The sequence below is a fragment of the Primulina tabacum genome, chromosome 6 (genome assembly GCF_025594145.1).
Source record: "Primulina tabacum isolate GXHZ01 chromosome 6, ASM2559414v2, whole genome shotgun sequence".
Classification (NCBI taxonomy): domain Eukaryota; kingdom Viridiplantae; phylum Streptophyta; class Magnoliopsida; order Lamiales; family Gesneriaceae; genus Primulina; species Primulina tabacum.
The window spans coordinates 11,477,641-11,549,729 of record NC_134555.1 but is presented as its reverse complement, the minus strand read 5'-3'; the positions used below and the strand labels follow the sequence as shown (position 1 = coordinate 11,549,729).

At 36.9% G+C, this 72,089-nt stretch overlaps 2 protein-coding genes and 2 long non-coding RNA genes across 12 annotated transcripts; 1 reads left to right on the top strand and 3 right to left on the bottom strand.

Annotated features, from left to right (window-relative positions):
- Positions 1–20,989: 20,989 nt before the first annotated feature.
- On the bottom strand, positions 20,990–24,365 carry LOC142549153 (uncharacterized). 7 transcript variants are annotated; one of them, XM_075657962.1, is made up of 6 exons: positions 24,152–24,364; positions 23,653–23,679; positions 23,126–23,236; positions 21,945–22,069; positions 21,706–21,827; positions 20,990–21,455 (listed from the first exon to the last, which is right to left on the bottom strand). In XM_075657962.1, the coding sequence occupies exons 3-6, from the start codon at positions 23,226–23,228 to the stop codon at positions 21,125–21,127; spliced, it is 681 nt and encodes a 226-aa protein (XP_075514077.1). In that variant the 5' UTR covers positions 23,229–23,236; positions 23,653–23,679; positions 24,152–24,364; the 3' UTR covers positions 20,990–21,124. The 7 variants fall into 7 exon arrangements, with proteins under 7 accessions (XP_075514077.1, XP_075514076.1, XP_075514079.1 ...); XM_075657961.1 differs by having other exon boundaries at positions 23,126–23,230; XM_075657964.1 differs by having other exon boundaries at positions 23,653–23,676.
- A 10,608-nt stretch (positions 24,366–34,973) lies between these two features.
- LOC142548073 (uncharacterized) lies at positions 34,974–36,838 on the bottom strand. 2 transcript variants are annotated; one of them, XR_012820867.1, is made up of 5 exons: positions 36,575–36,838; positions 36,119–36,244; positions 35,860–35,984; positions 35,354–35,439; positions 34,974–35,171 (listed from the first exon to the last, which is right to left on the bottom strand). It is a non-coding gene; the product is annotated as an uncharacterized LOC142548073 (long non-coding RNA). The 2 variants fall into 2 exon arrangements; XR_012820866.1 differs by having other exon boundaries at positions 34,974–35,439.
- Positions 36,839–45,191: 8,353 nt separating this feature from the next.
- Positions 45,192–46,634, top strand: LOC142550045 (uncharacterized). Its single transcript, XM_075659287.1, has 2 exons — positions 45,192–46,107; positions 46,390–46,634. The coding sequence occupies exons 1-2, from the start codon at positions 45,192–45,194 to the stop codon at positions 46,632–46,634; spliced, it is 1,161 nt and encodes a 386-aa protein (XP_075515402.1).
- A 783-nt stretch (positions 46,635–47,417) lies between these two features.
- Positions 47,418–50,895, bottom strand: LOC142548072 (uncharacterized). 2 transcript variants are annotated; one of them, XR_012820865.1, is made up of 4 exons: positions 50,832–50,895; positions 48,418–49,166; positions 48,127–48,334; positions 47,423–48,024 (listed from the first exon to the last, which is right to left on the bottom strand). It is a non-coding gene; the product is annotated as an uncharacterized LOC142548072 (long non-coding RNA). The 2 variants fall into 2 exon arrangements; XR_012820864.1 differs by lacking the exon at positions 50,832–50,895 and having other exon boundaries at positions 47,418–48,024; positions 48,418–49,237.
- Between the last annotated feature and the right edge of the window lie 21,194 nt (positions 50,896–72,089).

Here is a 72,089-nt window from a genome sequence, read left to right as displayed (position 1 = left end):
TAACTCCTCTGCAGTGGCATTTGGCTTAGCCGACTTAGGAGGAGTCTTAGTGAGCACATATGCTATCTTTTCATAATTTAAAACAATTTTTAAATTCCTCAGCCAATCATGATAATTCAGTCATGTCAGCTTGTTTTGATTGAGTATGACAGATTGTGGGTTTCGAGATGACATTGTAAATATACTTAAAATAAAACAGAATAAACGTTACTGACGATTTTAAAATATTTTTAAGACTTAAAATATGGACTTTTGTTTTTACGAATTGCCTCCCACCATTTTGACATTTTCACCACCCTCTGATGAAAACGGGAAATTCAATTTTCTTAGTGAGTACGCAAGACTCAATTGGGAAATCTTAGCTTCTAAGTCATGGTCCCACAATTTGTCAAACTTAGATAACTCCTCTGCAGTGGCATTTGGCTTAGCCGACTTAGGAGAAGTCTTAGTGAGCACATATGCTATCTTTTGGTAATTTAAAACAATTTTTAAATTCCTCAACCAATCATGATAATTCAGTCCTGTCAGCTTGTTTTGATTGAGTATGACAGATAGTGGGTTTCGAGATGACATTGTAAATATACTGAAAATAAAACAGAATAAACTTTACTGACGATTTTAAATTATTTTTAAGACGTAAAATATTGACATTTGTTTTAACGAATTGCCTCCCACGATTTTGACATTTTCATCACCCTCTGATGAAAACGGTAAATCCAATTTCCTTAGTGAGTACGCAAGACCCAATTGAGAAATCTTAGCTTGTAAATCATGGTCCCACAATTTGTCAAACTTAGCTAACCCCTCTGCAGTGGCATTTGGCTTAGCCGACTTAGGAGGAGTCTTAGTGAGCACATATGCTATCTTTTCTTAATTTAAAACAATTTTTAAATTCCTCAGCCAATCATGATAATTCAGTCATGTCAGCTTGTTTTGATTGAGTATAACAGATAGTGGATTTCGAGATGACATTGTAAATATACTGAAAATAAAACAGAATAAACTTTACTGACGATTTTAAAATAATTTTAAGACGTAAAATATTGACTTTTGTTTTTACGAATTGCCTCCTATTATTTTGACATTTTCACCACCTTCTGATGAAAACAGGAAATCCAATTTCCTTAGTGAGTACGCAAGACCCAATTGAGAAATCTTAGCTTGTAAATTATGGTCCCACAATTTGTCAAACTTAGCTAACTCCTCTGTAGTGGCATTTGGCTTAGCCGACTTAGGAGGAGTCTTAGTGAGCACATATGCTATCTTTTCATAATTTAAAACAATTTTTAAATTCCTCATCCAATCATGATAATTCAGTCATGTCAGCTTGTTTTGATTGAGTATGACAGATTGTGGGTTTCGAGATGACATTGTAAATATATTAAAAATAAAACAGAATAAACATTACTGACGATTTTAAAATATTTTTAAGACGTAAAATATGGACTTTTGTTTTTACGAATTGCCTCCCACCATTTTTACAATTTTCACCACCCTATTAGGAAAATAGGATATCCAATTTTCTTAGTGAGTACGCAAGACCAAATTGGGAAATCTTAGCTTGTAAGTCATGGTCCCACAATTTGTCAAACATAGCTAACTCCTCTATAGTGGCATTTGGCTTAGCCGACTTAGGAAGAGTCTTAGTGAGCACATATTCTATCTTTTCGTAATTTAAAACAATTTTTAAATTCCTCAGCCAATCATGATAATTCAGTCCTGTCAGCTTGTTTTGATTGAGTATAACAGATAGTGGGTTTCGAGATGACATTGTAAATATACTTAAAATAAAAAAGAATAAACGTTACTGACTATTTTAAAATATTTTTAGAACGTATTATATAGACTTTTGTTTTTACGAATTGCCTCCCACGATTTTGACATTTTCTCTACCCTCTTATGAAAACGGGAAATCCAATTTTCTTAGTGAGTACGCAAGACTCAATTGGGAAATCTTAGCTTCTAAGTCATGGTTCCACTATTTGTCAAACTTAGCTAACTCCTCTACAGTGGCATTTGGCTTAGCCGACTTAGGAGAAGTCTTAGTGAGCACATATGCTATCTTTTGGTAATTTAAAACAATTTTTAAATTCCTCAACCAATCATGATAATTCAGTCCTGTCAGCTTGTTTTGATTGAGTATAACAGATAGTGGGTTTCGAGATGACATTGTAAATATACTGAAAATAAAACAGAATAAACATTACTGACGATTATAAATATTTTTAAACGTATTATATGGACTTTTGTTTTTACGAATTGCCTCCTACGATTTTGACATTTTCACCACCCTCTGATGAAAACGAGAAATCCAATTTCCTTAGTGAGTACGCAAGACCCAATTGAGAAATCTTAGCTTGTAAATCATGGTCCCGCAAATTGTCAAACTTAGCTAACTCCTCTGCAGTGGCATTTGGCTTAGCCGACTTAGGAGGAGTCTAAGTGAGCACATATGCTATCTTTTCGTAATTTAAAACAATTTTTAAATTCCTCCGCCAATCATGATAATTCAGTCCTGTCAGTTTGTTTTGATTGAGTATAACATATAGTGGGTTTCGAGATGACATTGTAAATATACTGAAAATAAAACAGAATAAACATTACTGACGATTTTAAAATATTTTTAAGACGTAAATTATGGACTTTTGTTTTTACGAATTGCCTCCCACGATTTTGACATTTTCACCACCATTGATGAAAACCGAAAATCCACTTTCCCTAGTGAGTACGCAAGACCTAATTCGGAAATCTTAGCTTGTAAGTCATGGTCCCACAATTTGTCAAACTTAGCTAACTCCTCTGCAGTGGCATTTGGCTTAGCCAACTTAGGAGGAGTCTTAGTGAGCACATATGCTATTTTTTCGTAATTTAAAACAATTTTTAAATTCCTCAGCCAATCATGATAATTCAATCATGTCAGCTTGTTTTGATTAGTATAACAGATAGTGGGATTCGAGATGACATTGTAAATATACTTAAAATAAAACAGAATAAACTTTACTGACGATTTTAAATTATTTTTAAGACTTAAAATATGGACTTTTGTTTTTACGAATTGCCTCCCACCATTTTTGCATTTTTATCACCCTCTGATGAAAACGGGAAATCCAATTTCCTTAGTGAGTACGCAAGACCCAATTGAGAAAACTTAGCTTGTAAATTATGGTCCCACAATTTGTCAAACTTAGCTAACTCCTCTGCAGTGGCATTTGGCTTAGCCGACTTAGGAGGAGTCTTAGTGAGCACATATGCTATCTTTTCGTAATTTAAAACAATTTTTAATTCCTCAGCCAATCATGATAATTCAGTCATGTCTGCTTGTTTTGATTGAGTATGATAGATTGTGGGTTTCGAGATGACATTGTAAATATATTGAAAATAAAACAGAATAAACATTACTGACGATTTTAAAATATTTTTAAGACGTAAAATATGGACTTTTGTTTTTACCAATTGCCTTCCACGATTTTGACATTTTCACCACCCTCTGTTGAAAACGGGAAATCCAATTTCCTTAGTGAGTACACAAGACCTAATTGGGAAATCTTAGCTTTTAAGTCGTGGTCCCAGAATTTGTTCAAACTTAGCTAACTCCTCTGCAGTGGCATTTGGATTAGCCGACTTAGGAGGAGTCTTAGTGAGCACATATGCTATCTTTTAATAATTTAAAACAATTTTTAAATTCCTCAACCAATCATGATAATTCAGTCCTGTCAGCTTGTTTTGATTGAGTATAACAGATAGTGGGTTTCGAGATGACATTGTAAATATACTGAAAATAAAATAGAATAAACTTTACTGACGATTTTAAAATATTTTTAAGAAGTAAAATATGGACTTTTGTTTTTACGAATTGCCTCCCACGATTTTGATATTTTCAGCACCCTCTGATTAAAATGGAAAATCCAATTTCTTTAGTGAGTATACAAGACCAAATTGGGAAATAATGATGCCGAATAATATCAGCCAATCGTAATTCTCAAAAGATAGGGCCCAATTGAAACTCTTTGCAACCCTTGCGCTGTTTTGCCTCACATTTTAGAAGGAGTGCAATAATATGATCCCCTTTCTCTTCACGTGTCGAGCCCGACCTCTCCATGTCGAATCTTAGTGGATGGTCGTCATGGGATCATTTAATAATATGAGCCGAAGTCATGGGAGTTCCACGTACTTCAAATCAAATATGTTAGTGGAAGTCACAGTTTTCCGGCATCAAGGCCTCCTCAATAATATGTGCCAGACACTGATCGTAAGTAGCGTTCATCATGCAACCACCGTTGATGGAAGGCAAGGAATTATTAAACTTTCTTTCAATTATCCTTTTAATGGACTTGATTTAAATTTTGGATCTCATCCAAAATGAGAGATTTTAATTTTAAACTTTTTTCTCATCATTAATTTTAAAACTCGTGTCATGATTGTTTGCATGATTGTCGGATCCATGCAACTCTTGTTATTATATTAATGATAACGCACATACTGATTATTTATAATATATCACATACATCATAAATAATAAAGGATGATCGATAACCGAGAGCTAATTTGTAAAGGCCCGAAAATTCTTACTTTGAAAATTTGCGGAAAATTAAAAATTTTTATTTTAAAATAAATGGAGTGCCTCATCCATAAAATCAACTGATGAATCAAGTTCAATGTTAAAATATATATATATATATATATATATATATATATATATATATATAGCAGCGGAATAAAATAAAGTTTGCCAAAAATAACAATTCAAGGAATGTCCAACAACTGGTAAAAATGTTTGAGCATAAAATGACATGTGCTGAAACTGAGGTCCTCGGGTGCCACTACTGCCGACCCAAGCTGGCTCACTGGTCCCCGCCCTCGGCCCTGGCCTCATCAGTACCTACAACAATCAAGTCTAGTGAGCCTAAAGACTCAGCATGCAAATATCGTAGGTAACGAGTAAATACTAAAGTAAAGTTTGCATGGGATAAAATATCATGTCATGAGGCATACTGAAAATGACTTGTACTGAGCAATTATAATACGTGCATAACTGAACTGAAAGTCATAGTAAATAGAATGTCTGCTCCTTGGAGCCCTGTACTGAAATAACTGATAAAAATTTTCTGTTGAGATTATGGTCTACGCCTGTGGCCCCTGCACTGAACTGAACTGATCGGTAACTGGCTACCGGGGAGTATCAAACTGAACTGAGCTGACCGGTCACTGGCGACCGAGTGGTACCAAACTGAACTGATCGGTCACTGGCGACCGTATAAAATAATGCTCCCATAATAGTGAATTGACCACAAGCAATATCGCATAAATCTCAAATTTAAGTATTTTCTATTTTCATGCACGTAATATAATTAAATGGCATAATGAAAATATCCTGTATATTTTACCAACTGAATTGGATCTCTCCCAGGCTCGCTGCAACCTAAATATGCCATGAAAAATATGCAATAGCTTATACTTGACCAAACTATGCAATTAAGTTTGAAAATGCGACAATTACGTCTAACGACTTCGTATTTAATCATGACTCCGAACCAACCCGAACCGACACTGAACCGACGTATAGTCATGATTAAAATACACTTAAAATTATGAACTAATGCTCCTAAAATGATGAGGGTCGAAATCTAGGTGAAATGGAGGCCAAAACAAGAAACGCTCTTTCGAGAGTCAATTTGGCACATCGCACCGTATATTCTCGTACGACCTCAAAAATGATCCGAATCACAAACGGTCAAAAACACGACCATCCTAACTCAATGAGGCACTGTTCAGTCCAAGGCCATAGGCTAAAAGCCGACCGAGAACTCGAACGAGCCTCCGAACCGACACAGCAACTTGCTGTAAATTTCCAGCAGCTGTACCATCGCGTATCTTGTGTTGTTTTCGAGACTACCGGCCATTGGGGCGTGAACCACCGACCAGAGACTCTTACCAACATCCCGAAGAATTGATTTGAACCATGTCTAAGGGCCCTAGGCCAGCCACAATCCTCACCATTCCAGCAACCAACCAAAAGCTCTTACCGAGGGCCCTCATGCGTGCGTGTGTGGTGTTGTGCTTCGCTTGCTGTCTCGACTCGTTCCAGTGGCCATTGATTGACCATGGCACGATCTAGACATCTAGGGGCATGGTATGAACCGTGGCTAAGGGCCATAGACCAACCAAGATCCATACCATTCCACAAAACTCGAACACACACATGCTGTCAAAAACCGAAGTGCCGAGAGGGGAGGGGCTGTTCTTGTTGTTTTATTAAAAACCGATTCACCATGGACCAAGCCACCAAAAGGGTGACTTAGTCACGTCTTAGACATGCTAGGGAAGTGATCTAACCATGGCTATAGGCCCTTATGGTAGCCAAGATCAGATCCTTTCCCTTGACCTCAAAACAGAATTTTCGAAAAACACAAATGGCTATGAATGAGAAGCTGCTGTCAATTTCGGTTTCTTTCATGCATGGGGCTGGTTTGAATGGACCATCATGGTCTTGACACACCCTAGTATGTGTCTAGATGTAGCCTAGTGAGCCTGGAGTCGAGCCATCCACCTGAAACGTCAAAACAAGAGAACCCGTGAAGCTTGTCATGGAAACCGAAAATCTGCATGTTATATTTTTCTGAAAAATTCTTGGTGTGTTTCGGTTTTTGCATGGAAATGATGATCATGTAATGTAAAAATAATGATAATAGGACTTGATTGAGGTTTGAAAGAATCTAGACATGCCTTGGTTTTCGTTTGAATGAAAAACGAAAGAATACGACGACTCGGCGCGGAGGAGGTGGAGCGTTCTTGCTACCTCGTTCTTCACTCGATTTTTTTCCTTAATGAGCTATCGATTTTTCTCACTAAACCCACGAAAATGCTCTGAAATCTCTCAAGATTTCGGTGGTGGGGGGAGGGGAAATGGTTAGGAGTGTGATGGAGATCCAAAAATAAAGGGATACCAAGGTATGACCAAGTCTCCTCTATTTGAATTTTGAATAATTGTTGCTATCAAATGATTTGTTGGAGGGATTGGATGGGGTGTCCGATTCCTCATGTTAATCTAGACTAGGATAATGCTTAATAATTAATTAATTAAAGTTGATTAATAATTAAAAGGGTTAGCATACTAAAATAACAAAGAATGGGTCAAAGGGTGAGTTGGCATATCAATGCTTAATCAACTAAGGGTGGCCGAAATTACACAATAAAAATGAAGGGGAAATGTTGTTTAGTTGATAAATTTTAATACCTTAAGAGCCTTACCTATCCCTTAAATAATTTAGTGAACTAACCCCTTAATTATGGAACTTAAATGAATTTATTTTCTACTCACCTCAAGTAACTTAAATAATTCTTTAAACTTCTTTATTAACTTAAATTAACTTACTTGCTAGCTAAAATAAATCCTGGAAATATTTTCTAAATCTTAAATTTATCTCTAAACTCCAACTCCAGTCCGGCCCCACTGAAATAACTGAAAGAATAAAATTAAACTGCTGGCTAAAATAATTAACTACAAAGGAAAGCATTTAAATAATCATGCAATGAAGTCAATTAAATTCAAAATACTAGAATTATGCATGGCTCGTACGTAGTCTAATTTACGGGTTCTACAATCCTTCCCCCTTTAAAAGAAATTTCGTCCTCGAAATTAAAACTCACCGAATAACTCGGGGTAACGATCTCTCATCTCCGACTCAGACTCCCAAGTAGCTTCCTCCTCTGAATGGTTGAGCCATCTGACTTTGACTCGCTTAACCAGCTTGTTCCTGAAGCTCCTTCTCCTGTCTGTCTAGGATCTGCACCGGTCTCTCCTCATAAGACAAGTTCGGAGTAAGCTGCAACGGCTCGAAATTCAGCACATGCGAAGGATTTGCCATATACTTTCTCAGCATGGAGACGTGGAACACATTGTGTACTCCGGCCAGATTCGACGGAAGAGCAACACGATAAGCTAGCGTCCCAACTCTGTCAAGGATCTCAAAGGGTCCAATGAATCTCGGACTGAGCTTCCCTTTCTTCCCAAATCTCATGACACCCTTCATAGGTGCCACTTTCACAAAGACATGATCGCCCACTGCAAACTCTAACTCTCTCCTCCGCTGATCGGCATAACTCTTCTGTCGACTCTGAGCAGTCCTCATCCTATCACGGATCTTGACTACTACATCTGCCGCATGCTGAACAATCTCTGGACCCAACTCTGCTCTCTCTCCTACTTCATCCCAATGAACAGGAGATCTGCACTTGCGGCCATACAGTGCTTCATACGGAGCCATACCAATAGAAGACTGGAAGCTGTTGTTATAGGTGAACTCAACCAATGGTAAGTTCGACTCCCAACTCCTGGAGAAATCAATGACGCAAGCACGGAGAAGATCCTCTAAGATCTGAATAACTCGCTCTGACTGCCCATCTGTCTGCGGATGGAAAGCTGTGCTAAACAGCAACTTCGTACCCATAGTCGAATGCAAACTCTTCCAAAACGAGGAAGTAAATCTGGGATCTCTGTCAGATACGATAGAAACTGGGACACCATGAAGTCGGACTATCTCTCGGATATACAACTCTGCATACTGAACCATGGTGAAAGTCGTCTTAATAGGCAAGAAGTGCGCTGACTTGGTAAGACGATCTACAATCACCCAGATAGCATTCGATCCTCTGGCTGACCTCGGAAATCTGGTCACAAAGTCCATGGTAACATTCTCCCACTTCCACTCGGGAATGGGAAGAGGCTTGAGCAAACCTGCTGGTCTCTGATGCTCCGCCTTCACTAACTGGCAAGTCAGACACTCGGACACAAATCGTCTGATGTCCTTCTTCATACCAGGCCACCAATACAATAGCTGTAGATCTTTGTACATCTTCGTACTCCCAGGGTGAATGGAGTATGGGGACATATGGGCCTATGACAAGATGTCTGCTCGGATAGAATCACTGCTAGGAACCAATATCCTGTCTCGGTATCTCACAATACCGTCGCTGACTGTATACAAGACACTGCCCTTGGCTTCATCTATCTTCTTCCACTGTGCCAATTGCTCATCTGCTGACTGATCACTGCGAATACGGTCCATAAGGGAAGACTGAATGGTCAAGGTAGATAGACGAGGAACTCTACCTCGAGGATAAGTCTCGAGATCAAACCTCTGTATCTCAAACTGAAGAGGTTTCTGAATCGTCAAATGAGCCATCACTGCGACTTTTCTGCTCAATGCATCCGCAACTACATTAGCTTTACCCGGGTGGTAGCTAATGTCACAATCGTAGTCTTTCACAAGCTCCAACCAACGCCTCTGACGCATGTTCAGCTCCTTCTGCGTAAAGAAATACTTGAGGCTCTTGTGGTCGGTAAAGATCTGGCATTTCTCTCCATACAGATAGTGCCTCCAAATCTTCAAGGCAAAAACTACGGCCGCCAATTCTAGATCATGGGTAGGGTAGTTCTTCTCGTGGATTTTCAACTGTCGAGAAGCATACGCTATCACTCTCCCATGCTGCATCAGAACTGCACCTAAACCGAGCTTCGAAGCATCGGTATAAAGGACAAACTCGCCGGGCCCTGATGGCGTGGCCAAAACTGGTGCTGAGATAAGAGCTTGCTTCAAAGTATCGAAGCTCTTCTGACACTCCTCGATCCAAACAAATTTCACATTTTTCTTGGTCAGTGCTGTGACTGGAACGGCAATGGAAGAGAATCCCTTAATGAACTTCCGATAATATCCTGCTAAGCCAAGAAAACTGCGGATCTCTGATGCATTCTGAGGCACAACCCAATCTCTGACTGCTGCAACTTTTGCTGGGTCTACCTCAATACCACTGCTAGAAACGATGTGGCCTAAGAACGCCACCTTCTCTAACCAGAATTCGCATTTACTGAACTTTGCGAATAATTTGTGCTTTTGCAATGTCTGCAACACTGTGGCCAGATGTCTGCCGTGATCCTCCTGATTCTTGGAGTAGATGAGAATGTCGTCTATGAATACTATCACAAACTGGTCAAGATACGGCTGAAATACGCGATTCATGAGATCCATGAAGATCGCTGGCGCATTCGTCAGTCCGAACGGCATCACAAGGAACTCGTAGTGGCCATAACGAGTCCTAAAAGTAGTCTTGGAAACATCAGCATCTCTCACCCTCAACTGGTGATAACCAGAGCGCAGATCAATCTTGGAGAAAATCGAAGCTCCCTGCAACTGGTCAAACAGATCCTCAATCCTCGGAAGTGGGTATTTATTCTTCACTGTAACCCTGTTCAACTCCCGATAGTCAATACAAAGTCTCATAGAGCCATCCTTCTTCTTAACAAACAAGACTGGCGCGCCTCAAGTTGATAAGCTAGGGCGAATGAACTCCTTGTCCAGAAGTTCCTGTATCTGCTTCTTAAGCTCTGCCTATCTCTGTCGGTGCTAGTCGGTACGGCGCTTTGGATATCGGAGCCGTACCTGGCATAAGCTCAATGGAAAACTCCACCTCTCTCTTGGGTGGCATACCAGAGACGTCTTCGGGAAAACGTCTAAGAAATCTCTGACAATCGGAACATCTGAGGCTGACTGGCTGGGTTCCTCGGGGACAGATAAAAAGGTCGCTAGAAATGCCCGACACCCTCTATGCATGAGCTTCCTGGCCTGAACATAAGGAATAATGCGCGGTAAAGGAAAGTACCTGTTCGGCTCAAATAAGAACTGCTCCATTCCAGGCGATCGGACAAGAACGGATCTCCGCTGGAAGTCTATCAACACTCTGTTCCTCAATAGCCAGTCCATCCCTAGGATAATGTCAAATTCCGGCATCGGTAGCACAATCAGATCCGCATAAACAAGATTACCGTGCAGCTCATGGTCTATATCTCATATAACATTGGTAGCTGCCATCTCCTCGCCTGACGGCAACACTATTGAAAAGGCTGTATCTAGCCCAATGGTCTGGATCTTGAGAAAGTTTGCAAAGACCTCCGAAATAAACGAGTAAGTGGCCCCTGAATCTATCAAGGCCTTGGTAGCGGAACCAGATATAAAAATTCTCCTTGAAAGAGCGGAACTCTAAGTTGAATCCAATAGCTACAAGAACTAAACTTATAGACATGCAATGGTCAAAGTTCTTCTAACTTAAATCTCCAAAATACTACTGAGTAGAGCATGCAATCCTATCACAGTTCTAAGTTCAATCTTAATCCTTATTCCCAAAACACGGAAATTCAAATAATAACTTAAAGTTTAAAGGTACCTGTCAACAACATAGTCTCCGGGTTGGTTTCCGCGGCATGGAGAGCAAAAACTCTGCCTTGGGTAGGCAGATTCCTCTGAGGGCACTGCACCAACATGTGGTCTGGACTGCCACACTTAAAAAACTTTCCTGAGCCAGACATACATGCTCCAGGATGGCGGCGTGAGCACTTGGGACAAACTGGGTGCTCGTAAGTCCTCGGGGCTGGGCGTCCCCGCTGCTGCTGTTGCTGCTACTGGCCTCTGTTTCTAGGCGGTCCGTGAAAAGGTCTCTTGTTCTGCTGCTGATGATGATGAGAAGGAGGGCGGTGTGGTACCTGGACTGGGCGCTTGCCCTGGCGATCCCTCTCGATATCCCGCAGATCCTGCTCTGCGGCTAGGGCTTTGGAGACAGCAATCTCATAAGTAGCAGGGTCAGACACCCTAACATCCCGGCGCAAGATCGGCCGTAGACCCACCAGGAAATGCATCAACTTAGCTCTGGCATCATTCGCTATCAGGGGCACAAAATGACAGCCCCTCTCGAACTTACGGATGAACTCCGTAACCGTCATATCTCCCTGTCTCAGGCTCATGAACTCAGTGGTCAACCTGGTGGGCACTTCCTCAGCAAAATATTTGGAGTAGAAAACCTCCGTGAAGCGTGTCCAAGACAGTGTAGCCAAGGTCAGGGCTACTGACGCTCCTTCCCACCATAAGCGGGCATCTCCACTGAACAGATAGGTGGCACAACGGACTCTGTCTGCATCTCCCAGCTCCATGAACTCGAAGATAACCTCGAGGGATTTGATCCATCCCTAGGCAATCATGGGGTCAACGTCCCAGAAAACTCCTTCGGGCGCATCTTCATAAACCTCTCATAAACAGCCTCTGGCCCTGTCGGCCTAGTCACCACCGCATTGTTCCCCGCAAACTGTGCGAAGAACTGTGTCATCCCAGCTAGCATCTGGGCACTCATGTCAGGTGGGGGCGGTGGTGGAGGTGGAGGAGGAGGAGGAGGTGTCTGCCTCTCTTGTCTCTGATCGTCATCGTCCTCGCGACGGTGCTCGCCACTACCTCTCGGGCGTCCTACTTGACGTCTAGGGGGCATACTATTCCAACATAACTCATACGTAACTAACATGCATAATTCCATAATTTATTTTAAATGAACACTGAAATGCTAAAAAAAAAATCTGGTCGAAATTATTTCATGGAAGCATGTTGTCAAAATATTTCATGCTTTAAATAAAATGCTGAACTGTAAAACTTACAGACCGAAGGCGTGGCTTCGTGAGCTTCTCGTGGTCAGTAGTAGTGTAACCCTATACAGAACCTGGCTCTGATACCAACTGTAAAGGCCCGAAAATTCTTACTTTGAAAATTTGCGGAAAATTAAAAATTTTTATTTTAAAATAAATGGAGTGCCTCATCCATAAAATCAACTGATGAATCAAGTTCAATGTTAAATATATATATATATATATAGCAGCGGAATAAAATAAAGTTTGTCAAAAATAACAATTCAAGGAATGTCCAACAACTGGTAAAAATGTTTGAGCATAAAATGACATGTGCTGAAACTGAGGTCCTCGGGTGCCACTACTGCCGACCCAAGCTGGCTCACTGGTCCCCGCCCTCGGCCCTGGCCTCATCAGTACCTACAACAATCAAGTCTAGTGAGCCTAAAGACTCAGCATGCAAATATCGTAGGTAACGAGTAAATACTAAAGTAAAGTTTGCATGGGATAAAATATCATGTCATGAGGCATACTGAAAATGACTTGTACTGAGCAATTATAATACGTGCATAACTGAACTGAAAGTCATAGTAAATAGAATGTCTGCTTCTTGGAGCCCTGTACTGAAATAACTGATAAAAATTTTCTGTTGAGATTATGGTCTACGCCTGTGGCCCCTGCACTGAACTGAACTGATCGGTAACTGGCTACCAGGGAGTATCAAACTGAACTGAGCTGACCGGTCACTGGCGACCGGGTGGTACCAAACTGAACTGATCCGTCACTGGCGACCGTATAAAATAATGCTCCCATAATAGTGAATTGACCACAAGCAATATCGCATAAATCTCAAATTAAGTATTTTCTATTTTCATGCACGTAATATAATTAAATGGCATAATGAAAATATCTTGTATATTTTACCAACTGAATTGGATCTCTCCCAGGCTCGCTGCAACCTAAATATGCCATGAAAAATATGCAATAGCTTATACTTGACCAAACTATGCAATTAAGTTTGAAAATGCGACAATTACGTCTAACGACTTCGTATTTAATCATGACTCCGAACCAACCCGAACCGACACTGAACCGACGTATAGTCATGATTAAAATACGCTTAAAATTATGAACTAATGCTCCTAAAATGATGAGGGTCGAAATCTAGGTGAAATGGAGGCCAAAACAAGAAATGCTCTTTCGAGAGTCAATTTGGCACATCGCACCGTAAATTCTCGTACGACCTCAAAATTGATCCGAATCACAAACGGTCAAAAACACGACCTTACTAACTTGATGAGGCACTTTCCAGTCCAAGGCCAGAGGCTAAAAGCCGACCGAGAACTCAAACGAGCCTCCGAACCGACACAGCAACTTGCTGTAAATTTCCAGCAGCTGTACCATCGCGTATCTTGTGTTGTTTTCGAGACTACCGGCCATTGGGGCGTGAACAACCAACCAGAGACTCTTACCAACATCCCAAGAATTGATTTGAACCATGTCTAAGGGCCCTAGGCCAGCCACAATCCTCACCATTCCAGCAACCAACCAAAAGCTCTTACCGAGGGCCCTCATGCGTGCGTGTGTGGTGTTGTGCTTCGCTTGCTGTCTCGACTCGTTCCAGTGGCCATTGATTGACCATGGCATGATCTAGACATCTAGGGGCATGGTATGAATCATGGCTAAGGGCCATAGACCAACCAAGATCCATACCATTCCACAAAACCCGAACACACACATGCTGTCAAAAACCGAAGGGCCGAGAGGGGAGGGGCTGTTCTTGTTGTTTTATTAAAAATTGATTCACCATGGACCAAGCCACCAAAAGGGCGACTTAGTCACGTCTTAGACATGCTAGGGAAGTGATCTAACCATAGGCCCTTAGGGCAGCCAAGATCAGATCCTTTCCCTTGACCTCAAAACAGAATTTTCGAAAAGCACAAATGGCTATGAATGAGAAGCTGCTGTCAATTTCGGTTTCTTTCATGCATGGGGCTGGTTTGAATGGACCATCATGGTCTTGACACACCCTAGTATGTGTCTAGATGTAGCCTAGTGAGCTTGGAGTCGAGCCATCCACCTGAAACGTCAAAACAAGAGAACCCGTGAAGCTTGTCATGGAAACCGAAAATCTGCATGTTATATTTTTCTGAAAAATTCTTTGTGTGTTTCAGTTTTTGCATGGAAATGATGATCATGTAATGTAAAAATAATGATAATAGGACTTGATTGAGGTTTGAAAGAATCTAGACATGCCTTGGTTTTCGTTTGAATGAAAAACAAAAGAATACGACGACTCGGCGCGGAGGAGGTGGAGCGTTCTTGCTACCTCGTTCTTCACTCGATTTTTTTCCTTAATGAGCTATCGATTTTTCCTCACTAAACCCACGAAAATGCTCTGAACTCTCTCAAGATTTTGGTGGTGGGGGGAGGGGAAATGGTTAGGAGTGTGATGGAGATCCAAAAATAAAGGGATACCAAGGTATGACCAAGTCTCCTCTATTTGAATTTTGAATAATTGTTGCTATCAAATGATTTGTTGGAGGGATTGGATGGGGTGGCCGATTCCTCATGTTAATCTAGACTAGGATAGTGCTTAATAATTAATTAATTAAAGTTGATTAATAATTAAAAGGGTTAGCATACTAAAATAACAAAGAATGGGTCAAAGGGTGAGTTGGCATATCAATGCTTAATCAACTAAGGGTGGCCGAAATTACACAATAAAAATGAAGGGGAAATGTTGTTTAGTTGATAAATTTTAATACCTTAAGAACCTTACCTATCCCTTAAATAATTTAGTGAACTAACCCCTTAATTATGGAACTTAAATGAATTTATTTTCTACTCACCTCAAGTAACTTAAATAATTCTTTAAACTTCTTTATTAACTTAAATTAACTTACTTGCTAGCTAAAATAAATCCTGAAAATATTTTCTAAATCTTAAATTTATCTCTAAACTCCAACTCCAGTCCGGCCCCACTGAAATAACTGAAAGAATAAAATTAAACTGCTGGCTAAAATAATTAACTACAAAGGAAAGCATTTAAATAATCATGCAATGAAGTCAATTAAATTCAAAATACTAGAATTATGCATGGCTCGTACGTAGTCTTATTTACGGGGTCTACATAATTGATCCGTACGAGCCATATACGGATCCATGTCCATAGCCTAGGTAAATGCAGAGATGCAAATGCAATATTACATAAGCTTCCAATATTTTACACGTCTTCGATTTTCAAAACTCCTTTCCGAGGATCGGGCCCACCGTGTTCAAATCTTGATCTCCTACTAATTCTAATATTTACATTAAATATACATGGAACATTGGGATACAAATTTAGGAGGTGGGAACGGACCATAAATCAGGTCCAATTTTAATTATCAAATAATCAAAAATTACAACACGTTAAATATCCTAACATACACCTAGCTCATTGGTCATAGATCTCGATAATTCTTTTACCATATAATATCATATATTATATTAATCCGATAATATCACATATTATCAACAAATCGTGTATCTCATCAAATTATCATTAACCTCCATAATTATCAAATTAAAAAAACACTTTTATTTAACTTCAAATTATTAAATTTCTTGTAAAACACTTTTTACCATAAATAATTAAAATCCTATTTCAATTATTTATTTTGTAATAAATTAGTTTTATCAAAAATTATTGCAGGGATAAAATCCTATGTACTTTCATAAAATATCAAATTTAACCCCAAATTTCTGAAAATTTGGAAAATCGCCCCGAGGAAGGGTCCTAGTTGGACTGGTCTCGGGCAGCCAGTTTCGCCGCTGCCCGCCCGCAGATCGGGCAGCGGCCGACGGGCAAGGCTGTCCACGGGCATCCGCGTGCCCGCACTGGGCTGGGCAGCCTTGCCCCAAATTTTTTTATTATTATTTAAAATTATTCTGGCAGCCCAGATGTGCAGCGGCTGCCTACGCGCATTGCCCTTTTTAAAAAAAAAAAACAATTTTCATGGGATGCGATTTCCTGCAAAATTCTTACGCAGTTAAAAATAATATATTCAACACAATTTAAAAGATTAAAACACACGATGAGAATTCCCGGCTCTGATATCAGTGTTGGGATATCGTATTCTCGCACCCATGACGCAGCGGAAGTTTAAAAGTTTTTGTTTCGACAATCAAAACGTTGCTTGAGCTTCAAGTATTTAACAAACCATTCATAGGGTGTTAGGGTTTATACCTGCACGTATTCTACACTGGACTCCAAAGTATTCCGGTTTTTAAGCCGAGATAGTCCTTCTTATAATTCCCTACGAACGGTACACCGGATTTGATCGTCTACTCAGGTCTACGATCAGAAGCTTGGTTCCTCGCATTGATTGCACTAGAAATCGAAAGCGATTTGTGCGTTGAGACTGTGTCTCCAAATTTCCAAAATCCGGAGATGGTGCAGTGACGGCGGCGCGACGGTGGAAGTGTCAAGGCCCGTATTTCGTATTCATAATTTTGCGGAATTATTAAAATTTTTCTAAATGAATAATTAAATGAATAAATAACTTGTCCAATTTATAAAATAAACATGTAAATAATTTTAACTTTAAAATAACAGCGGAAGCAAATATTGTTTTCAACCAACAATTTAAAAATAATCCAACGTAAACTATCAACTTAAAAATAATCCAACGTATTAAAACTGAGTTTGAATAATAAAAGGTGCATAAATTAAATCATGAAATCATGAGGTCCTCGGGTTTACTATTGCTGTCCCAAGATCGCTCACTGATCTCCGCCCGCGGTCTCGACCTCATCAACACCTACAACAATCAAGTCTAGTGAGTCTAAAGACTCAACATGTATATATCGTGAATAACAAGTAAATATATCATAAAATCGCATGCAACGTAAAAATAATGTATCGTAAAGCGTACGGTGAAAATAGCATCATGAATAATTATAACTACGTGCATATCTAAAAATCATACGTAAAAGCTTTGCTCAATAGAGCTCTGTCATGTCTTATCATAATTTTCTGGTAGAGATAATGTTTCTAAGCAAGTGGCCCATAACATAACGTAAGCGCCTGATCAGACTAAACCATAGTATACTGGGCGGTAGAGATCAATCACAGCCCTTGGACTGGATATCTGTACCCATACATAATCATAAACCGGTCGTAAGTCACCAGGCGGAGAGGTCCTCGGTTGCGCCTACCGACTTCCAAACCCATAAGCATAAGGTGGCCACAAGACATATAGCATATATCTAAAAAATAAACATTTTATATTTTTATGCACGTAATATAATTATAACCTTATTTTTACCGGATGAGTTGGATCGCTCCCAGGCTTGCTGCGACTTACTACTAATATGTGACACATGCAATAAATCTTAACTTGACAAAAAAAACTTAACAATAGAACTAAAAACGAGACGATTAGAGCCAATAACTTGATTTTTAACATGGCTTCGTACCAACCCGAACCAACATTAAACCGACGTTTAACCATGATTAAAATACCCCAAACATACTGAAAAATATGCATAATAACTGTAAAACATGAAAATAGGTGAAAGGAATCCAAAAACATAAAACACTCTTTCGAGAGTCATTTTGGCACCTTTCACCGTAAATTCTCGTACGACCTCTGAACTCGACCAAATCACGAACGGCCAAAAACGTGACTTTCCTAACTCATTAAGGTATTTTCCAGTCCAATGACATGGGCTAAAAGCCAACTAAGAACTCAAACCAACCTCAAAACCGAAGATGAAAGTTGCTGTCAAAAAAAAACCAGCAGTGGCAACTTGTGCGTTTGTGGTGTAAACTCTGAAATTTATTGACCAAGGGCTTGAACCACCTCCCAAGAACTCTTACCAACATCCTAAGGCATGGCTTGAACCATGGCTAAGAGCTAAAAGCCAACCACAATCCAAACCACACCACAAAACCGAAGATACACTAATACAGGAAATGGAAAATTCGAACTATGCACTTGTGTTGTTGTTTTAAAAATTTTGAGGGAACCATGAACCAAACCGTGAAAGGACACCTTGGTCACGTCCTAGACATGGTATGGAAGGGTTCTAACCGTGGCTACAGTCCCTAGGACAGCCATGATTCGAACTTTCACCTTAAACCACCAAATGATAAAACCTTGGACTCAAATTCTGCACTTAAGGAAAAGTTGCTGTCACTACTTTGTTGGTGTGTGTATGGATGTAAACCAATGAACCAATAACACTCTAACACACTCTAATTCATGCCTAGTAGCATTCATGTGTGCCTAGAACCGAGCAACTCCCTGTAAGCAACCAAAACACACCAAACCGTGATGTGGAAAAACAAGAGAGCCAAGAAATTTTGTGCAGTTTTTTGCTTAAATGTTGCTGTCATTTTCGTGATGCTGCTTGATTCATGAACATATACTGCTTAAAATTATCTAATATGACTTGATTGAAGAGCAAAGAAATAATATGTACATGCCTGGAAATTGTTTTGACACGAAAACAAACCAATACGACGAATACGAGCGACGGAGTCGGAGTTGTGTTTGCTTTGTTTCCTATTTTATTTCTGCTGCTATGCACGATTTTCAGTTGTGTTTCTTCTGATAATTTCGAGCATATTAGTGTAGATGATGTTAGGGATGAAGGTGAATGATATAGGAGGTGTTAAGGGATCATAATATGCATTTAGGTGGGGAGTTACAAGTGCAAGAAGTTGAATAGTTTGAAATTCTCCTCCTTCCTTGTTGCCGATGGATTCTTGCATTTGTTTTTGTTGCATTACACGTGAGTTTGCTTGTAACTTGTTGAGGAAGGATTAAGGTTAATTATGGTGTTTGAATTACCCATAACTATGGAGCTTAAAGGTAGAAAGTGAATGCACCATAAAACCATTTAATGTTAACTTTGAATGAGGTCTACTACAATTTTTGAATTGTCTTAACCAAATATTATTACTACTTCTTGCATGTTATAATAGTGTTTTAAATCTTGCATTTTAAATTCTTAAGGTTTAATACACTTATTATATATATTTTTAATGAATTACAATTTAATTTAGAATAGAACATTGCATGGCATGCTTGACTTAAAATTTATGTATTTAAATGTTATGCTTAAATTTCTTGACTATTTTATACCTAGCTTAATTCATCCTCCATTTATTTACATATTTTTTTTAAGCTTTAATTAAATATTAACCAAAAGAACTTATTTACCAACTTAACTCTAATTAATTTATTAAATCACAAGGACATTCTTTTTTTAAATTAAATTATTCTTTGACTTAACTTAAATTTAGGAATGTCTTTCTTATTATTAATCTTATCTCTAATCTTCAAACTCCGGTCCGTCATCGCGTATTTAACTGAAAAGATAAAGCTAAACTTTTGAATTTAAAATAAATAGTTATGACTTGTCAAATATCAAAATGAATTAGACCCTTCATATATATATATATATATAAATCATTTTTAAATTTAAATAGTTATAATTATGCATGGCTTATACGTAATCTGATTTTCGGGTCGTTACAATCTTCCCCCTTTAAATTGAATTTCGTCCCCGAAATTCGCTAATCCTCGATAATCCAAAAGTTTAGATTCTTAATTCTATTATCCCAACAACCACACTACCGCTGCGCTACTCTGATAAAAATTAAGTCATAGGCTGTCTTTACGTTTCTTCAATCCTAATTAGATTGCCTACCAAAAATCTCATTTGCGAATCGCAACTTAAAACGACTTATGGTAACTTAGCTTTACTTTACTATGACCTCGAATTCTGACTTTTCTCATCGTTCCCAATATTAGAATTGGTGGTTCAAACTTATCATGTCTTACCTTCCTTATACTATACCCGTAATGTTCAACGACATATTACATTAGCATTTACGCAGTTCAACTTAAAGACTCTTAGCACCAAAGGTTACTGATCAACTTCTATCCTCGGTGATACACTTAAAAGTTAAATCTTATCTCAGCTCCATAACAAAATTAGTCTAAGATCCTTGAATCGAATCTTTATCTTACAGCCCAAACTTATATAACTTAACTATTTACGAGTATACCCCAAATATAAAATTGTTGCAAATCTTAAACCTCAAATAACGTTAATCCATAAAACCCAATTATATAACATCGACCTTCTACCAATATTTTAAAGCCCTTCAAGTCTCAATTATATGCTTAAACCATTTTCTTTCCAATTACAATATAGTTGAGGCCTACGACTCTGGACTTTACTCATTGAAACAAATGTCGCATTCTTAAGTATCATCAATGCTTAATTAAGTCTAATATATAAAACTATAAAACTTCCCCTTGACTGAACCTCCGTTCTGTATTTTGCATCTTTTGAACTCTTATTGTAATGACATCTCATTAATGATGTAGTTTGTTTGGGTGAAATGAAAATAATAACTTATTTAATTGATTAATAATAGTTTAAAATAAGTACAATTATAATCTAAAACAGAGTCATTATAAAATAACTTTGATTATTAATATTATTAAGAACGAGCAAGTGAGCACAGACGTATGCAACACATTAAAGATATATGATTGCGATATCTTTTATTAATTTTAAACATTAAAAATTAACGTGCTATACATTAACCAAATGAAACGAACTTTCAGAATTAATGAGTTTTCCCCTACTAGAAATGAATCAAAGGGACAATTCTCAACATATTTAAGGAGTAAACAAAGATGTTTCGATTGATTCATTCTGAATCTTCACATCCACAAGTGACAGCAGCTCTCTAAAGTAATTCTGTAAAACATCCATGTCTCGAATTTGGTTATTCAAATCTGCATCGACATGGCTGCGAGTAGAATCCTCGTTCTGGTTTCCCGGCTTCCTTTTCAGGTATTCATGGAAAAGTACTAGAGCATCTGCAGTCGAGAGAGAATGAATGGATTCGTGCAAGCGTTGAAACTTGTTTCTCGTTTCTTCGGTTTCAACCATCTTTTCCTTCAACCCAAGGGGAAGAAAAGCCATGGCACTAAAACAAAGTTGTAAGCTGAACATCAAAGTCGGTGAACAAGTAACTGACCAAAAAGATAGAAGTTATTTCAAGGGTCGTATTAAAGAAAGTTACAGGTGACAGACATGGCGCAACTCAAACTTTTTAAACTATGTAATAGCCTATGTTTTAACCATCACGCCGCTAAGACAATCACATAGTACAATGAGGACAAATGCTGCCCCCAACATAAGGAAACACCATAGGTAGTAAAATACGTTATAAAAGTTTTTACGCGATTTCACACCTAGTAATCCCTCTGGCAAGACCCCAGTTGTAGCCGATAGATACTGAATCCTTAAAGCCAATATTGAATCCTTCTTGTGCAGAAGCTTCCTTTCCAGCAATGAGACCATCACGATAGCCAATCTAAGTTGCCAGAAAACTGATGATGTTACATAGCAAGACCCAAAGGATTAAAGACAAGCATAGATAATGTCCTGTACTACACATTAAGCAATAGGTTCAATAAAGATTGCGGGATACCGTATGGAATTGATCATGCCTCCTTTGCCACTCCCTATCCATATCAGATGGTATCTTTAATTTCTCAAGAGAGCTTTCACGAGAAGAATCTTCGTTGTCATACCACAAATCATCGAGTTCACCGTCTGAGGATATATACAACAAAGTTTTTAGTGTTGTTTCATAAAAATGCTAAACCATTGCGCGAGGATTCTACTTTGAGATGTGATGATAAAAAGAAATTCATTGAAGACGACATAATGAGACGAAGTTCAAAAACAGTTCCAAAAATCTGAAGAATGAGTAGAAATATTTCCACCACTCAGACAAGAACACTTGTAACCCCCCAACAATGAAGTTCGAACTTTGAAGTTCAATACACAGGAGCCAACTATAATTTAACTTTGAGCTAGCATTTGTCCAGATTTTTGCCATATTGTTTTATCAAGATGCAAAATTATCAAATTTTTTGTATTTTCACTCCTCTTTTCTTGTTAACATAACCAGAAGCCGTTGAGAACGACAAAGAACACAATCTACAATACGACCTAAATCTGTATCAATAGAATTTTCTCAACTTGAGCTTGGGTTGGCACCAGAAAAGAATAAACAAGAGGGAGATGAGAATTTAGAGGGAATATCGAGAACTTTTCAGTTTCATTTGATATCCCTGAATGAAAATAGAATGCACCAGAAAAAAATAAACAAGAGGGGGATAAGAATTTTGAGCGCATATCAGGAATTATTATGTTTCATTTGATATCCCTGAATGAAAATGGAATGCATTGGTTGGGGGAAGGGAAAAAGCATCTAGAATCCCTGTCTGCCCAATACGATTCAAGGATCGTATCAATGTGCCAGCCAATTCATGTGTGACTTTCACATATAAGCATGCAACACCGACAAAAGCTTCTGTAAGCTAAATGGTAGATGATAAGCATGCTGGTGAATTCCAAAAAGTTTTTCCAGTTACTATCTGATTGGAAGAAACAAAAACTACTTGCTCCCTTAATATAAGCACAAACATAAGGTGTCATGATTGTTAGTTAGAATCGATTTTTATATTATTTATTCAAGGAAATAGAAATCCGAGCTTCACTAAACAGCTTGAAATCCTTAGAGTTGCATCTGGACACACACCCAAACTTAACATAACTGGGTAAGAACCTGAAATCTGTAATAGCTAATAACATTTCTCTTACCATGCAGATTTTGATGAGCTTGGGTTGAAGTTGATCCTATGCCTTCAACACTAGTTGACTGCAAGACGCCAGAGTAGAGTTCTTTAGCTATTCTTCCTTCCATCTCTGTATCTTAAAGAAAAACATCCATGACCAACTCCACATGATAGAGAACCAACACCAATGTGCATGAACCCAATATCAAACTAGTGACATGAACCCAGACAACTCCGGTGGAAACCCAATATCGATAATTGGAACAAAACCCCAAGAACTTAAAGCTAGCTTCAATTACGTGTTTGGACCCGTTGCCTATAAACGAGATAGGAACCAAAACCACAAGAAGAAACGATTTGGACCCATTCGAACACCAATTTGGGCACCGCCTAGGCGGCCAAGGCTCCACCGCCTTCCGCCATTTACAAACTTGCAAAAAATCAACTAAAACTAAAACCAAAAGCAACATGTTTCTCACAAGACAACAAATTAGAAATTTTCCATAGCAGTCATGATCAGTTAATTATTAAATTGGTGTTCGAAAAACTTACCCGAGAGTGGGTTTCTCCTTCGAGCTGCTGCACAAGTGGCAAAAAAGATGAAAATTAGTAAACACTCCAACACATTTAATAATGATTAAAGTACCCCAAACAAAAGAGATCCCTTCTCAGATCTGACTAAAATATTTGCCTTCCAAAGAAATAAAAGACCATCAAGAAACATGTATACTAAATGAGAAAGCCACACAAATCCAGAACGATAGAGGGAAATAATCTTGATTTCCCTGAAAGCTAAATGAGATCGACACCCTTTTCCACTATGCAAATCAAGAACAATAACAGAGTATAGGAAATCAAGATCAAATCTTTGACGAGAAAAACTATTATTCGACCCACAATTAATTGACCAAAAATCCTGATTGATGAGAAATCATAAAAACCAAAAAAGGTAGATCCAAAAACAAAAATCGGACAAATTTAAAACAAAATCATAAGATGAAGAACGAATTTCTACACGAATACAAAAATGGTCCGAAAAGGAATTTTCTACCTCATAAACCAAAGTTCAGAGAATTGAGAAGAGGGACGAGTCCGAAGAAATTCACAGCGATTTGCGATGCCAAGGGAGAAGAAGATGAGAGGTGAAAAAGAGAAATAGGTGCCAATGGTTTCTTGGAAAACGGCATTTATTGTCTTGATTGCTAAAAAGAAAAGTACAAGAGCTGATGCGCAGGGTATACGGTCAGCAGGCGCGTGTATCCCACTTCCCGAGAGAAAAATGCTTTTACTTTGGCAAGACTGAAAAAAAAATTGAAAAGAGCATATTACTCCAATTTCTTCCTCTGTCTAAAGTTAAGTTAATGAGTGTTTGCAAAAAGTTATATTTTAAAATTAATTAATTTATAGATTGTGAAGAAATGAAAAAAATAAAAAATTTTCCTGTGTTTAAAAATATAAGTGAAAAATTGAAAAATTGTAATAATAATAACTTAAGTGTTTGATAAATAAGTGTTTTTTATATGTATTTTTTTAATAAAATACAAAAATTAATGTTATTGACATGTTTGCAAAAGATAGGATTGGATGGTGTGGTGTAGATTATAAATGTATGTAAAAGATAATTTTATATTAGACAAAAATATTGAGAGAAGGAATAACTAGAAAAATTTTCATTTATTTATTTAAATATCAAGATGACTTTTAAAGAATTAGAATCATGATGATCTTCTGAATTTGAATTAAACTAAGCATGAACATAACATAAACAAAATTTGGAGTTGAAAAACACAAAAAAAAAATGGTTTTTTAATTGAAATGTGAAAAATAATTTTTTTAGAGGTTATAAACACAGTCGATTTTATGTATATGTGAGATTGAATTTTTAATGATTGATTTTTTTGAACAAAAAAAAAGGAAAACAAATCAGCCTAACGTGATATTATCCTAGGTATTAGGATTGGTGAGATGACTGTTTAATAATCATTCTCTTATCATAGCTACCAAACATAGCTTAAAGGATAAGTTTGGGTTGGATGATTATTACCTCCTTCTTGGTGTGATAAAAGGGATAATGGTGTTTTATCACCAAAGTCGTCAATTTGGATTGGTTTCGTCGGATCATCCCACCCCGTCACATAATTTAAATAGGTTGAGTTGAAATTTTTTCAACCCATTTAAAAAGGTCCAACTCACGCGGATCACAGGTCAACTCAAGGCAAGATTGGGTTAGCTCGCATGGCCTGGAAGAAAAATTAAAAAATAATTTTTATATTATGGATTTATGGTGATATATATCACCATAGGTTGGGTCGTGCAACGTCTCGAAAATTTGAAGGTCCACGTGAACCACATGCATGCAAAATTATCAAATTTCTTATGTATTTTAATTAAATTTTTTTAATTGCATGAATTAAATATGGTGTAGATGTTTACAAATTTAAAATGTATTTTTCTACATGAATGCATAAAACTTGTTTTCAAGGTTATTCGAGCAGCGATCGAGGAACGGAGACCGATGACTGAAAAATGGAAAATGAAACGGCCTCAGATTTTTTTTCTATTTTTTTTCTAATCATAAACTCGAAAATACTAACTAAATAAAATATCTTAACATAATCAACAATCATAATAAATTAACATATGAAATCTCAAGAGCATAAAATAAATAATAAATGATCAAATAACCAAAATCATATATCGACCTTCACCAAGATCAACTAACAATAAAATAAAGCATAAAAATATCTCTAATAAAACCATTAACATCATCTTTTAAATCATTAATCTATCAAGCTAGTGCAGAAATAAATGGCCCTCGGGTGTGTACTGTTGCACTCGATCCACTCAAGTGTCAGCGCCTCCCATAAAATCATCAAATCTTGTATCATACAAACCTAGTGAGTCTAATGACTCAGTAACATCTAAACATGGATAGCAAATAATACATATACAATCACATGCTTAAAATCATATTTATAATTAAAATAGTTTTTCAACATAAATAAACCATTTTAAAATAACTTTAAGCATAAATAAATCATTTAAAAATCATTTAAAAATAGCTTTTGAGCATAAATAAATCATTTTAAATTAGCTTTAAGCATATATCATATATCATAAAATCATTTTAATCGTAAAACTTTCAATCATATATCATTTTGAGTGAAGTTTGATCCTTGAAAGTGACTAGCTTATATCCTCTGGTCGACTGATGAGTCTTGTGGGGACTCGGACGCTAATTCCTTTCTTAATCATCTTTGGAAATGATTAGATCAATTAAAGAAACAGGGTCTAAATTTTTTTTTAAATACAAATGCGGAAACATAATGTAATCAATCTGATATACATATCAAAAGTAAAGTACATGTCTTGTACTCAATACATTAAAATCAAACTAGGGTTCAACTACTATATATCAAGTGCTGAAGCCTATCTCCTTCTGATCCGTATCTCCACGCTAACTTGTCCTCTCTCATTCTCTTCTTGACCCTGATCCTGTCCCACCTGTTGTCATGCACACATACAAACACAACAACAGCCGGATAAATCCGGTGAGAATATAATCTCAGTATAAACAATGTATACATGCAATCATATAACCAAATATAAAAGCATGAAACAGATATCAATAGCATGTATCAAATCAGAAAGACATGTATCGATATAAAACTGTAAATAAACTCTGGACTCGTCATCTCCGACTCGACTCATCTCTAATCTATGGATCCCGGTTCCTGGACATTGTCTCATATATCGAATCTCAGCGATAGGAATAATCAACTCCTAAGCAAACATCGATATAAACCAACATCCAGTGTCTTGGCATATCAGCCACAGACTTGGCATATCCTGCCAATGACTAGGCATCTCCGCCCATGACTCAATACACGCTTTGCTATAACTCAATAGACTAAGCATATCAATCTCATAAATTGCAAATATCAATGCAATAAATAGAGTATGTGATTTTAGGGAAACTCAAGTCCAATCTAACTCAAGTCGATCTCCCGGTTAACATTGATTTATACCTTTCTCTTGTCGATCTGACGAAGTCTTGAAGTCGCCGTTGTCACTACTCAATCTGGCAATGACAATCGAATATACTGTATCAATATACAACTCAACTCGAGACATCTCTGTCTTATCAAATTCTGACGGCATAACAGTACAATTTCGATATACCCAACGATACAATATCAATCAGATATCAATTCCACAACTCATGATCAATAACAGTACAAATCTGATATCAACCTCAATCAAATCAACTCTGAAAATCATAACAATTTCATACGGTATCTATACTTCAATCCGGTTTTGATTATACGATGTCTACTATGTCAAGAACACCATATATGAATCATATTCGATTCCTTCAATATCATATTTTCAAAACATAACAAAACGTAATAAAACTTACGTTCAGTTGAAGCCTGTGTAGATAGGAACAAGTACTGAAGTCGGATTGAAATTCTGACGGGCGGATCTTGCAAAAACTTCAAATTCCTAAAATAAAAGGCGTAAGGATTTCTGGCAAACTTTCCTCGGCCTTTTCTCGTTTCCTCTTGCTGAATTGTGAAGGAATGAAACATTATATATATATCAACGCATGGTGAGGGCAAGTGGCTTAATCTATGCACTGCACGTCTCGCGCATATGCGCGACCTTACTCGGCGCATATGCGCGAGACACTATGTCTCGTCGCGTAACATCACGGCAGCTCGCACATATGCGTGCCTTCACCCGGCGCATATGCGCGAGGTCCTTTGCAACTCTCTGCCATACCCGCACATATGCGCGGGGCCTAGTCGCGCATATGCGCGAGGTTCTCTGCCTACCTCGTGCATATGCGCCTTATCCGGTTGCGCATATGCGCGAGGGGTTCAGTCCTCACACATTATTCGTGTCTTCGCTCGTCTTTCTCGGTCTGATCCGTTCTGTCTATAATCACCTCAATTTTTCAACAAATCATTTCAGATTACAATAATCAAAATCTCGGGCATTACATTTCTCCCCCCCTAAGATACGATTTTGTCCCCGAAATCACAGGCAATCAAATCATATCAGAAGGAAATGTATAACAGAAGTTAAACAGAAAACTCACATCAGTGAAACAACTCGGGAAATCTCTGTCTCATTTCTGATTCGGTTTCCCATGTACCTTCTTCGGTGCCATGACGACTCCACTGAACTTTCACAAGCGGAATAGTCTTCGTTCTGAGTTGCTTTTCTTTACGATCGAGAATTTGGATCGGCTTCTCGAAGTAACTCAGTGTCTCGTCAAGTTCTGCCTCGTCTGGCTGAATGACAAGTGAAGCATCGGGAAGATATTTCCTCAATAACGATACATTAAAGACGTCATGTATTCCAGATAGAGAAGGTGGTAATGCGAGTCGATAGGCACGATCTCCTACCTTCTCAAGAATCTCGTACGGCCCAATATAACGTGGAGACAACTTCCCTTTCTTGCCAAATCTGACAACTCCTCTGAAAGGTGAAATCTTCAAGAATACTCGATCTCCTGCCTCAAATACCAACGGTCTTCATCGAACATTGGCATATTTGGCCTGTCTGTCTTGAGCTGCCTTCATTCTCTTCTGAATCAGCTTCACTTTTTCTGTCATATCTCTGATCATGTCAGGTCAATCTCAGGTATCTCAGAGATATCGTCCCAATACAAAGGGGATCTGCACTTTTTACCGTACAACGCTTCAAACGGAGCCATCTCAATACTCGTCTGATAGCTGTTGTTGTACGAAAACTCACAAAGTGGCAAAGAATCTTGCCAACTAGTGCTAAAATCAAGCACTACAGCTCTAAGCATATCCTCCAGGGTCTGGATAGTCCGCTCTGACTGTCCGTTGGTCTGTGGATGATATGAGGTACTCAGATGTAACTTCGTACCTAGAGCCTGCTGCAAACTCTGCCAAAAGTGCGAAGTAAACCGAGGATCACGGTCTAAAACAATCGACTTCGGCACTCCGTGCAATCTGACCACTTCTCTGACATAAATCTCTGCCATCTGGTCATGTCAGTACGTCATCTTGCACGGAATAAAACATGCTGATTTGCTCATTCTGTCAATCACAACCCTAATCACATCACAACCTCAGGAGGAACGTGGTAGCTTCGTCACAAAATCCATAGAAATGTGATCCCATTTTCATTCAGGAATAGACTAGCTCTGTAACAGTCCTCCTGGTTTCTTTCTTTCGGCTTTCACTTGTTGGCAATTCAGACATTTGGATACAAATTCAGCAATATCAGTTTTCATTTGTTTCCACCAAAACTGTCTTTTCAAATCATTGTACATTTTTCTGCCACCAGGATCAATACTGAATCGACTGCTGTGTGCTTCTGACAATATCTGTAGTTTCAACTCTGAAACATCTGGCACAACAAGACGATTATTCACATACAGTACACTGTCACGTACCTGATACTCAGATCGATGCCCTGCTCTGACCATCAATATCGAATTCTGAACATTCTGATAAACTTTCAGAGCCGCTTTAATTCTCAAAATCAGCTCTGGTTCGACTTGGACAGCATATAATCTCAGCGGTTTACAATCTGTCTCAAATACCAGTCTAAACAAACAGCAATTTTCTATCAAATTTGAAACACCAATCGTCGATAATGACAAAGAACATACCTTTAAACTTAGTGCATTAGCCGCTGCATTGGATTTTCCTGGATAGTACTTGATTTCACAATCAAATTCTTTAATCAAATCAAGTCATCTTCGCTGCCTCATATTCAGCTCTGACTGTGAAAACGGATATTTCAAGCTTTTATGATCAGAATAGATTTCGAACTTCTCACCATATAGATAGTGTCGCCATATCTTCAATGCAAATACGATGGCTGCCAATTCAAGATCATGAATTGGGTAGCGAGACTCATGTGGCTTTAACAGTCTCGAGGCATAAGCAATAACATGTCCTCGCTGCATCAAAACACAACCCAATCCTCTGTGAGAATCATCACAATAAACAACAAAGTCACAAGTACCTGATGGAATAGTCAAGATCGGAGAACTGGTCAGTCTCTTCTTCAACTCAAGAAAACTGGACTCACAGTCTTCTGACCACACAAATGGAGCATTCTTCTGAGTCAGCTGCGTAATAGGTTTAGCAATACTCAAGAAATCTTTGAATGAATCATCGGTAATATCCTGCTAAACCCAAAAAACTGTGTATCTCTGGCACAGATGTCGGTCTCGGCCAACTGATCACAGCCTCAACCTTGCTAGGATCAACAGAAATACCGTCTCCGGATATAATATGACCCAAAAATATCACATGTCTCAACCAGAATTCACATTTCTACAGTTTGGCATATAATTTCTCAGCCATCAGAATTCTCAATACAGTTCTCAGATGCTCAGCATGATCAATCATATTCTTCGAGTATATCAAAATATCATCAATAAAAATAATCACGAAATCATCGAGATATTTATGAAATACACGGTTCATCAGACCCATAAATACAGCTGGAGCATTTGTTAAACCAAACGGCATGACAATAAACTCTCGAGATATCAGAATCTCTGACTCTCAGCTGATGATATCTAGATCTCAGATCGATCTTGGAATAAACAGAAGAACCCTGCAACTGATCAAATAAATCATCTATACGAGGCAAAGTATATTTATTCTTTACCGTAGCCTTGTTCAGTTGCCTGGTAGTCAATGCAAAGTCTCATTGAACCGTCCTTCTTTCTCACAAATAATACTGGAGCACCCCAAGGTGAAACACTCGGTATGAAGTAACCCTTGGCCAGTAAATCCTCTAACTGATCTTTCAACTCTTTCAACTCAATCGGTGCCATTCTGTACGAAGCTCTAGAAATCGGAACTGTACCTGGCATCAATTCAATGCTGAAGTCTATCTTTCTGACTGGAGGCAAACCCGGAATCTCATCTGGGAAGACATCAGCAAACTCACAGACCACTGGCAAGTCAGCCAATGATGGGCTCGATTTCAGTAAATCAACTGAATACACAAGGAATCCCTCTGCTCCTTTCTGTAATAATCGAGTCATAGATAATGCAGATATCAAAGGAATTCTGAATCTAGAACCCTTACCGTAAAATTTCCATTCATCAGCCATCTCAGGTCCGAATCTCACAATCTTATGAAAACAATCAACGGTAGCTCTGTACTTGGTCAGCATATCGATACCGATAATACAATCAAAATCAGATAACCCAAGCACAATACAGTCTAACTCAATCTCATGCCCGTCATACTGTAGTATCTCAGGATTCAGCCCATTAATGAACTGATCAGCAATAGCCTCGTCATTCTCGGCCATATGTGGAGCAAAACGCAACAAGGTAAAGAACTTGGCCACATACTCTTCAATGTTCAACTGACCATGTCTCAAATTTGCAAACTCTGCACCCTTGTCTTTCCTGTACGACACTGGGAAAAATCTCTGATAAAACTCAGCTTTAAAGACATTCCAAGTGATATTCGTACCTCGATGCTCCAATGCTCTCTTTGTCGTGATCCACCAGTTCTTTGCAACATCATGCAACTGGTGCCCAATCAATCGGACTCGGCGCTCATCTGTGTAATCCAAGGAATCAAACAGCATCTCAATATCATCTAACCAACACTCACAGTCAACAGAGGAAGAAAACTCAATCTACTCTACTCACTAGCTTCTATCTCAGGCTAAGGTAACCTACTGCTCTGATACCACCTGCTGTGGGGACCCGGACGCTAATTCATTTCTTAATCATCTTTGAAAATGATTAGATCAATTAAAGAAACATGGTCTAAATTTTTTTTTAAAATACAAATGCGGAAACGTAATATAATCAATCTGATATACATATCAAAAATAAAGTACATGTCTTGTACTCAATACATTAAAATCAAACTAGGGTTCAACTACTATATATAAAGTGCTGAAGCCTATCTCCTTCTGATCCGGATCTCCACGCTAACTTGTCCTCTCTCATTCTCTTCTTGACACTGATCATGTCCCACCTGTAGTCATGCACACATACAAACACAACAACAGCCGAATAACTCCGGTGAGAATATAATCACAGTATAAACAATGTATACATACAATCATATAACCAGATATAAAAGCATGAAACATATATCAATAGCATGTATCAAATCAGAAAGACATGTATCGATATAAAACTGTAAATAAACTCTGGACTCGTCATCTCCGACTCGACTCATCTCTAATCTATGGATCCCGGTTCCTGGACATTGTCTCATATATCGAATCTCAGCGATAGGAATAATCAACTCCTAAGCAAACATCGATATAAACCAACATCCAGTGTCTTGGCATATCAGCCACAGACTTGGCATATCCTGCCAATGACTAGGCATCTCCGCCCATGACTCAATACACGCTTTGCTATAACTCAATAGACTAAGCATATCAATCTCATAAATTGCAAATATCAATGCAATAAATAAAGTATGTGATTTTAGGGAAACTCAAGTCCAATCTAACTCAAGTCGATCTCCCGGTTAACATTGATTTATACCTTTCTCTTGTCGATCTGACGAAGTCTTGAAGTCGCCGTTGTCACTACTCAATCTGGCAATGACAATCGAATATACTGTATCAATATACAACTCAACTCAAGACATCTCTGTCTTATCAAATTTTGACGGCATAACAGTACAATTTCGATATACCCAGCGATACAATATCAATCAGATATCAATTCCAAAACTCATGATCAATCACAATAAAAATCTGATATCAACCTTAATCAAATCAACTCTGAAAATCATAACAATTTCATACGGTATCTATTCTTCAATCCGGTTTTGATTATACGATGTCTACTATGTCAAGAACACCATATATGAATCATATTGGATTCCTTCAATATCATATTTTCAAAACATAACAAAACGTAATAAAACTTACGTTCAGTTGAAGCCTGTATCTATGCACTTCACGTCTCGCGCATATGCGCGACCTTACTCAGCGCATATGCGCGAGACACTATGTCTCGGCGCGTAACATCACGGCAGCTAGCGCATATGCGCGCCTTCGCCCGGCGCATATGCGCGAGGTCCTTTGCAACTCTCTGCCATAACCGCGCATATGCGCGGGGCCTAGTCGCGCATATGCGCGAGGTTCTCTGCCTACCTCGTGCATATGCGCCCTATCCGGTTGCACATATGCGCGAGGGGTTCAGTCCTCGCACATAATTCGTGTCTTCGCTCGTCTTTCCCGGTCTGATCCGTTCTGTCTATAAGCACCTCAATTTATCAACAAATCATTTCAGGTTACAATAATCAAAATCTCGGGCATTACAAGTCTTCAGCTCCACATGGCCCAAGGGGGTGGGTACTAGGCTCCACCATGGAAATACGATCGTCAGGGTCCCTCTGGAGCCTTTTCCCATACACGGGGGCCCTTTGGGCCTCTGGGGCCTTGGCCCGTAAACGGGGTCCTTCTAGGGCCTTGGACCTCACAACATCTCCACAAAAATGTAATTTCACCGTTCCCTAAAAAAAACAGATCCCCCACATATCATATATCATTTGCCACAGTCAATTCACATTACTCAAAATATTTTTCCTTTTCTTTTAAAATAATGCGTCTTTCCAAAAATGACATTTTAATCAGTAGAAATTGCACAACTTTACCATAAATCGTAAAATATCATATTTTCATAAAAATCATCATTTTAAATCATAAAACTTCATTTAACATGCATTATGATCTTTCGAGACGCTGCCAAGCTTTTTCGTATTTTCCCAAGTATAAAATTATCGTTTTCTGCCTAGACGTAAAAATTCTCGATTTTATCTTTTCTCACTTTTAATGACATGAGCATATTTCAAATTATTATTTAAGCTTAAATCTAATTTTTGATAATTTTATTCAACTTAAATCTAAGCGTTTCAATTAATTTTATAATCCATTATTCGAGAAGCGATTAAATCCCGGATAATTTTAAAACTCATTATTTTGATACCAAATTTTAAACATAACCTTTTTAATACCTAGTCTACCCTTGTGAGCCATGAACCACACCCGTGAACCCATGGTTCCAATTTTAGTTCATAAAATTCGAAATATGACCCTTAACCGAACCCACCAAGCCATCTCCCTATTTACTCGAGCCATGGTCAAGCCACCTCAAGCCCACCTAGGAACCCTATTGACCAAGCCCAGCCCATAAAACCAGACCCTAGCTCGCTCAAACTCTCCTGGAATCAGACCCAACAAATATGTGCATGCACCTATCCTCGCCCAAGACTCCTAGTTAGCTTAGGACTCTTCCAGCCCTCAAACCACTGATCACCCACGACCCTTACTGACCCTAGACCAGCCTCAGGGTCTAAAAATTTTTGGCATAACCACCACAACTATCACCTACACAGCCAGACCATTCATCACACCTATCAACTATACAATCATCAAGTACAACACAAACAAGTACTTGGGGCATTTCTCCGGAGAATAAACTCTGATAAAAGACTGACAAGACTCTATTACACATATAAATAGATTAACAGGGGACTCCAACACTGACAACCAAGACCATCCCCAAAACATCCCTTAAACACCTCAAAACAACACCGAAACAGCCCCAAAACAGCACTTGAAAACAACATGAAAAAGCACCACAAAACAGCCCATAAACCTCTTAACATCATTTAAAGAAGCCCGAAAACAGCTCCCATGACAGTCCAGAATTCAGACCCCAAAATCGTCTCCAAAACCACTCCAAAACAGCCTCCAAAATAGCCCAACTACTCCAAAATCGCCACAAAAGAGCCTCCAAAATATTCTTAAAACCGCTCCAAAATCATCTCCAAGTTCACTCCCAAACAGCACAATACACAATACAAATGTGCCTTGATAGTTTCAACATTTTTCTTCCTTAGATTACCACATCTTGCACATGGACAAGGTATTGCATCAGAATGGATAGCATTTTTTAGTGCAAACTGCAAGAAAGACTCTACTCCAACATCAAATTCACGTGATAGCCTATCTTTTGACATCCATTCTTTGTCCATTCCTGGTACAACTACTCTGCTAACAATGAGCCCAACCCCTTCAAAACAATTTTAAATAATATAAAAAAATCTTTTATTGATAGCCTATCTTTTTGATATATATATACACACACATGTATACATAAAGAGAATTTTGTTACAAACACAAAAAATTGTTTTAAACTTTATATTTATATTATATAAGTTTGTTAATGGTTGAATTCATGTAGCTACTCCTTACCCAAAGTAGGCTAGTAAGACTCCTGCGAACTTCCCATATCAGCATACACCTAAAGGCGCTGGAAGTAGTTCACATTCCTGCAAGACCTGCAACATGTATATTTTCTTGCAATTCTAAAACATTCTCATGAACAATCTAGTAGGTTGAAACGCTAAAAATTCACTTGCAGGACATTTATTTCGGATAAAGCTTTGGAATCACACTCGAAAATCCAAGCACGATGCCAAAAAATAAAATAACGCAGGATGTGTCCATTTTGATTTTTTACCTATTTTATGCGTGAGTAAGAAACTGGGGAAATCTAAATTTAGTTCTTCGAAAATTAATTAGATTTCCTATAGCGAATAATGTTTACCACTGCGAAAATTACGGGGATCGACCTGCCCGGTCAGGTTGCGGGGATCGAAGAACTAAATTTAGAATTGAATTGAAAATCCTTCTGACAACCTAACACCAAGTAAAAACTATCTGTTGCATTTGTCATCACAAGATGACAGCTTACATACCAGTGTACTTATCCTCACGCAACCTGCATTCAAACTTGATAGGGCCCTGTTGTCCTCCAAAATACTCCCCTACTCCTCTGATAGTACACCCTTCAACATCCTCAAATAAGATCCAACACTCGAAACTACAATAAAGACCCATATAACCGTCAATAGAATGCATCTCAAACAATGAAAGCAACTTAAATCGACTCGGATAAAAATCCAAAACCGGACTGCGTATAATTCGACTTAAATTCTAGAATTTCAAGCTCAATACCTCAAGAATCGAAGCTTAATCGAACTACGGTTATTGAAAGGTCACTTGGTAATATGATTCAGCTGAAAAACTGATTTCATACCTTGTCCTTGATTATTTTCCAAATCACCCTTGTCATCTCATCTCCTGCACAACATATATAGATTTTAAGTAAAAAACAAAACAAAAAGAAGTTGTCAGAGAAGGACCTAAATAGAAAATCACATCATTTCACAGTAAAGCAACTTGGGCTCGCAACTAAAAGCTTTACTTGGGAAATAAAAAAAGATCTGAATATACTCCAAAAGCATAGTTCAAAAGCATAGATATTTCCAAACAATTCATGAACACCATCAAAATATGCCAACATTTCAGATTATTTCTGCAAATTCGACCAACACAACCACAATACTTAAAACTACTATAATACATCTCAAACAATCTCAAATGACCCAAATAATCGAGTGAAATTATTACCCAAACGGATGAAAAATCATGCGCAGAATAGGACTAAGATTCACGACCTTGCCTTGCTTAAAACTCCCGATTACCGTTGCAATCAAGGTTGACCGGACCTGGGCTACCTTTGCCGGTCCTCGCGATGACGAATGGATGGGCGGCGGCTTTGATTCGGCTGGGGAAAGAGAGGCGACGGGAGAGGGTTTTGTGTGTGTGTGTGTGTCGCGACTTCTATTAGATGTAAAGTGTGTGTTATGCGAGAAGTGTGTGGGGATAAGTTGGGATATTTGTTTTTTTAACAACAATTTTTTAAACACTGTTCTTAAAGGATTTAGAGTGTTGCTTTGAAAGCTATTTTTTTAGTAATACGACAACGGTTTTTTTAAAACGTTGTCTTAGGCACTAAAAATGTACATAGACAACGATTTTATAAACCGTTGTCGTAGCTACTAAAAAAATCGTTGTCTTTCACTGACGTTAATAGACAACGGTTTTTAAAACCGTTGTCTTAGCTACATAAAAACGCGCTCATAGACAACGGAACCGTTGTCGTAGCTACTAAAACAACCCGATCATAGACAACAGTATAAAAACCGTTGTCGTAACCCATAAAATACAACGGTTTTAACAAAAATCATTGTCTTAGCTAAATAAAAAACCAGCACAAAGACAACGATTTTGAAAACCGTTGTCTCAGCAACCAAAAAACACTCCCATAGAGAACGGTTTGCTAAAGACAACGGTTTTTGTTAAAACCGTTGTTAAAAGGAAAAAGACAATGGTTTCTGATAAAACTGTTGTCTTTTGAGTGTCGTTGAATATGGAATTTCTTGTAGTAGTATGGTTCCTTACGAGTTATGGGAGGAAGTGTAGATCACCGATACATTGGGACGAGGTTGGTGAAAAGGAGAATTCGGTTCGGACTTGATCAAGCAGACATCAGAGCTAGTGATCAAAATCCAAGATAGGATGAAGACTGCTCAAAACCGACAGAAGAGCTACGCCGATAAGCGACGTGTTCGTGAAAAAAGAACCTATGAAGGATGTTATGAGATTTGGCTAGAAACGCAAACTCAGTACGAGGTTCATAGGACCGTTCGAGGTTCTGGAGAGGATTGGAACGTTAGCTTATAGTGTGGCGTTGCCACTGATGCTGGCTGGAGTGCATAATGTATTCCATATCTCGATGCTGTGAAAGTACATGTCGAATCCTTCAGCATGTACTGAATTATGAACCTCTGTAGTTGACTCCAAATATGACATATGAGGAAAGGCCTACGCAGATTCTAGAAAGGCAAGAAAGAAGGCTCTAGAAAAAGGTCATTCACATGGTCCAGGTCAAGTGGCTAAATTATTCGGAGGAGGAAGCTACTTGGGAAACTGAGACTGACATGAGGAGTCGCTACCCAAAGTTATTCGGTAAGTCTTAATTTCAAGAACAAAATTTCATTTAATGGTGGGAGGAATTGTAAGGTCCAAAATGCGATACTTAATCCAACTGTAGGCAAATATATGAAAATAGAAAATACCTAATTTAATTATTTTAATTGTATTAATTAAATGTGATAAGCATGTTTACATTTTTAAAATATAATTTTCTATTAAAATGCATAAAAATGTGTTTTAAAGGTTTTTCGAGGCGCGATCGAGGAACGTAGACCGGTGATCGTAAAGAAAAAATATTTTTATTAAATGATTATTTTTAATTATTTAATATATGATATATTTTATATGAGAATTTCGAAAATGGTACTATTTGAGGTGTTTTTACATGCCGAGTCGTATTTTAAACCGGTAATCGATTTTTGATGAAAACAAGGACTTTTTGGGAACTCGGCTAATATTTTCGAAAACGTTTCTAAACGAAATAATTTTCCTACATTCTAAGGGACCTATTATACTAAGGTTATTGGGCCTAGCTTTATACCCAATTATTTATACCACCTTGAAAGTTTACAAGCCCTAAAAACCCTAAAACACACGCACACCACAACCAAGACTCCTAGTTTTCTCTCCAACAGCAGCAGCACACACATACACCATGTTTAGGGCTCAATTCACGTGGATTCGAGGGGAAAAAATGCAGCAAGGCTCCCCCGTCTCTTCGCCAACGTTCTTCACGTCTAGAATTGTTTTGCGTGCGCTGAAACACGCAAAGGCAAGCCTTAATCTTTCTTTTCTCATCGTTCATACCATATTATGCGTTATTATACATGTTTTCATGAAACATATGATACCCTTTCATTTATTTTCATTTTTATGGATCATACATGGAAAATCATGGATTTTTTTGCATGTTTTGATGTTTCTTGATGTACAAAGGGGCTGCAAGGTTAGGGCCATTAGAAGGGATGTTGTTCCGTAGGCTTAAGGGTCCTAAGGGGCACGATTCAGGGCTGGAAGAGGCTAGGGAAAGGCTGCACGAAAAAATGAATCTTAAGGGGCTAGGGCTTGGGTTTGGTGTCTATGAAAGGTGCGGCTCGTGCTTTGGCTGGGGCTGGGTCCATGGGTCCAAAGAGGGCTTTGGAGTGGTCCTAGATGGATTAAGGGGTGGCTGGTGCAAGGACTTGGGCTGGAACCGTGAAGCGTGGTCACGCGATTCTTGAAGGGCATGGGTTGATGGGCTGCAAGTGCATGGCTATCTAGGGCTGGTCCAGTAAAGTCCTAAAGGTTCAGTCTAGATCCTAGGGTGGCTGTTTAGGGGCTGGACATGTTGGTTATTGGCTAGGCTCGAGGGACTTGAAGTTGATTAAAGTTAGGGTTTTTCGAATAGTGCAGGAAATTTCCAGCAGGTTCTAGGAGTTTTCTATGGGTCTTAAATGGCTTGAATTGAGTTGAAAAATGGTTAGTTAGGTGTTAGTAAGCTATGGTTGAGGTTTTGTTAAGTTTCGAGTTGATTCGAGATAAAACCGAGAATTCGGTTCAAGTTTAAAAACGAATTACGAATTTATTTGAGGAGCTTAATTTTACGTCTAAGACATGTTTATGAGTGTACTTAAAGGTGTTATGATAAGTTTGGATGAATTCGAGTCATCGTTTTAAGGTTCAAGGGTAAATTGGAAAAGTTAGGGTTTCAGGAGAAAAAATGTCATTTTACACCTGAAAAATGTTAGATGTCCTGGTACTGTCCTGAATGCTGTAAAGAATGTTAAAATGTTTATTTTGAAAAGTTATGAAGTTTTATGATGGAAAATGACAAATGTTAAAGAATGAGTTGCATGCTTGGTTTCAAGAAAATGTTATAAGCATGAATTTTTATAAGTGATGGATATGATAAAATGTTTTGAAAGAAGTGATTTGATTGTGAATAATACGAACACGAATACGAATACGAAATGACATGATGACATGTGAGGTCAAGGCTCAGTTGACAGGTGAGAGTGTTGCTTATGTTCCCGTCGCCTGGTACCATGGTAATACGTAAGATTGATCAATCGACCAACAGCTGATACAAAAGGTCACAATTAATGATCTGATCAATAAAGGAAAACGTATATGTATATGATGAAAGGAAATGATTTAAAGTTCATGCATGTTCATGGCAAAGTTATTTTATTAAAAGTAATTTTCACTGTTGCATGTATATGTATACCTATGACTTGTTACCACGGTTAAGGTTTGCTGAGTCAATAGACTCACTAGGTGTAAATGATGCAGGTGAGGATAATTTTGATGATATTGGAGGATTTGATGGTTGAGGTGACGTCTACTAATTTAAAATCCTGCTAATTTTTTTTACAAGCCCAGATTTTCAAAAATAAGGATTTAAATATTTTGCATGCCTGCAACACTATTGAATATATGTCATTTAAAATTAATCGCAAACAATCGCTAGATAAAATGGTGCAGTTTAAAAATATTGCCAACCCGGCCCACAATCATGCATAGATAAATAAAACGAGTAAAATCCTGAAAATCAACAGCATATCATAAAAACGTATAAAACTGATCATGTCTACTCAAAGCTCATAAAATCGTGATTTGCGGAAAAGTGTGGTCCTCGGGTCGTGTGCACACATCCAATCCTACCTACTCAGAGTTCGGCACCCGCAGTTTCCTCATCCAAATGCTCACCTGCATCACACACGCATAGTGAGTCTAAAGACTCAACACACCTGTACCGAATAATAGCAAATATATATACATAGCACACAACAATGAAAAATACTACAATCAACTTACATTTCATGAACTTAAAAGCATAAACGTAAACGTGTCGTATGAAATCATAACGTGTCAAACATCTCATCTTAACATCATATATTTATAGATTTACTTTAATTGAATTCAGTTTATTAGTTATGATTTTCGTATCAGTTTTATCGTTTCATCATTAATCGATGGATCCATCTACATTTAACCGTGGTACCCGGAGGTTGTCGGACATCAGCGACAATATTACCGATCCACTGTTCCTAGGCCTCATCGTTATCATTTACATATATATCGTTAGTCACAATCAATTCTCATCCTTCAAAGCATCATCGTTTTCAACACTTAACAAAATCATGCATATACGTAAATTTTCTTAAAATCAAGCACACAACGTAATTTTCATAATTTCATAAAAATCATATTCATGATGCATAAACATTTAAAAGCACTTTAAATTTGTGCTCGGGGCGCTGTCAGGACTAAAAACTCACCCCGGATGCAAAATGACCATTTTGCCCCTAGATACCCAATATGACCGTTTTACCCCTAGAATTCTAATTTCCACACGAAGTTTACTAAACTCTTTAAAACATCCCAAATCATATTTATAAGCATTCCATAGACGTAACTCGAGCACGTTTCAAAACTTAACCGATTTGTTTTAAAACTTGACTGGGGTCTCGGTTTTAACCCAAATCGGCCCGAAACTTAACCAAAAATTTCCCAACTCAACCCATGACTTTACTCTACTAGACCAGCTCCTAAATTAATAATTCCATGCCACCTAAGACCCTCTATCAGACCCGAGAAGTTGCTGGAATTTTTTTGCGAATTAAAACCTACAAGCCCTAATGCACTAATCCCTCAAACTTTCGACTCTAGGCCCTACCAACTCGAACCAGCCTTGAACCAATGTTACCTAGGACCAAGATCAGGCCGTGGACTCCCTCTTGAACCAGCCCTACTCGCGCCTACTGCCCATGCATTCAGCTATACATGAATCACCCGAAAACAAGCCATAAACTCGACCCTACTCGACTCTAGCATCTCGGTCAACTCCTAGAACGTAACCAACCTGAGGTTGAGCCATTCTGGACCATGTCTAATATCCCTTAGGGTCTGCACCGCGGTTTGGTTTGACTCCCCTACAGCCGGTTCCCTTCCTGAAGCCCGATCTAGCCATACCGAGTCCACATCTAAGAAATCCGATTGGCCACTACCATGACACGTTCCACACCCAAATACAGCGCCTAGACACCTTCGATCTCAACATGTCCAGCCCTTAAAAAGACGTAATACAGCAGCCCCCTTGCAGAAAATCATAAAAACGTGAGATGTCAAGAAGATGCATGCGTGAACCAAGAAAAACGAAGCCATGAACACTTGTCATGAAAATACCAAACAATACTTAAACATATCACACATGACAACATATAAATGACGTGTATGATGCGTAAAAGAAGGCACATGGCGTGCCTTGATGATTTATGATCGAAAGCTCGAAGGATTATACGTCGGGGAGGCACCGGAAGAGCGGGGAAAGACCTTGCTTGGGAGGTAAAGGGAGGACCAAACTTTTGCAGCAATGAAGCTGCTGGTTTACACGAGAAAATCTGCTGGTTGAGAGGGGTGTGCGGCCAAGCATGTAGGTTTAGGTTTAGGGTTTGAGGGGTAGGGTTTTAAGTAGAAAATATGTGCATTAATGGGCCTTAATTTATTTATTAAAAAGGTTTTGAGCCCATTTAGCATACAAAAAAACCTATCAAGCCCAAAAAGATTCCCGAAAGATATTTCGTTTTGGTACGTTTTTGAAAATATCGCTCGAACCCTCAAAAATTCCTCTGATCGTTAAATTTGTGTACCGATTAAAATTACGACCTGGCGAGTATAAATACCTACCAGGGCTTTTTTTTAAATATTATTATTTTTAAAAATAGTCATTAAAATATTGTGAAATGGAATGTGTTATACAAATATTGCATTCCGTTTCTTCATGTTCCGGATTCTATTTTTCTTCTTAAATTTTTTTTTAAAAAAAGGATAAAACAAGGTTGTCATGGATTTGAAAAATCCATCACAGTCTTTGACGGATTCTAGGAATCCGTGACATTACATTCCGTGTACAAACCGTGTCTTCTCCCTTTAAATAGAAATGCATTCTTTCGATTCATTCTCACACTTTATTTCTTTCTTTCGATTCATATAAAATTCATCTTTTTTCTTTCGACCTTGTATTAATATTATTTGTTGATTTTATCACACATTTCATTCGAAGAGCTATCAAGAGGTAATGTTTAATTTCGTTGATAATATTATAATTATTTATTAAGAAGTAATTTTTTGTGTTTGTAATATTTTTGATAATACTTGTAATTTATTTCAGATATTTGCATCGTCCGTTGATATTATTACAATTTCGTATAATTACGTCTGAGAAGGTAATTTAAGTAATTTTTTAATATTTTATTTGTATTATTTAAATTATATTGATGTAATTATAATTTTGTTCACTAACATTATATGAGTAAGTATAATTTAATTAAGTAGTATATTTTTAATATTAATCTTGATATTAAAAAATAGTAGGAATATTAAAAAATAATAAATATGATTTTGTGATTTTTGAAAATATTTCAAGGTTAATATTTTTAATATAATTAAATTAATTTAATATAAGAATGAGTAATATTATTGTACTTAATAATAATGAAATTATAAAATATTTTGTTACGTTTTTTAAAAAAAATTATAAAATTTATATTATGAAATAGTGTTTAGTATAACTTTGGTCACTTTAATATAATTTATATAATATTGTAAATATGTTTATGTTAAGGCAAAGTAATATAAAAAATTAATAACTCAAATTAAAATATTTTTATCCAACTATATATTTTGAAATAATTTACTTAAAAATTTAATATAAGTAAATTATATTAATTTTTATTGTAAAATTAATTTATGTGGCTATATTAAAACATATGTTTGAATAAATTTATTTTGTAATTAAATTGATTTGACATTATTTATTTTAATCAAATAATAGTAATAGTAATTATTTAAGTGATTCTTGAAATTTAAGTCAATATAAATTTATTTTAATCTATGTCTAATAAACTCATAATTAAATTTTTTTATGATTGTATGACATTATATATTAGTTTTCGCTCCAGACATGGATACTGTGAGGGCCTTACTTTACGTAGGTGGCTATAAGATTATTGAAGATGGTAGGGTTGGATATAGTATCACTGCGACCAGGCCCATGAAAATACCACGCTCTATTGCATTTTTCCAATTGGAGAACTATGTGCATCGCATGCTGGAGATCAACCCATCAAAATTCTGCATCAAATTGTCAACAAAATATTCTTATAGTTCGTTGTCTCGTTACATTGAAGAGCATGTCTATATCACAGATTATGATAGTCTACAATTTATGTTTGATTTGCCAGCACTGGATTGCATGTACTTGTATGTTGATTCATCGCCATTGTTACAAAACGTAAGTCATTACGATTTTGATGCAGTCATGCCGGTAATAACGCAAGGTTTGGGAACCGTATGTTTAAATCAAGCGGGACCTTCTATGTATCACGTTGATGAACAGTCAACTCGAACATATTCTGGGATCGACACTGGTCCTTGGGATCACCATATCACGGCTCACACCGAAGAAGACTATGCATGGGGGATGAATAGAACATGCCAATGGGATTTTAATCCAGGGGGTTGGGATCAACATATCACGGTTCCCTCAGGAGTTGATGTTGCATGGGATTCGAGTAGAACACGACAATTGGATTTAAATTCATGGGATGATGAAGAGAATACCACAAATGTTAGACATTTTGAAAGTTCTACTAGGGTTGCAAATATTCCCACCCCAATTACAGATCACATGACTGAGCAAGACGATTTATTTGGGGACAGTTCTCATCATGTCATGAATAGTGATGATGATTTGTATGATACATCAATTGATGGAGAAGATGATGACCACGTTGACAATGCAAATGAAAGGGACATCGTCGCATGTCCTAATGTCTGGAGCTACCATGACAAAGGACTTTCCTAATGCACCAGAGCAATATTTACGTGAAATTCCTTAATTTTTCAATGAAGTATATGACGAACAAATTCCAAATTCATTTGGTCTTGCTTCAGCATCACGAACAAAATTTTACAATCATGATAGGCCGGAGCTCGCTGTGAAAATGGTTTTTAAGAGCAAAAAAGATTTAATAGCTTCAGTGAAGGATTTTTCTATTCGGGTTTTGAGACATGAATATATCGTTGTCGAAAGTTTTCCGACAATTTGGAAGGTCAAATGCAAGAACGAGACAGAAGGTGGCAATTGTGGGTAGGGACTTCGAGCATCAATAAAAAAGAAATTAGGCTATTTCATGATCACAAAATATGGTGAACACACATGCATATCTAGCCAAGTAAGTATAGATCACCACAACCTTGCATCAACATGATAGCCAGTACACTTTTTGGAATCGTGCGATGTGATTCTGCATACAAGATCAAGTATGTGCGAGAAAGTATTAAAGTAAAATATGGCTATGATATATCGTATGCTAAGGCATGGCAGAGTTTGAAGCGCGCGGTGGAGATCGTCTATGGCACTTGGGAAAGTTCTGTAACTTTGCTTCCTAAATATATAGGTTGTTTGTCGAAGTACAATCCAGGAACTATTGTAGAGAGGAAGAACCTTGGACCGTATGATCAGCTACATAAAATTTTGAACTTTGTATTTTGGGCCTTCAAACCATGTATAGATGGTTATCGACATTGTTGCAACATAATCAACGTAGACGGTACTCATATGTACACCAAATATAAGCACAAACTACTCATAGCAGTAAATTTGGATGCCAATAACCAGGTTTTGCCTCTAGCTTTTGCGCTTGTTGATGAAGAAAATTGTGAGTCTTGGCATTGGTTCCTAAGTAATGTTGCACGACATGTTACCAGAGGGTGTAGTGGTGTGTGCCTTATATCTGATAGACATGCGGGTATAACAAGTGCAGTGCAAGATCTCCCTGACTTCAAGCCTCCTCGTGGTGTTCATCGTTTTTGTTTGAGGCATGTTTGCTCTAATTTCAATAGTAAGTTCAAAAACATTCATTTGAAAGACTTATGTTGGGAAGCAGGGATACAACACCAAATAGGAAAATTTAATGCGACAATGGAGGCAATTAGATCAAACAATGCAGCAGCTTTCACGTATTTGTCAAACATTCCGAAGGAAAAATGGTCATTGGCTCATGATGGTGGATGGAGACGAGGGATAATGACGACGAACATTTCTGAGTGTATTAATGGTGTGTTGAAAGGGGTTCGACGTCTTCAAATAACTGCAATAGTGGAGCTGACTTTACAGCGATGTGTGCACTATTTCATTCAACGGCGAGCGCGAAGTGATAAGATGATAGAAAAAAATCAACCATGGACCGATTATGCATACTCTAACTTTGAGATGTGGTCAAAAAAGTCAATTTAACATCGAGTAGTAAAATTTGACCAAAGGGATAAAACAGCATTCGTCGCGACAGGAGCAAGACCAGGTCGTCAACATCACGTACAAGCTGTTAACATTTCTACGCGTGATTGCACATGTGATAAATTCACAGTATTTGGAATTCCTTGTTCACATGTTATATGTGCAGCAAAATGGTTTGGTTTAAATCCTGCACAGCTTGTACAACCATGGTTTACACTGAGCGAATACGTGAACACATACGATAGAAGATTCTACCCTATTCATGATGAACAATATTGGGATGAACCTACATTCCAATTACAACACAATATTGTTCGTCGACAAAGGAGGCAGGCTGGTAGAGATCGCAGGACACGCATAAGAAAAGGGATGGATCAACCATCACCGAGGGAGAGACAAAGTGGGAGATAAAAGCTCTACAATAACGTATTCTACATTATTTTTACTTGATAACATGTGAAGTGATTAATGTAATTACAAAATTGTGTATTAAATTTTTATATTTATTAATAAATCTTGTCCATTGCATGCAGGTGCACGTGAGAAGATCGATTTATGGTGCCAAATACATATGTTTGCGACGCATATTTTACATTTTAATAGAAGTAGTAAATAAATTGTATTCAGTGTTGTGTTGTTTTAAATAAGTTTTAATATCAAGTGTGTTGACTTATTTGATTTGATTTATTAATTATACTTAGGTTTTTTCATCATTATAACTTTATCTGTAAAGTTATTAATAAATGACTAATAAATCACATACACTAGATTGTTTTTTAAAAATGAATAATAAATTATATACAATATTCCAATATAAAGTTACAGTAGCTTTTTAAAAATTATTTAATTTTCATTATCACCACGAGTAGAAAAACAACTAACGATAATCAAATGTTGCAGCAACAACTTCAAATTAAAATTAAAAAATTGAAAAATATACAATAATACAATGTAACTAAATGTGCATCTCGAAACAAATAGTTAATGATGATGATAACGATGCCCCCCAGTGCCACACGGAGGTCTTCTAATGACTCTACGTCCACGACCTAACATCTGTTCAGCATCTCCATGCGTACGTGTTTGGGATGCAGATGTACTGGAAAATTGTGTAAAACTACCGGAAATTGGAGTGTGGATAACCATAATCATACGATGGAAAGCTTGAAACCACATGTGGAGTAGTATATGCAAAATTTGAGGTTGATGGTCCGGGTTCAAACTCATTTTGTGTCCACATCGGTGGAGTTTGGACATGAGCTGGGCGTGTCTGTGACATAGATGCATATATTATGTAACTTATATTTAATACAATAAATTAAATATAGATACATATATAGATAAATTGAACATGTCCTACTATAAATTGTCGGTAGTTTGCATCTACAGGATGGTAGCCAATGATGTTAGAAGGTACCACCGTCGGAGAGAAATATTTGTGAAATGCGGTGATACCAACCAATATAGTCCACTGTGATACAGGTTGTACCAGGTATGACATAATCCCCACCAATCACAAAATTATATCTGTCATTTTACATTTCTACAAAAATTTTGTGATACGTCGCCCAATCACAGTTGTTCCGCCCTTGTCGCGTCAATTTATGAAAATTATCGAAGTTAGTAGCAGCTGGCGGGATCCCTGACGCATTCCAAATTGTCGAAGACATCGCTCTGGTCTATGCATCCCAACTATATGAAAATTGATCAATGCACATGCCGACCGACATAGATGAATTCTACTTCCTTCAAGAATTCTAACAACCTCGGGGGACTCCATATCATAAACGGTCCATAAAAACTGTAGTAAATAAAATAAAAAAGATTACCAAGTTGATAATATAAATTTTATATTATATTTCAAAAGCATTAAAAAATGTAAAAAACTAAATAATTTGACTACCTGCCCTTCTACCATCCTGTCAAGCATATCTCTCATGATACGGACCGAATGATGCACCGTGTGTGTCCAAGAGAATCCATGTCTCCACTGTGCGCCGTATGGTGGGAATGGTAGACCCTGAAGCACATCTCCAGCCTACTCTGCTGACATAGATAGTTGTTGCGCTCTATCAGGACAAAGAAAAATTAATTCTAGACCATACCCAAATCTGCAATACCATACATCATAAATTGTCACATCATAAGATAAAAAAGTAGAATAAATATAATGACCGTAAAAGTGCAAACATACCTGCAGTATCTGAACAAGGCCACACAGATCGACCTTTAATCCCATTGATGTGTCGCACAGCTCTCTGTAAAGATATTCCAACACACAAAACCCCAACTAACTGTATTAACCATTTCTATGTTCTCGAGAAACTGCAAATACATAAGTTTCACAGCAGCACCTTCCGAGTCCGGAAACATACAACCTACCAATGATCATTAATGCCACACAACGAGAATATTATGCCACGTCCTCTTCAATGCTGTGATAAGTAATCATATTATTTAGGCAGTGGTCTCGCAAAGCGGTCAGATAAAGGTGTGCACCTTTAATCTAAGAAGATGTAGGCCTAAAACCCAACCACTGTTGCGCAGCGCTGTTGTAACGTATGTTTGTCGTACGCGGTATCTACACCAGTGATGGGCATGTCATCAATATTCAAACTCCAAATAAGTGCAACGTCTTGTAGGGTGATTGTTGTCCTCGCCAATTACAAGGTGAAATGTGTATGTCTCACGACGCCATCTCTCAACTATGGCTGTAAGCAAATGATTATCATAATTTTTAATAGGACCACACTGAATTACACCATAGAAACCCATGCGTGCTAGACATAGGCGGACACGGAGGTGAATCCCAGCATTATGCAATCTCCACAGACATTTGTCAGACCGGCATGGAGGTATGAGTGCATCCATGTTTTCAGCGTTGATATTATTTGAAATATGTCAATCCTGCAAATACAACACATTATCCGTATTTTCAGCCATCTTGCAAACAAAAAATCAGGAGATAACAAATTTTATATTTTATATCAACAAAACATAACTACATATTTTATATTAAAATAAAATTATTTTTTTTCTTTGTTGTAAATACTAAAACGTGGATGAATTGATAACTATAATAAGTTAATACTCTCTTCGTCTCATTCATTTAAGTTGTATTTTTTTTTCATTTGTCTCAATTATAAAATTCTTTCTATATTTAGTTTTATTTTTCAGACTATTTTACCAATCTACATCTATTTAAAATCATTTACTTGTAAAAAAACATAACTTGTACAAATTTATTAAATAAGGGTAAATTTACGTTAGTGTGAAAGCACACATATGCTTAAATTACCGGGATAGATGGAGTATGATTTAACTCTAATCTTTTAAATAATATAACAACATGAACATCTTGTTTTGATCGCTACTCAAGTAAGAATTTTATTGCTCTAAACATGAATATTTTTAAATATCCAAATTAAATTTCTTAGAACAATATTTCATCAAACTAATTTTTGAACAACCTGATTTAAGATCTAACTTTCAATAAAAAAAATAAAAATAAAACATGACTTGTTGAATGAATATATATATATATATATATATTATGACAATTACATTAATAAAATATTTATCAAATCAATTTCACATATTTAAATAAGTAAAAAAAATTATTAATTGAATTATATTTTTTTGAAAGGTCGAATTAATTAATATAAGATATAATCTTCCCAAATTCACACATTAAATAATTTCAGAAACATTTTATTTAACATTTAATATTTTTTTACAAGGATGACAATATTTAATCATTTGATTCCAAGTGGTAATAATTTTATTCATTAGTTATTTTACTGAATACTAATTTTATTACAATTTTATGCATTTTAAAATTTTTTTTACAAGGATGACAAGATTTAATCATTTGATTCCAAGTGGTAATAATTTTATTCAATAGTTATTTTACTGAATAGTAATTTTATTTCAATTTTATGCGTTTTCAATTATAATTTATTAGTGAAACGAATAAGACATTGTACATTATATAAAATTATTTATAATTAATCATAATTCATTATCCCATTAATTAATATCATATTAACAATCTTTGATATCTCTTCAACGATAATATCATATGGAACCTCAATAATATAAGTAAAGCTATCTAAAAAGTAAACAGATTATAAGGAAAGTGATGATTTTGACATTGTGTTGATTTTTCAACAAGTAGGTCTCTGTTGATGAAGATGTATTAACTTCACAATGTATATAAATATGGCCGACCTCAGTATTTAATATTTATTTAAAAACATATACAACAATAATTGTTAATCAATTATATTTTTAAAAATTTCAACACATTGGCTATTTTTTTTTCGGGAATTATAAAGTCATGTGTAATTAGAGTGAATAAATTTAGGGGTAAAGTTTATATATATTTTTAACAAATTATATATTGAATTTGATATTTTTTAAAACTATTCGATGCTTATCTCATATTATAAACACAAAAATAAATCATTACTAAATATTTCTCAAAAAGTGAGAATTTATCTCGTACAACTTACAACTAGTTAATTAAAATTTTTATTGCTCTAATAATAATAACAACAATAAAAACAGAAATAATTTAAATATTATCAACAAAAATAATAGCGTTACCTTTTAAGAGTCCCTCGTACGAAATGACAAAATCATTAAAGTAATGTAATCACCTAACAATGTTAAACACTGTTAGACCTATTTTATTGTGGTGACGGGAATCAAAACCAGTAGGAATAACTCCAACCAGAAGTTAATGCAAAGCAGTAGCTCTTGACTCGCTTTACCAGAAGCAGTACTTTAGTTAGTGTTCAACGGCTTAGTATAACAGTAGCAGAACAAAGCTTTACTGGATCAGTACTTAACGGCATTTCACTAAATCGTTCCTATCTTCAATGTTACCGTTACTTTACCTAGTACCAAGTATTAATTGCACCATTAAATGCTGTACGAAGTCATTTAATTCGCTTTGCCCATTTTGGTAAGTAACAACACTGATTGTGTTGAAAGCTTTTTGTAGGATCCATTTAAGGAATAAAGATGTTTCTTTCAGAAATCAAAAGAGCCGTTTTTGATTATAAACGTTGGATTCAAGTTATCTATATATATGGATCAAAACCATTTAGAGCACATCGCTGATTATTTTTATCTATCCAACGCTACTTTGAGCAACCGCAAATCAATCTTCATCTTCTAAGCTCAAACTTGTAGAAAAGCAGTACACGCTTTATATTTTACATCTGATCTTTGGAGATCATTTTGTACTGCTGTTTCTTCATCTCTTCAAGCAAAACACTTTTACTATATTTTGAGAGAAGAGTTTGTATAACTGGAAAAGAGTCTTTTCCAGAACCCTGTTGTATTTAACTTTTATGTTGAGTTACTAAGAGTTTCAGTAGGCAAAGGATAAGCCCTATTGAAGTGGGTGTGTACAAGTGTGTACTGTAAAAACCAAAGTCTTTTAGTGATATCTTCTGGAAACAGAAGTAAGAGGAGACGTAGAAGATTTTATCTTCGAACTTCCAGAAACAACTACAGTTTTATTGCCTACTGTTATTACTATTTTCACCCTACTCCATCGGATCGTTTCCGCACTTACTTTTGTGATCTGCTGGAATTACACTCGAACAAGAACAGCTACAATCTTTAACAGGATTCTAGCACCCTTTGTAAAAATTATCTTCAAAGGAGAAGAGTTTATTCAACCCCCGTCTAAACTCTACATCGATCCTCAACAAGTGGTATCAGAGCATATTTCTCTTGTTCTGAAAATTTGCAACAGTTATGTCACATTTTAGCAAGGTTCCCATGTTCTCGAAAGAAGATTTTGATGATTGGAAAATCCGGATGCAAGCTCATCTTGCAGCCCAAGATGACGATATGTGGTATGTCATCACAGACGGCCCATTAAAGATCTTAAAACCAAATACAGCTATTTCTGTTACTGACGGTGCGCCGCAAATGGTTGAAAAACCAAGAAACGAATGGACTGGCGAAGATAAGAATAAAGCCAATCTTGATAATGTCGCGAAGGACATTCTTTATAAAACTTTTGATAAGAACACCTTCAGCAAAATCAAGATGTGTTCTACTGCGAAAGAAATCTAGGAAAAGCTCATTCAGATATGTGAAGGAAATGAGCAGACAAAGGAAAATAAACTGTCTGTAGCAATGCAGAAGTTTGAAAATCTAAAAATGAAGGCTAGTGAAACTCTAAATGAGTTTGATGAACGTTTCAGTAGCTTAGTCAATGAGCTAGCAGCTCTGGGTAAAGAGCACGGCAACCGAGAGATAGCGCTCAAAGTAATGAGAGCCTTACCCAGAGAATGGGACGTAAAAACCATGGCTATGAGAGTATCTAAAGATTTGAACAAGTTAGAACTGCATGACTTGTTTACTGATCTAAAAGCCTATGAGTTTGAACTGGAAGTAAGAAGCGGAGAAGAGCCCTCATCAAACCTACCTACCAAGGCTCTTGCTGCCACTACTACTGCTACTACTTCTTCTACTTGCTGCTGTAGTTGTTCCACAAGCTTTACTTGCTGTCATCATTGATATCACATCTGAAAGGACTGCTGAACAGATCAGCAGTGACGCAATGTCCTTGTTCGTAAAGAAGTTCTCCAGATTCATGAAAAAGAATCATCGAGTCTACCAAAGTCCCAATCAAAACTTCAAGAAGGATTCACCATCTGGTGACATGGCATGTTTTAATTGTGGAAAAGTTGGGCATTTCATTGCTGACTGCCCAAAGCCAAAGAAAGATGACCAGAAGAAAAGAGATTACAAAAGAAATGACAAGAAGACCAGAAGAGACCGCGAGGCGATGATTGCTGAAGAAAGCAAATCAAAATGGACGGACTCTAATTCTGAATCTTCTGACTCAGAAAGTCATTCTACTGATAGTGATGCAGAAGAGATCAAATGTCTAATGGCAGACATTGAAACAACCTCGACATCTACAGAGGTATTTGACTTTGACTCTGACGAATTTACACGAACTGATTTAATTAAATCATTGCATGACATGGTAGGGGAGTACTCAAGACTTTCTTAATCATTCGAGGAAGTTAAGATTGAAAATCTAAACTTAAAAAATCAAGTCAGTAAGTTCACTTGCTTGCAAGAGAACAACTGCAATGATTTGAAAGTGGAGATGAGTAAATTAAAAACTGAGAATAAAAGAGTGATTGCAGATTACCAGACAATGAGGTCTGAAAATCAGAAGCTGTCTGTTCTAGTAAATGCTTGGAATAAGTCTTCTGTTTCATTAGAAAAGATGCAAGAATTGCAGAAGCAATCCGGAGATAGGAGTGGTCTCGGATTCAGCAATAATGAAAGCACGTCTGAAACCAGTACCAAGCCAGAACTGGATAAAGGCAAAGGGAAAATCATTCTTTTTGTTAAATCCAGTGTGGTATATGAACCTGAAGTACCAAATGTTCAAGTTGAAAGGAATGTAAATCAGATGAACAGAAGGAAGCATTATGGTCTGGGCTATGTTGAACCTAAGGGGAGAGTTCACCAGAGTGCTGGATCCAGTAGAGGATTCAACTCAGGAGGACAACCCCCTATGAAGGTTAAAAACTATCACTACTATAATTCTCTGTTCAGAGGAGATACAGGCCAGACAACACAAACAGAAGGGAAATACAACATTCAAATATGCATACTGTTAGAAATAACAGACATTCTGTTGCACACACCTCTATGGATACCCGAAGTACAAAATCACCAAAAATTGTACAAATATGGGTTCCTAAAGGACTAATAAGGCTTGGACCCAAGTAGATTGGGTACCAGATACTAAAATTTGTGTTTGCAGGAACAAGTGAAGAAAGCTAATATAAGCAGCTCCACGTGGTATCTGGACAGTGGATGCTCCAGACACATGACTGGACAGAAAAGTCTGCTATCAGAAATAATGAGTTGTACTGGACCAAAGATAGCCTTTGGAGATAACTCAAAAGGTAAAACCGTGGGTAAGGGTAAGATTATTCATGGTAAAATAACTATTAATGATGTACTACTGGTTGAGAATCTCTGTTATAATTTGATTAGCATTAGTCAACTGTGTGATAATGGTTATTCTATAGCCTTTCAGAAGCACATCTGCACAGTTAAAGATTTTGCTGAGTCTACTGTATTAACTGGAAAGAGGGAAGGCAACACCTAGTCTCATGGAACTTAGATCATGCTACTGTTCCTACATGTTTAGTTGCCTCTCTTACTGATAAACATTGGCTCTGGCACAAAAGATTGAATCATCTGAATTTCAAGTCAATCAATAATCTCAAAAATCAGAACATAGTTGATGGTTTGCCTGATATTAATTTCGTTAAGAATCATGTCTGTTCTGCATGTCAGCTTGGGAAACAGATCAGATCCAGCTTCAAGAACAAAGGTAGTAAATCAACTTCAAGATGTTTGGAATTGCTGCATATGGACTTATTTGGTCCAATCCCTATAATGATCTTAGAGGGAATGAAATACACCCTTGTTGTTATTGATGATTTTTCTAGATTCACTTGGGTAATATTTCTTGCTGGAAAAGATCAAACCAGTAACCTCTTGATCAAGCTTCTGAAAATGATTCAAAATGAAAAATCCTCTTCTATTATTAAAATCAAAAGTGATCGAGGTACTGAGTTTACTAACAAAATCCTTGAGATTTATTTAGATGAACAGGGCATTCATCATTAATATTCAGCTGCCAGAACGCCTCAACAAAATGGAGTAGCTGAGAGGAGAAACAGAACTCTCAAAGAAGCTGCTAGAACAATGCTAGCACATGCAGACATCTCTCAGCGATTCTGGGCAGAAGCAGTCAACACCGCATGTTATACACAAAACAGAACAATGATCAACAAAAGGCATAATCAGACTCCTTATGAGATATGGAAAGGGAGTAAGCCTAATGTATCTTATTTCCATGTTTTTGGTTACAAATGCTTTGTGCTCAATAATGGTAAAAACTATTTAACTACATTTGATTCAAAATCAGATGCTGGACTATTTCTTGGTTACTCTGCAGTAAGCAAAGCTTTCAAAATCTTCAATAATAGAACTCTCAATGTTGAAGAATCTGTTCATGTTGTCTTCGATGAAGACAGCAGTGCTCTTGAAATTTCTAATATGTCAAATTTGAGTAACATGTTAGACAGGATTCATTTGGAACCAGATAGTGAAGAAGATACAGAACCAAGTATCAAAGATGTTCAAAATCCAGAACCAGACATTCCAATAGTGGAACCAGAAGTACAGACATCAGATACACCAGTACCAACAGCTGACACTCCAGAACATGCTACTGGTTCAGTTGAGATCAATCCAAATATATCTAACCAGGAAGAAATTCCTTTAAACCCTTTTATTTGGAGAAAATCTTATCCTCCATCCTTAGTTATTGGAAATACAGCAGCGCCTTTGATAACCAGAAGGCAAATGATTAATGAATATATGCATGCTGCATTTATTTCTCAGGTTGAACCAAAGAAAATTGAGGAAGCTCTTCTGGATCCTAGTTGGATTGAAGCTATGCAACAAGAACTAAATCAATTCAAAAGAAATGAAGTTTGGTTTCTAGTACCTAGACCATCTCACCAAGCTGTCATTGGAACCAGGTGGGTATTCAGAAACAAACTAAATGAAGAAGGCACTGTGATTAGAAATAAAGCAAGACTGGTGGCTCAAGGTTTCAGACAAGAGGAAGGAATCGACTATGATGAAACCTACGCACCACTAGCAAGGCTCGAAGCTATCAGAATATTTTTGGCCTTTGCTGCTTTTAAGAATTTCAAAGTTTATCAAATGGATGTGAAGAGTGCTTTCCTAAATGGTCTACTTCAAGAAGAAGCCTACGTCGAGCAACCTCCAGGTTTTATTGATCATTTTTAATCTCATCATGTATTCAAATTACACAAAGCCCTGTATGGTCTAACACAGGCACCTAGAGCGTGGTATGACACTCTTTCACAATTCCTTATCAATCATGATTTTACAATTGGCACAGTAGACAAGACTTTGTTGACTTTAGTCAAGAATAAACATATTGTATTAGTGCAGATCTATGTTGATGACATTATTTTTGGGTCCACTAACCCCAAACTATGTGCAAAGTTTCCTAAGTTAATGCAGGATCAATTCGAAATGAGCATGATTGGAGAATTAACATTCTTCTTAGGATTGCAGATCAAACAACTTGATACTGGTATTTTCATAAATCAAGCCAAGTATACTAAGGAGCTACTGAAAAAGTTTGGTATGGAAGCATAATCTGCTGCCTCCACTCCAATGAGCTCATCTACCAAGCTTGATAAGGATGAAAATGGAGTTCCAGTAGAAGTAACTCAGTATCGTGGTCTTATTGGCTCTATACTGTATCTTACTGCTAGTAGACCTGATATTCAATTTGTTGTCTGCAACTGTGCAAGATTTCAATCTAACCCTAAGCAATCTCATTATATTTCTGCTAAACGTATTCTGAAGTACTTAAATGGAACTCAAAATGTCAGCTTATGATATCCCAATGATTCATCTTTCAATCTTATTGGATATTCAGATGCTGATTATGCAGGTTGCAAACTAGAAAGAAAAAGCACAAGTGGTTTTTGTCAATACCTTGGTGATTGGCTGATTTCCTGGTTTAGTAAAAAGCAGACTTCCATAGCTACTGCTGGAAAGAAGAAGCAGAATACCTTGCTGCTGGAAGTTGCTGCTCTCAAATACTATGGATGAAACAACAACTCAAATACTATGGAATCCAAGCCTCTGAATCACCTATCTTCTGTGACAATACCAGTGCCATTGCAATCACGCAAAATCCAGTACTTCATTCCAGAACGAAGCACATCGACATCAGACATCATTTTATAAGAGATCATGTGCAGAAGAAGGACATTCGTCTGGAATATGTTTCTACTGATTTACAAGCAGCAGACATCTTTACTAAACCTCTGCCTGAGAATAAGTTTTCTTACTTTCAAAATATATTGGGTTTAATTGATTTAACTTGATTTTATCAATGTTATCATCTGGTTAAATATTATCAATTTTGTGTTACTGTACTAACTCTGTTCTCTTTGCAGAAGACTAAAAAAACAATTTGAGATAAATACTGTCATTTTATCTAGAATGTAATCGAAACCAGGTTACACTAGACAGTTCATTATCTACAGAATCCTGCCACTCACAAATCCAGTTATTCAACTCATGACTCCTTATCTTTTTAAAGGACTCTGTGCTGGAAATCTTCTCGAGCAGATGCCATTCCTTCCAGAGCATCATCTGAAGCAGAACTCTTTCACTAGCAAGCTCAGAAACTTGATCAACCTCAAACTCCCGTTTGTACTTTCTTGCTCTTGTCCTCTGAGCAGTAGTAGAAGTCAAACCATTCTGATACACATTCTGCAGCTCCTGCACTTTGAACCATACAGACATGACCTTTACCCAGACATATTCCTCTATGGTTCTCTTCAAAGTTTCCAGATGTGGAATTGTCTCTGGTGTTACCAAGACATGAGTGCTGCTACAAGCATCCGAATTGCTTGAGTCTGACATATCGAATTATTGTTTTCTTAACACTTGTTGTCATATTATTTATAGACAGGTTGCATTTAATGGTGAAGAAGTTGAAGAGTTTCAAGTCAACCGAATCGTTCTACTGATTTACATAGACTGAGTTTCTCTTACTCAATTTTTTTATCATTCATTCAATGAAAGCAGTAGATAAACAAAACATGTCAAAATGAGATTTTCATTCATAAAACCAGAAGCATTACAGTGAGTTTATCTATTACATTTGTTGATATCAGCAGCTTGAAGTACTTCGTGCAAAGTACTTCAGCAGAAACCTATCTAAGGACTGCTGGGAACCCCTCTCCTTGAATGATTGTGATTGTGGGAGAAGTAATTCCACAGCCTAGTCCTAATAATTTTGAACAATCTTACTGATTGTTCATGTTATAAACTGAGGATTTTCTTCTCAGCCTTCATATCTTGAAAAAGAATGTCTTCAAACATCTGCTTACGAGAGGCTGGAAGTTGTCTTTGAAATTCCTCTGCTGATTCTGACTCTGGAGAAGACTCCGAGAGATCACTTGAACTAATCATTTGTTTTGATTTGATGAAAAGATTGAATGATTTAGTTTGTGAATTTGCAGGTATTTATATAGAGTCTTGGGAAGCTGAAGAGACGGCGATCTGGCTACACGAATACCAAGATTCATCTATCCTTTCCTCAGAAATCGTATCTTCGCATTTATTAGTTGCATTGATTTAGGGGGCACAGTATCTTAGTTAGACTAAGATTTTCTTGTCTTATCAGTAATGAATAGAATGTTTGTCTTTTCGATAAAATAACGTGTCTACTGGTTTCATCAAAGCGCTGAAAATATTTCAATACCCTGTCACTTCCAGCAGACGTTATCATAAAACGACAAATCTTCTTATGATTATTTTCAATAACCAATTGGACAGCCCGCTCTTTTCAAAATCATTTTTTTTTAAAATCATTAGTTTTGCTGACACCCTCTGCTTAACTTTTCAGTTACTCAACCGCAAACATATTGACACGTGTCCTTATGCTTCACTGACGGCTATACATTTTTGAATATTAACCGCCTCTTGCATCTCTTTTCACTTTTACGCTTCCAGTACTCTAATTATCGACTACTGCTTTCTCTTGCACTCATATTCTCATCGAATCCTCTTTACTTACAGAAATGGCCGGAGCTTACACCTTGAATGCTTACCAAGTTAACTTTGCGTCTGTCCTTACTATCAAGGATGAGAATCTTCTCAAGATGTTCTAAAACTATTGAAAAATCAGGACTCAGAAAATTCTTGGAAGCACTTGCTGTGATATACAAAACTGCCCTTCTGGATTTTTATGCTAAGGCGACTGTGGAAGAAGGGAAAATCATGTATTCCCAGGGCGATGCATCTATCTCTATCGATGCTGCCTTGCTTGGATCAACCTTCTTTCTCCCTTTTTTAGGGATCAATGAACTTTCTGAAATTTCCAAGGAAGAAATATCTACTGCTCTACTGAATTTCTCAGCTCTGGAGAAGAACTATCTCCGTCCTGTTTCAAGAAGCTGTTGAAGATGGAATTTCAAGTACTTGATGATATTGTTGCCAAAGCACTGTTAGTCAAATCCGGAACGTTCGATCGGCTAACAAAAGAAAAAGTTCAAGTGATGGTAGCCATCACTTCTGGATATAAAGTGGATTGGAGTCGTTTTCTTTTCAAAATAATGAAGGAAATGGTGGTCAGGAGGAGTTCTGGTTTCGCTGTGCAGATCAGTCAAATGCTTAAGGATGCTGGTTTTGCTCTTACTTCTGATTTGGACGCCTCGTACGTCACAATGGCAGATGCTGATAATGTGCTCGCATTGAGACCAAAGCCAACCGTGGCTGAGTTTATTGCTTTGAAAAAGGAAGTGGGAGATGCTCAAGCTGAGGCTCTAGCACCTTAGAAGAAAATCAAAAGAAAAAGAGTGGTTATCTCCACTGATTCTGATAAAACAGTTTCTGAGGAGTCTGTTGCTCCTATTCTACCATCTCTGCTCTCTACTCCCAGCAAGAAGAAATCTCGCACTGTTCTTCGAATCAAGAAGACAACAGCCATCTCTGAATTGGAAACTGTTCCGCTGAGACAAGTGTTTCCAGAAGCCGTCCCTACTGTACCTCAAACCACCTCTGTTTCAAAACCAACTACTAATTCTGTTCCAACATTTTCTTCTGCTTCAACTTTCAGACCCGTGTCTGGAGTTGTTATTCGTGAATCAACTACCGAGTATTCTGCTTTTCGACCCGTGATGAATGCCTCATCATCAGGAAAAGGCAAGGGGAAACTTATTGAAGAACCAAAATTTCAAAATGCCAAATCATCCGTCTCTACTGGTATTAATCACTACAAGAAAATTAAGAATCAACAACACACATACGACAACGGTTTTAGTTAAAACCGTTGTCAAAAAACTTTTAACAACGGTTTTAACTAAAACCGTTGTCAAAGATAATTTTTTAAGCAAAAGACAACGATTTTTATAAACCGTTGTCTTTTGGGGTCAAAGACAACGGTTTTTAGGGTCAATAACAACGGTTCTGTAAAACCGTTGTCTTTGAACGTTTATGACAACGGTTCATGAAACCGTTGTCTATTAGCGTGTTTTTTTGGACAATCGACGTTGATTAGCGTGCAGTTGATAGTAAAAGACAACGTTATTTAGCGACGGTGTTCCTAAAACCGTCGCTAATTTTAGCGACTGTTTTACCTATATCGTCGCTTATTTCAACTTTGCGACGGTTATATTGAAACCGTCGCTAATGTTAGCAACCATATCATGTAAAACCGTCGCTAATTTGATATTAGCGACGGTATAAAATTTACCGTCGCGGATATTAGCGACAGTTTAGTTCAAACCGTTGCTAATATTTGCGACTGTTTGAATATAACCGTCGCAAATTCAAAAATTTGATCCCGCCTAAACATCCCTCCATTTTCATCCATTCACTTCAAATTAGCGATGGTTGTAATTAACCCGTCGCTAATTTCAAATTAGCGACTGTTATATTTGAACTGTCGCTAAATTTAGCAACAGTGTCATTTACAACCGTCGCTAATTTGATATTAGCGACAAATTTAAGAACACTGTCGCTAAAGTTAGCGACGGTTTCGTTTAAACCGTTGCTAACATTAGCGACGGTCCTTAACCAAACGTCGCAAATTCAAAAATTTGATCCCGCCTAAACTTCCCTCCATTTTCTTCCACCACTCTCTATAAATACCTTCAAATTCGCTTCATTTTCTTCCATTAACTTCACAACACTTAAAATTTTCTCACTTACACGATTTTACAACTTCACAACACTTAAAATTTTTATCTCTTACACGATTTTACCACTTCACAACACTTAAAATTTTTATCTCTTACACGATTTTTTTACCACTTCAAAACAATTAAAATTTTTATCTTTTACACGATTTTATCACTTCACGACAATTAAATTTTTTTATCTCTTACACGATTGTACCAATTCAAAACACAGATTTATTAAATTCTTAAATTTTTTTTTATTTTACCTAAAAAATTAGCGACGGAATTTATAAACAGTCGCTAATTAGAGACGATTTTGCACATGAATACCATCGCTAAATATAGCGACGGTAATACTAAACCGTTGCTAAATTTAGCGACGGCTTAAATAACAGTCGCTAATTAGCGACGGTTTATTTACACTGTCCGTCGCAAATATCTGTCGCGACGGTTGTTAAAACCGTCGCAAATTTTAGCTACGACATCGGTTTCTCATTTGCGACGGTTACAACAGTGAAAAACCGTTGTCTTTGAGCGGACCATTTAACTACACTGGCTTTAACAACAATTTTAAAACGGCTACGACAACGGTGAAAAACCGTTGTAAAACCGTTGTCGTATGGCATTTTTCTTGTAGTGAATCTTCGTTTAGAAGAAATTGAAAATTCTGCAAATGAAAAAATGACCTTCTTTGATGAATGGCACAAGGTTCGGATATTTCATCCCCTCTCGTTTTTCAAAACACCAGGAACTTTTGGAAGACTGGTAAAATATGAGATAAAGGTCTTTGAATTTGCAAAGATAGAAAATGTGATTGAAGCGATGAGACGTCGCAGCTTCATTTTTGAGCAAATTAAACGTCAGAAGCTGGAATCAGTATTAAAGACTCTTAAGTCTAATTTTGATGCATTGATTCCCAGTGCTGCTCAAGATCAAAACGTGATTCTTATATTGACTGACCGTTTGAGAATAATGGATGAGCAACTTCTTGCTCAAGAACAGAATTTTGGAGAGTCTGAACCATATTCAGTAGGCTTTATTCCAGATCTTGATCAGATTAAGCCAGTTGAGGAAAGAACTACAGCTCCTACAGAAGCTAAGGTTTCCAGTACTCCTGCATCTCCCAAGGTGCCTACTCAGTCTTCCTTCTCTCATATATGTTCGTGAACTGGCGTCAGTGGATGAAGTCATTCAATCTATCACTCGAGATGATTCTGCGGTACCAGACTTCATTCCAGCTGATGAATCAGTTAAACCACTAGTCCAATCAGCAAATCAACCCCAGGAAGAATCGCATGCTGACCAATCTCCCTTATTGCCAAATTTGGAGATATTCTCCACTGAACATCAAGAGGAGATGGTCGCAATCTTGGATGATCCGATTCCACCCGCTGAATAGTTGGAGGCCATGGAAGTTGGTCACTCAGAAGAAAGAACACTTCCTGAACCTTCTGCTGTTTTTGAACAAGCTGCTGTTGTAACCATTGCTGCTGAGCAATTTACCGTTAATGACGGACTTTCTTCTGCACCATCTACTGCTATCGTTACTGCTTCTACTGCTCCTACCTCTTCTACTGCATTAGCTGTCATTCCTGCTGACTCACCCTCTCAAATTGCTCACATTGCGCATCTTGCTGAAATTAGAGAACGAATGCGTGAAAGTAGCAAATCACCAGAAGAAGATCAATTCAATCTTGAATTTGAGATTGATCATCTTAAAAGGACTGTTGACAGCCTATCAGAGACTGTCAAGCATTTATCTTATTCCCATGCTGGTGAAGTCTACGCCACCACCAGTTTCAGAGAACAAGTCATGAAGTATGTCAGCAATACTGCAGAGTCGCTGGCAAAAATTGAGGTTGACACTCAACTCTTCAGGAAAAATGTACTCAAAAGCCATGCTGACCTCGTTCTTGGCCAATCTGATGTTCTTCGGAGGATCTCTACTCATGATGCGGCTCTTCATTCTGTTCATACCAAAGTTGACACTATGGACTCCAGACTCGAAACGATCAATGCTCAGATTGCGTCGCAATCTCAATCGATTCAGGCCTTGAATGAACAAGTTTCAAGTCATTCACCGACTCTGGAACTTCTGCATAACGGCATTATTACACTTATTGGACGACTAGATGTCTTACTCACTCGTGCTCATATTGCTGATGCCAAAAAGAGGGGAAACAGAAGGCATGATGGAAGCACAAGGAAGAAGATCAGAAGAAGGAAGGATTGGAGAAAATCAAGCAGAACCATCCCTCGGAAATCAAGATCCTCAGGATGAGGAAACTCTGTTCCGAGATATTGGAACAGATGACTAGGATTTCTTACTGTTTCACAAACTCTTATCAAACTGCTTATTTACTTATTTAATCATCTGGTTTTAGTTGCTATCTGCTTTATTACTCTTTGTTACTAACTTCCAGGTTTTGGCATCACCGCAAAGGGGAAAATTGTTAGACCTATTGTATTGTGGTGATGAAAATCGAAACCAGTAGGAATAACTCCAACCAGAAGTTAATGCAAAGCAGTAGCTCTTGACTCGCTTTACCAGAAGTAGTACTTTAGTTAGTGTTCAACGGCTTAGTATAACAGTAGCAGAACAAAGCTTTACTGGATCAGTACTTAACGACATTTCACTAAATCGTTCATATCTTCAATGTTACAGTTACTTTACCTAGTACCAAGTATTAATTGCACCATTAAATGTTGTACGAAGTCATTTAATTCGCTTTACCCATTTTGGTAAGTAACAAGACTTATTGTCTTGAAGGCTTTTTGCAGGATCCATTTAAGGAATAAAGTTGTTTCTTTCAGAAATCAAAAGAGCTGTTTTTGATTATAGACGTTGGATTCAAGTTATCTATATATATGGATCAAAACCATTTAGAGAACATCGCTGATTATTTTTATCTATCCAACGCTACTTTGAGCAACCGCAAATCAATCTTCATCTTCTAAGCTCAAACTTACAGAAAAGCAGTACACGCTTCATATTTTACATGTGATCTTTGGAGATCATTTTGTACTGTTGTTTCTTCATCTCTTTAAGCAAAGCACTTTTACTATATTTTGAGAGAAGAGTTTGTATAACTGGAAAAGAGTCTTTTCCAGAACCCTGTTGTATTTAACTTTTATGTTGAGTTACTAAGAGTTTCAGTAGGCAAAAGATAAGCCCTATTGAAGTGGGTGTGTACAAGTGTGTACTGTAAAAACCAAATTCTTTTATTGATATCTTCTGAAAACAGAAGAAGGGGAGACGTAGAAGATTTTATTTTCGAACTTCCAGAAACAACTACTGTTTTATTGCCTACTGTTATTACTATTTTCACCCTACTCTTACTTTTGTGATCTGCTGGAATTACACTCGAACAAGAACAGCTACAATCTTTAACAGGATTCTAGCATCCTTTGTAAAAATTATCTTCAAAGGAGAAGAGTTTAATCATCCCTCCCTCTAAACTCTACATCGATCCCCAACAAACACTTTGATCAAAAAATAACATTATAAAACAAAATTAAATTAATAATAAAAATATAATTAATACATGTCGAATATTTCAAGATTATTGATGCTCGATGAAATAACGCAGTGTAATTCCGACAAAGGAAAGAATTGCTTTAAGGACCTTTCAATATTTTGCACAAAAAACCAATAACAAGGACCACTTTCTCTTTTTTTAAAAAAATATTTTTAAATTTTTTTTTAAAAAAAGTAATCCGGGGCAGACGGAATGCAATATTTGTATAACACCTTCCATTTCACAATATTTTAATGACTATTTTTTAAAATAATAATATTTTTTAAAAAAACCCTACCTACCAAGGCCCATTTTTCGAAAACACCCTTAAAAACACCTCCTAATAATAAATAAAAATTAAACTGTTATATATTTATATATATATGGGTTCGGCCGAATAGATGGATAATGAAAAAAATTTCTAGTACTTTTTAAAGAAAACGATTAGTGGACGTTTCAGTTGAACTAGCTGGGCTGAAGACGTACACAACCCGAGAACCATCGCTAGTTTTTCGCAAATAAAATTACATTTGTGATTTATGATTGCTTAAAGATTGTCATGTCTTATGATGCTTTTGAGAGGTTTTTGAAAGCATGTTAGAGTTAAGTTTATTTTTGAAATAATGTTAGTTTTGTTGGTTGACGTTTACGATTTTATGGTTTGAATTACTTTATTTTGAATTTTCAAATAATAGGATTGGTTTATTTATTTTAAATGGTATAAAAATATTTTAAAAATATATCTATGTTTGTTTATTTTCGGCCGAAAGCATAGGAAGGGGAAAAAAATTTCTAATACATTTTTAAGAAAAACGAGTAGTGGACGTTTCAGGATATAACTCTTCTTGTAATTTTCTACGAACGGATCTTCCTTTTGATCGTCTAATCATGTCCACTATTGAAGAATGAATTCCTTGTTTAGACTGTATTCGAGATCTTAAACAATTTTACGTCGAGACTGGATCGCCTGAATTCCATTGATCCTTGCGGCGATGTGGCCGTGAATTTTTCTTCAAATATTCAGGTGGCCGACATCTTTTTGTGGAAGAAAGGGAATGAAAAAATTTGGTGGACAAAATTTTCTCTTAAAAAATCGGTGTATAAAATTGTGTTATTTCATATGACACTCAATAAAATATTTATAAGCTTTAATTCTTGACCACATCATGAATCTCACTCATATTATGATTCATAATCCTAAAATATTCCATGAGAATATTGTACATATAGTAGTCACTACTACTAACGTTATTATTTAGTTAGTAGATTCTAAATATATTAGATAAAAAATTGTGAACTCATTATAATCTTGATTGACGATCAGATAGCGCCAATGTAATGAGATTACAAATCATGTTAATTTCGAATTTCAAAATTTCCACTGATCTATTTTTGAATGTTGTCAGTTTTGTGAACTCCTTCACCAAAACAACAGTTTCACTTAATTAACAGTGTAGCTAACTTTTACATCTTTCATCATATGGAATTACCTTATAAACTTATTTATAAGCAATCTGTTTGATCTTAATCAAACTATTGTCACCAAATTCAACTCTTAAAACTTGAATATCTCAACGGCAACAAATAATCTGATACTTGTGTGACCCACGATGGTTCATGGATACAGCTAGCAGTGGGTTCACAACTTAATGTGATTCGAAATAACATATATTCTTATGCAGGCTTACCCTAATTAGCCCCTTCTTTTCATCAACATCTTGATCATGGATATCAGAACTCAAGTCTGATTGCACCCATCGGATCATGGTAAGAGCATCTAGTAGCATCGCCTCATGATTATGTATCATTGATGGTTCCTGCAATAACCTTAAGTTATGATTAGCATACAGTACGGTCCCTTCAATTCATATATCTTGATCGAATCTACAACCATTGATACATCAAGAATTGCATATAAATGCGATAACGATGTGATGTATCTTTGAGTAATAATAGTGACAGTGTATGTGCAACTAGGAAAACGCAATTCCCTATAATACATTTCTTGCTCTGGCCAGAGATTCTTTCACTATTAACTAATCAGATCACTTAGGATATCTTCACCCATAGGAAAACGATGAATTTATGACTATAATGCATTTGCTTCTACGTATTTCTAACTACACCCAACCTCGCTACCTGATGATCCTCACTTGGGTCTGTAAACAGATAAAGTGTATGCTAGTATGTAGAGCCTCTAAGTTGTCCTGGATCAAAGGACTAATGGTGCTCAGAAAATAACCACATACTATTTCACTAGATAAGTGATAACCACTTGGACAGTCCGATGGACAGTTGTTCAGTGCATCATCAAATGACCACTCATATGTATGAATGGACATCTTCATGCCCTTACCAATGAAAAATTTCATTTATATCACAGATGCTAGTATCAAGTTCAAGCGACATTTATCCTTATTTTAGATGACTTATTCAATTAGGAACATGTTTATAATATACGGTACACTACCTAACGAGTTTTATGATCTTACATGAGAGACAAACCTCATGGTACCTATAATATATTCAAGAAACTTATCAATGCAATAATGAGTTCACAGTTATTTATTTAATGATTTTAGAATTTACTAATTAAATAATAGTATTAGTAGTAGTGACTACTAATACGTACAATATTCTCATAAAATATTCTAGAGGGATCTTGAATTAATTAACTAATAAGTTAATCAAATAAATTAAATAATGATTATTTAATTTTAATTAATATATCTATGAATATATAAAATGTGCATGTGTGGATATCTCAATATAAAGTATATTTGGGATTTCTTGTATAATCCAAACAAAAAACATAATATCTGATCGTAGACTTAATTTGACTATCAAAGGCGAAATATCCTTTCGAAGGATATACAATATAATGGCCCGAAAATTCATGTTTGAAAATTTGTAGAAAAATTAAAAATTTTCTCTTTTAAAATAATCAAAACTTGCATCATTCACAAGATCAACTGATAAATCAAGTTTAAATGTTCAAAATAGCAGCGGAAGAATTTATTACTCGCCAAAATAACAAGTTAAAATGTCCAACAACTGATAAAATATTTGATCATAAAAAAAATGACAAGTGCTGTAAATGAGGTCCTCGGATGCCACTACTGCCGACCCAAGCTAGCTCACTGGTCTCCGCCCTCGGCCCCGACATCATCAGTACCTACAACAATCAAGTCTAGTGAGTCTAAAGACTCATCATGCATATCGTAAATAACGAGTAAATAATATAGTAAAATTTGCATATGATAAAAATATCATGTCATGAGGCATAATGTGAATATAACTTGTCATGAGCAATTATAATACGTGCATAACTGAACTGAAAATCATAGTGAAAATGTTTGCTCCTTGGAGCCCTGTACTGAAATAGCATGTAATAATTTTCTGTTGAGATTATGGTCTACGCAAGTGGCCCCTGCACTGAACTGAATTGACCGGTAACTGGCGACCGGATAATACAATGCTCCCATGACCGGTAACTGGCGACCGGGGGAAGTAATGAACGTCTGATCAGACTAATGCCACAGTATACTGGGTGGTACATAACTGAACTGACCGGTAACTGGCGACCGGGTGAAATAATGTTCCCATGATAGTGAGATGGCCACAAGCAATATCGCATAAATCTCAAAAATGAATATTTTCTATGCACGTAATATAATTAACCAACATAATTAAATATGAACAGTTTCGATCTTCTTGCATTAAAATCATGTACTTGCGATATTTAAAAATACCTATATGGCTTGATTGAAGAGTGAAAGAAGATATAAACATGCCTTGGTTTGTTTTGACAGAAAACAAACGAAATAACGACGCAGCGCGGCAGAGACGGAATGCTCTTCACTTTCTCACTTTTTCTCTCTTAATTCCTTTAAACCAAGCATGCACCATAATTATTATAATAGCGTAAAAAAAATCGTAATCATGATGCATGAACATTTAAAAATATCATGATTTGTGCTCAGGGCGCTGTTAGGACCAAAATCTCACCCCGGGTGCAAAATGACCATTTTGCCCCTATAAACCCAAAAATTGTCGTTTCAACCCTGGACCTCTAAAATTGACATGAAGCTCACCAAACTTCTTAAACTGTCCCAAAAAATTTTTAAAAGTGTTCTTAGACGTAAATCCCAAGCCAAAATTAGAACTTAACCGACTCGTTTTAAACTTGAACCGGAGTCCGATTTTAAACCGAACCGACTCGAAACTCTACTAAATTCTTCCCAACTTTCTACCATATCTTAAACATATTAAAATGATCCTAAAATTGTCACACCCAGCTCAAAACTCTCGGCACACAAAAAAAATCTCCTCCCTACCAAAAACTCTCGGCCCTACTCCCAACCATTCTCTTGTGCACCTCTTTTCTAACACATCCCCACCTCTTAAATAAGTCGGTCCACTCCTATCATCCATCACGTGTCCAGCCTTCAAGGGCCACCTATCAAAACTTATAACCCTTCTAAACCAAGTCTAACCGAGGCACCTCACGACCGGTACGATAACAAAGGTCCTAACCCATCTAAACCCCTACCAGTAGCAAGTGACTACCCAGGACCACGATCCATGGTCGGGTCCATGGCCTGGAAAGGTTCGACACACCACCTGCTACCCTCATGCACTCGAGCATTTCCTCCCTTCCCTTGCGCAAACCCGAACACTTCCCAGCAAGGCTTCGCACAGCCCTTCGCTCAACCAGTTACAACCCTGCACTCAACCTCGAAGCACTCCCATAATACCGCGAACGACCCTTGGAAGACCCCAAACTAGCAGCCCTTGCAAACAATACAAGAAAACGTGAGCCAAACGACACAACCATGCGATATCTCAATGGAAAACGAAATATTCAACATGTCCTAAGCTAGATCGAGAGATTTCGTGAATGCACACACGTATAGCAGTAATATCGACATGTATTATGCGAAAAAAACAATGGAACAAGCATGCGTTGGGGATGATAGATGATCACAAACGAGAAGAAGGAGGCTCCCGCAGCAAGAACAAGGGACCACCGAAGTTATTACTTGAAGCACAGCACTGAACCCGAGAGAGAGCAGCTGGGGGAGGAGGGTGTCGGCTAAATGAATTTAGGTTAAATTGTGCTTAAGTGATAATTATATAGTTAATAATAGGTTAATGGGCCTCAAGTTTCATTTTAAATGTTTTAAAAGAGTTTTAAGTCCGATGAGTTTAAAAGTAGTCTTCTTAAATTCAAACTCACTTCCGAAAAATACTTCGTGTTGAAAAAGTTTTGAAAATGATAGCCGAACCATTAAAAAGTCTTTCGATTCGATAAAATTTGCGTACCGTTAAAAATAAAGTCCTGCGGATAAAATACCCAGAAAAATCCCATTATTTGAAAAATCCACTTAAAACACCATATATTAATTTATAAAAATTAATCATGTAATTAAAATAATTTTCCCGAAAATTCTCCGGTCTCTGTTCCTCATTCGAGCGTAAAATGCATTTAGAAAATCCTACTGCATGAATTTCTAAAATGTATGGAATAAATTCTACCATACATGAATTATGCATAAAAATAATTAAACACGAATTAATAAAATAAACATGCATTTTATGCTTTAAAAGAATTTAATAAAATACCAAAGAAATTTAATAATTTGCATGCATGTGGTTCCCGTGGACTTTCCGATTTTCAGGACGTTACAATCTCTCCCCCTTAAATTGAATTTCGTCCCCGAAATTCGCTTATCCTTGATAATCACAAAGTTTAAACTTAGTTCTAATATCCCAATGGTCACACTTTCACGGCGCTACTCTGATAAAACAATAAATCTTAAGATGTCCTTATGTCTTCCTCGGTCCTGATTAACTCTACCTTCTAATCCTCGTTTGCGAATCGTAACTTAAAACAACTTATGGTGACTTAGTTCTATTCTACTATGAACTCGAATTTTACTTATCTCGCAATTCCTCATAATAGAGATGAATGTCCAAACTTATCGCACCTTACTTTTCTTATATTATACCCCTAATATTTATCGAACTATTACATTAGCATTTATGCGGTTCAACTTAAGAAACCTTAGCACCAAAAGTTACTGATCGACTTCTATCCTCGATAAAACAATTAAATGTTAAACCTTATCTCAACCTCATAATAAGATTAGCCCAAGATCCTTGAATCGTATCTTTATCTTATGGAACCAAACTTACATAACTTAATTATTTACAAGTACATCCCAAATATTAAATTGTCGCAAATCTTAAATTTCGAGTAGTGATAATTCATAAAACCCATTTATACAATATTAAACTTCTACCTATATTTTAAAGCCCTTCAAGTCCCAATTACATGCTTAAACCATTTTCTTCCCAATTACAATATAGTTGAGGCCTAAGGCCCTTGGACTTTCCTCATTGAAACGAATGTCGCATTCTTACGTATCCTCAATGCTTAATACATGCTAGCGTATAAAACTTATTAAGTCATCCCATGGTAGCCTTAGAATAATTTTAATAAATCAACTTCACTTATAACCTGTAGAGTTCTAGAATCCCCATATCAAGGTTTTAGATTTCTTATTCGATAAAAATCTTAACATTCGACCATTGGTAACTTATGTTGAACACAACTAATAATTCCCTTTTGTTTTTATTTCACCCAAAATTTTCGTATGAACGCATATCCTCTAAATTTGAAATTCAAACTTACGCAACCCAAATAGTGTTGGTTAACATAATTCCAACACACATATTCACTTATTCTCAAGTTTCTTCATGACTTACAAAAATTCCTCAAGACAAGGTGCTTACCTCAATTCTTACATGCGTCTATCAAATAACCTAACCATCAATCATACCCAACTTTCTAGAAAATCAAATTCCAACAAAGGTATAAGTTTAACTCTTAAGATCATGGTTAAAACTTATGATACACCAAAATTAAGTTCCAAAAATTTTGTTAGCTCAATGTCTACTCTTATAATTTAACTAACTGATCAACTTCACCTTAAATTGTCATCACTTCAAATTCTTAATTTGCCACAACCTTATTTCACTAACGCTTAAATTTTCACGCCTAAGATTGATTCATCCTACAATGTCCTTGGTTACCATTCATTATAACATTATAACCCAAATATCTAAATATTCTATATCTCCTTCGAGCCTAAATAACCGAAAATTCCTATCATTTGAACCGTTCAATTCTCACTTACTACTAAATAGGTTCTAAAATTTCTTAAAATTGTAAAATTAATTCTTACTTTCCTCGAATATCATCCAACTTTTCCTTAAATCTCGAAATTCCACAATTACCCATTAGTCCCCAGTATTCCCAATTTCATTTTATAGATTTCCCGCATCATAAGGTTCAATAGCCTTAAGTTTATTAAACCCAAAATTAATTCCCATAACACGTCTTACATTTCTACAAATACTTAAAATTCCAATTCCTCAAAAGTTCGCATTTAATCCTTAAAATTTTGAAAATTGCAATCCGACCCTTACAGTTCTCCAAATTTACATTTTGACCCTACAACTCTTTGAAATTT

Bases quoted from the DNA above. Each gene is read 5' to 3' on its own strand.
- LOC142549153 (XM_075657962.1), bottom strand. From the start codon at position 23,228: ATGGAAGGAAGAATAGCTAAAGAACTCTACTCTGGCGTCTTGCAGTCA. The intron at 21,828-21,944 runs GTATCCCGCAAT...CTGGCAACTTAG, and splicing joins GGCATGATCAATTCCATACG to ATTGGCTATCGTGATGGTCT. The intron at 21,456-21,705 runs GTGTGAAATCGC...TTTGATGTTCAG, and splicing joins CTTGCCAGAGGGATTACTAG to CTTACAACTTTGTTTTAGTG.
- LOC142550045 (XM_075659287.1), top strand. From the start codon at position 45,192: ATGATAGCCAGTACACTTTTTGGAATCGTGCGATGTGATTCTGCATAC. The intron at 46,108-46,389 runs GTGTGCACTATT...TTATATGTGCAG, and splicing joins GGAGCTGACTTTACAGCGAT to CAAAATGGTTTGGTTTAAAT.